Genomic DNA, 71,478 nt, shown 5'->3' with positions numbered 1-71,478 from the left:
CATCTACATTATGCGGTCCCAACTCGATGTATAACGTCTCAGAGCAACTTAACCCAGGTTAAACCCACACACACACCGTCAATAACCAGTTCACTCAGCTGTCACACAGACATTAGAGCCGACTGCTGTGCAACGTTACAGGCTATCATTACACAAAACGTTGTAATTACCGGTAATACACAAAGCCAGAAATCAACCAGCGAAAGGCTCGGTGACGGTTATCTGAGCTAACATCTCGCTGAGGCTACAGATGCTAGCAGATGAACGTTAGCTGATGGTTAGCTGCTTTAAGGTTAGCTAAAATGGTTTTAAAGGTGACCAGGTTACCGTGCTGTTTAATACTTTTAATAGTGATGTGTGGTTCTGAACTGTTAACGCCAATTTTGTGGCCAATAAGAGTTTAGTTAGCCGCTAGCTAGTCCAGATGCACGTCGTCTTGTGCCTTCACTCCGAACTGCCTTGATAATCTGCTGGTTTATAGTGGTGCAGCTCTCTGTCAAGTCACTGACAACAAACTGAGACACATTTGCAGATAATGTGTAACAACTTTGTCTTCAAGTGAGTTCGGCTCAGATGTGATCCACACAGCACTATTTATTTCAGTGCCATGCGGTTATTTTTCTATTTATCTACACTACGCCGTCCCAATCCGAAGCTGTTAGCAGAGACGTTAAAGACAAGAAATATGAGGCAACACGATTCACAAACTTGAAAATTGTAAAAACGGTGAGGAACACTCGGAGTATTGCATCATGCCGAACTGAAGAGTGGACCATGAGGACTCTGAATTTGTCTTTTAGTTTGGTCTACAGTGTGTGACACACTGAAGATTGTATCATAGGTTATAAATTGCTGTTTTTTTGACCGGCGTTTAGCGTGACGTTCTCTCAATACGGGGCTAGCGGCTGGCTAACGATGGCAGCTAACGTTAGCTCGCTTGTTCAGCAGGCACACCCTGCTTCTTTCCCTGAAACCCCAGCACCCTGTCCCGCTGATGTACCTCTTTCTTGTCCTGGAGACACTCCAGCACCGCCAGGTTGTTGTTCCAGGAATGTTTGGGGCAAAGCCGGGTCAGGTCCTCCCTGCACACCCCCTCCTCAGACAACTTCCAGCCGGTAGAGCGCCTCCGAGGCAGCGAGGCCCCAGCGCCCAGGTTCCTCTCAGCGGCTCCCGGGTTCCCCGCAGCCGGCCCCGGACCTCCGGCGGCATTCTGTGGGTTATCGACATTACCTGCAAGTTTGGCAATAACGTTGTTTTCTCCTTGAATTGGATGCAAAGACGACAAGATGCACATCAAAAGCAGGAGCAGAGGAACACGTATACAGTCCGCCATCTTCACAGAGCCAGTCAGCCTGCTGCTGCATTCAGGAGCTGTGGGAAATATGGGCACTAGGAGTAAAGTTGCAGACGCTTTTTTTTCTTTTTAGGATGGCACTGGACAGCTCATGAATAATTAATGAGCGCGTGTGGGTTCATCCAATCACATAACCACCATCGAAACGTCTTCTTCCGGCATTCCTTATGATTTCAGTGGCAGATGAACACATTTACAAAGTGCTAAACATGATGTCCAAATATTTATACTGCAGAACTTTGACAACAAGTACTGGAGAAAAAAAAGGTTCTGCTTGTACAGAAAGGAGAATGATAGACAGGTCACACCGCCTTGACCTGGATTATTTAGGCCTTTGTGGCAATACGTTTTCCTTTCTTTTTTTCAGGGTTTAGTGTCATTTGAAAATTTTCCATAGCATTTTTTTTAAACCTTTATTTTAGGATCCCATCCATTCATCCCCTTCCCTTCGCTTATCCAAGGCCGGGTCGCGGGGGCAGCAGGCCAAGCAAAGCACCCCAGACGTCCCTCTCCCCAGCAACACCTTCCAGCTCCTCCTGGAGGACCCCGAGGTGTTCCCAGACCAGATGAGAAACACCTCCAACAGGAGGCGCCCAGCAGGAGGCGCCCAGCAGGATCCTGATCAGATGTTGAACCACCTCGACTGATCCCTTTGGACATGAAGGAGCAGCGGCTCTACTCTGAGCTCCCTCCTGATGTCCGAGCCCCTCCCCCTATCTCTAAGGCTGAGCCCAGACACCCTACAGAGGAAATGGACCAGTAAATCAAAAGCTTTGCCTTCCAGCTCAGCTCCCTCTTCACCACGATGGTCCAGCGCAGCGCCTGCATCACTGCATATGCTGCACCAAACCACCGATCCATCTCACGCTCCATTCTACCCTCACTGTGAACAAGACCCTGAGATACTTGAACTCCCTCACTTGAGGCAGTAACTCTCTCCCAACCTGTTTCCTGGGGAGGCTGTTTTAGGATTTCCAAGATAAAACAAACGCTCAGTTCATCATTTTAACAACTGTCACAAATATCTTCACAGGTGGAAAAATAAAAAAGAACTCTTAGGACTACAACATTACGGCTAAGTAAAATACATATGCACAGTGATAGAGATAAACTGCTACCCAGTAAAACCATTAAGCCCCGTCTCCACCAAACCCTTTCAGTCCAGCACCTCTGGAACCAGCAGTAAGCCTTCAGACATGGTACCTAGACCCTCGGTCTGTTCAGACAGTCCTCTTAAATGTGGGCGGGGTTGTTGTCACTCACTGCTCCGTCCAGCACTCGCTGTATTTCCTCATCAGCGGTGACACAGATGGAAGTCTGCACCTGGTTTATCGTCCACAGAACGAGGCTGCACGCCCACATTTTCACAACAAAATAGAACAGGCTGCAGTGAGAGTCTCTCTCCATGGGATATTTAAAAATAGCAGCTTTGTGCATTTAGTCCTTCTCAGGCAAGCTCAGGGGTTTAGTGTTGCTGTAGCCCACAGGAAGTGAGGATTAGAATATATGACCTTCACATAATCCGCTCCAAATTAATCTATATTTTTAAAGTCATTACTAAAAGTGTGTGTCATATAAAAACTAAAGTGATGCTCAAAGTTGTCACAGTGAAATTTAAGGTGTGCTGATGGATTCACGTCATCAACTCATGCATTGAGTAACATTACAAGTTAACGTTCCACCTTAAAAGTTGCCGGCAGTCGGCCCAGTGAATGAAGTTATTTTTTCTCAGACTCCAGCTGCTGTGAGAGGCAGCAAAACATCCTTTCATTTTATAGTTACAGTTTACTAATAAAACTCTCCACAGTGTGAACAGTGGTTACATGAGCCTCCACATGTACCATCCACAACTTTTCACAGTGGAAACGGATAAAAGCAATAACAGATAAAATGACTGTACCGTACTGCTCAGTGGAAACGGGGCTTATATGTTGCATGTGCTACGCTAAATCAGTCTGTGAGCAGAATGAAATGACAGCAGCACACATGCAAGCTGCACAGCGCTGCCGATTGTGTCAGGTGAGAGTTTGTTTGCTAGTTTGTGTGTGAGGTGGATCTTGGTAGTTGTAGTCTAATGTGACACTGACAAAGCCTCCATGTTGATCCACTGTTCAGGTCTGACACAACACAGTCTGACATGCAGCTACAACAGGTTGAGTATCAGGGAGGCTGCAGCTCCACCTGAGCGCCCCAGCCCCATCTTCATGATCACTATCATTTGCTCATTAAAACCTGCTCCCAGACAGATGTCAACTAGTAGAAACATTTTTCCATTACATTACAACAAAGGTTCAGACGTCTAAATTATGGGTTGAGATGACAGTCATTGAATCTTGGCATAAATAATAAGAGCTGCGTCTACAGCAGCAGTAATCATCCTGTAACTGCCTGTCTGTTTATTATTATATATTGTCCTGTTTCGACTGTGTATGACATATCAGGCTTTTTATTTTGTAAGTGTAAACCTTATGTTACAGTAAAAGAGCATCTCTCACCTGAATGAAAGCCCAAATTTATCCACTATTAAAAACACTAAGAGCTTCATTTGTTCAGATTCCTTCAACAGAAAACAGCCCAGATGTTCAGAGTGATGAACTGTCTCCGTAATCGTGCAGATGTTTGCAGCTATTTAACTCTTCTGTGCTAATTATGTGTTGCGGTGTTGTTTCAGCCAGCTGGTGTAGTGTCTGTTAGCAGGTACGCCAGAGGTCACATGACTCTGTGCCCTCGCTCTGATTGGCTGTTTAGAGCTTCTGCAACCAGAGGACAAAGAGCCCGAACCAGGTCAGACAGGCTTCTGGGTCAGGGCGGATATTAGCATGTCAATGGAGACGCAGTGTGAAGCGGCTGGGATGAGAGTCAGCACCTCTTAATCTGAGGCCATGGTCCTCTGACAGAAACTTCAAGTATCTTTCTCACGAGTGAGGGTAGAATGGAGATGGATCGGTGGTTTGGCGCGGCTTCTGCAGTGATGCAGGCACTGCACCGGACAGTCGTGGTGAAGAGGGAGCTGAGCTGGAAGGCAAAGCTTTTGATTTACTGGTCCATTTCCTCTGTAGGGTGTCTGGGCTCAGCCTTAGAGATAGGGGGAGGAGTCAGACATCAGGAGGGAGCTCGGAGTAGAGCCGCTGCTCCTTCATGTTGAGGTGGTTCAACATCTGATCAGGATCCTCCTGGGCGCCTCCTGTTAGAGGTGTTCTGGACACGTCCCACTGGTAGGAGGCCCCGGGGCAGACCCAGAACACACTGGAGGGATTATATATCTCATCTGGCCTGGGAACACCTCGGGGTCCTCCAGGAGGAGCTGGGAAGTGTTGCTGGGGAGAGGGACGTCTGGGGTGCTTTGCCTGGTCTGCTGCCCCTGCGACCCGGCCCCGGATAAGCGGATGAAAATGGATGGACCCTGTGTAAGAGGGCACACAAGTATATGCTCTTAATTTTGAATGCTTGTATGTCTTACAGCAGCACACACACGTTGTTCTGGTGGTGTGCGGCAACCAGAATGGTCTCAGATGGTCTTCAGTGCGCGGTGTAATGCTGGTATGAAGTGGATGAACAGATATATCCGGACTGATGGCTTGGTAGGTCGTGTATCTTGTTCCCTCTTTAGATCTTAATTTTTTGGTCATCTCTGTATGGTCACTCTGAATATGACGACACTAACCGGTGGAGAGTCAAGAAGAAAGAAACAACAAGTCTGTTTTGATAAGCAGGAGAACTGGATCTCGTCTCAAACAAGAAAACATCAGAGTTGTTCCTGGTTTTTATCAGACCAGAGGGACACTGGTGTTCTATACAGGAACAAGGAAACTTTATGCAAATATGTGCGGCTTGATGTGACTGAATGATAAGATCATTGTTAGAGCAGGGGATAAGACAGAGCTGTAACATGACGCTACGTGAAGAAGAATCTCAGTATACATGAATAACAGCAGAAAGCAATAAACAAATTTCACCAGTTTGAAGCATACATCAATAAAATGTGTTTCCTTGTTTTTACACTTTGTCATAATGTTTCCTGAAAATAATGACTCAAAGAAAAAGTACATTTTATAGATGTATTATTAACTGAAAGAGAAATGCATGTTGTATACTGTATTTGACACTTTCTGGGATGTGAAGTAGGAATTTACAGGAATGCCTTGAAAGCAGCGCTGTTGGTAGAAATATGTTTCTAGACTGAACCGTCCGCCATGACTGATCTGGACTGAGTGTGATGGAGTGTTAAAGATGAGGTAGGTGATTTTTATGTCCGTGCACCGTCGATAGCCACGGCCGGAGACGGTATTTTTTCGGGTCGTTCTTGCGAACGTGACATCTCAAGAACGCCTTGAGGGATTTTTTTTTTAAATTTGGCACAAACGTCCAGATAGACTCAACAATGAACTGATTAGAATTTGGTGGTCAAAGGTCAGAGGTCACTGTGAACACAATAAACATGTTTGGAGCCAGAACTCATACACTAATTATGACAAAACATCACGTAAATATCAAACAGGATAAAACCATGAAGTGATGACATTTTATATCCAAAAAGGTCAAAGGTCAACTTCACTGTGACATCATAACGTTCTGCAAAATCACTTTTCTGGCCATTATTCAATGTCATGACTTAAAAACAGAAGGAGAGACATGTGGTCAGATACCGAACTGATGACACTAATCTTTAGTGTCCATCATGGATGCAAACTGTAACTGCAACCTGACCAGTTGGCGAAGGCGCACAGCCGTGAGGCGGTAAGTCTATTTTATTTTGTATTTGTTTGTTTTGTCCAAGCGGCAGCCTCCAGGGCTGATAAGTGAAGCCAATGTAAAGTGCCAAAAACTGCAGTTCATCGACTGGCCACTTGAGGCTGGCTCTAAATCAGAGCATCATTAATGACAACTGTACAGGGGCTGAATTGTTTTATAACAATCCCGTTTAAATGTTATTAAGGCTTAAAGTTCTGCATTAATTAAGGGCGTGGTCACTTTGACTGACAGGCTGTCACTAGGCCTCACATCAGGCCACTAAACTTTACTTCGGCGTCGGAGCCGGCTTGCCGGAGATTTATTTTACCAGACAAATAATAAAGCTTGCTGTGCAGATAATTGTACCAACTGACCGTCCAAGACACCAGTGCTCAAGTTTTTTGGTAAGTGACATTCTTATCATTTTATTTAAATGTTAGCGCTAATTAACATGTAACGTTGTTTCTCCAGCTTGTTAGCTTAGCTCCTTATCTCGCTATCTAACTGCTAACCGGCAAGTCCCGAAGTCCAAACGTAATATAGAAGGGTTAGAAGTTAGGATGGTTATCGGTCAGATACACCCCTCACTCCAGAGCTCCACCCTCTCATGCAAAAATTTGCATGTCTGGTTACAGAAATCCAAGATGGCAACGGCCAGAATGAACCGGCGGTCCACAAACAAATGACGTCACGCTTGCTATGTCCATTATTTTTACAGTCCACAGCTTTGTCGCGTATATCTGCCGACAATTTTGTTTTTGTTTCATGCTTTGAAAAATCACAATGTTTATTTTTGTTTGTTTTATAGGTGATGTGGCTATTTGGTGGCCGGTACATTGACTTGACCTCAGCATTCAGCTTCAGTCATATCAGAAGGAAATGTCGCACCCTTTTAGCACTCCATTGTTTTAATGTAATTTGCTGTTTTTGAGGAGTACTGACTTGCATTTTTATAAAGCTCTTACCTTTTTGTGATACTAACGTTTAATAGGATTTGTGTTTTAATATATACCTTTTTCTTGTCTTGTTAATTTGTTTAATACACTTTGTAATCTTGGCCGAATTCTTTGTCTCTGCTCATCATTTACTGTTGTCTGTATCAGTTTGAAGTACGAGTGGGTTTTTGGTTGGGTTGAAGCAAAAATTAAATAGAATCTTCTAAACTCTAAATCAAGCTGGGCCTTGCCACGGTCCGGCCACACTTGCTAAAAGTTGAGTTGTAGCACCAATATCACTGTTAGAATATTTACTTTTACATTAACATGTTGAGAAACTAAAACATTGGTTTATTCTTCACACTGAGACCCTTTTACTTTTGACAGTTTGGAGCTTGTTTGGTTTTAACTAAAGGGTCAGTTCACCCCCAAAAAAGTTGATTATGGAGTTTGAGAGTGAGAGTTTTTAATTATAGCTAAATTATAAACTATTAATATACATGATCTAATATGAAATGATGCATCTCTCTGCATATGTAAAATACACATCTCATTGTCCATATACACACACATTTATCTTACTTCATATGTTGTTATATTTTATCCAAATATTTAAACTTCACTATTCTGTTTTAGATTTTCATTATATTTGTTTTATCTGTTGTTTTTAAAAAAAACTACACACTTGTAAATTAGCATTATTGTCACTGGTAAGATTTTCATTACCCATAACTGTTTCTATAAACTTGAACTTTAACATGAAATACGTCATCAAACAATCCACTCTGATGACTTTAATTAAAAATAACGTAGTTTTTTTATTAACTTTAAAGTCGTACACAAACAGTTGGTAGCAAATATACATATATACAACTTCCTTTACAAAGAAAACAAGGAAAGAAAACTTTACAACAAAGAGCTGAGTCCTTTGGCACTTAATGTTTCGGGTCCAAAAAAAATAAAAAAAATAAAATCCAACTTGTTGAAAATGAGGAACGGGGCAAAAACCTGGAGAGAATAATTTGGGGGCAGCTTCTTGCTGTATCGTCACTGTTCAGCTGAATGTCTGACGTCTTTAACTGGCCTGGACGCAATTATCCCACAGTAGATTTTTAACTACAAATCATCTCTGCTGAGCCTTTTCCAAATCACACCATCAGTTTTACATTGATTTCAGACAGCCGTTGACTTCAGTTCATTTCAGTGTGTGAAACTTGCTGACAGTGAACAGTAATCATCTCCATCTCTGTGTCAAAGTCACTTCATGTTTGTGTGTAAACAGATCATTTTCTAACCTTTTGTTCGTGATGCATTCAAGGATCCTCCGACACTTCAGCTGCGTAGCTGCAGAGAGGCACTGCAGTGACAGGAAAACAGACTTTGGGGCCAAAAATTAACGCTGTTAAGTCATTCCTGTTCTGTCTGCATTTAAAAAACTGTTTGGCACCTGGTCTCAAACCATCTCCCTCCTCACGACACGAGATAACTTTCACCAACCACTAAAATCAAACACTGCTGTAAGCTGTCGTCTATCACAGTCATTCAAGTCTCTCCTGGTTTAGATTTCGTACAAATGAAGTGGCTGCTGAGAAGGAGGGAAATCAATCTGAAAGAGAGGATGTGACGTAGAGAATGATTAGTAGTGAGGTATAACATACAGTAGCTGGAGTTAAACATGTTGTAATGGTCCTTTAATCTGCAGTTCCTGTAGGACAGCATGATTTAGCTCTTTCACTATAAATCACTCGTCCAAATACCGTTGCTACGACATTTTGATGTTTGTTTGTACTTTTCCAGACATTCATGTACAGTTTGAGAATTTATCAGTCGACTTCTACGACTTATTTGAGTCGTCTAATCCATCACAGTGAATGTTAGCATTTTGAGCCGAGCCCAAACAGATGTTTCCAAACTGATACCTCCAAAGATCTCCAATAATGATCCCTTAAACTTGGTTATTAAAGGAATACTTAATTTACATATCAGTTCTTCATCTTGTGTTGCCTTGAACGAAGAATCCAAAACAATGTACACCGATGATTAATTTAAGTCACAGGGAACCGCATAAAACATCAGTTCATAAACTCTCACACAACTTGAGCAGTATAATCCAAATCTCATTTATCCAGTCGTGCGCTCCGCACTTCACAAACAGTCCTGTCTGAGAGGAAACTGGAAAAGAAGTGAAACTTATCCATGCTCTCTTTAAAGCCAGACTCCATTAACAAAGCGAGCAATTTTACCTCACTGAACACGGGAGCTGCTGGTCCACCTCTGCCTCCATCAGTTAGTTTGTCTGTCTTATTGTGTGACTTTGGTGTTTTAAAGGGTTCGTTCAGATTCGCCAAAGTCACACAATAACACCAACAAACTACCTGATCAAGGCAGCGGTAGACCAGTAACTCCCGTGTTCAGTGAAGTAAAATGACTGTTTTTGTCTTTGAAGAGAGCAGAGATGCCTTAGTATAGTTTTACTCTTGTTTATTCCTCTTTGGTGAGAGGAACAAACACATCTTTGTCATTACGTCTTATCGATATATTACCTGATAAGAAAATATATGTGATGAGATAGAAACTGGGTGATAATGTCAGTAGGTAATCTGTGCTCGCTGCATCACTATGAAACAGTAATGAAGCACTGGATTAGAGATGAAATGTCTTTTTTTTTTTAAATAATCAAGTCATCATTTAAAAAAACATTTGCAGATTTCAGCTCACGTATAATAACCCTTTAAAAACACCAAAGTAACACAAATAGAGCAACTGATGGAGGCAGCGGTAGACCAGCAGCTCCTGTGTTCAGCGAGGTAAAATTACTGTGTTTTGTAAATGAGGTCTGGCTTTAAAGAGAGCATAGATACGTTTCATTTTCAGTTCAGTCCCATCACCCCTGACTACTGGATAGATGAGACTTGAATTATCCTGCACTAGTTGTGTGAGAGTTTAAATGTTGGGTATAGTTTTACTGTTGTTAAACGTGGTCTGTTTACTTCAAATTAACAACGTCTGCCATGTTTGGATTCTTCGTTCACTGTGGAAGCATGTGAGGGAAGGCAACATGGCACGATTAACTGAAATAAAAATGGTCACTTTGTGGGTGAAGTATTCCTTTAAAGTACTGCACTAAAGATAATTACAGCGTCACTGCTCTCTGGTGGACAAACTATTTAATGGAGTCACTGTTTCTAAATGACCTCAAACACATCTTTGCCATGTCTTCTCATTGATATAAAAACTGACATGAAAACATCTGTGCTGAGATAAAAACTGGGTGATGATACTGGACACTGGATTAGATTCATCAATTCATCATTTAAGTTATTTTTCGTGTTAAAAAAAAAGCAAAATACTTTCAGCTCCTGAATAATAACAACTTTCTGATTTTCTTCGTCTTCTGTCATCACAAACTTTCTCTACAGGTTTTGGATAGTTGCAAGCAACCTAAAGCCGTCATGTTGGGCAACGTCACCACATTTTCATTCTTTAAGGGTGAACAATAAAACAGAAACAGAAAAATAAGAAGAAATAATCTGCAACTGTTCTGATCATTGACTAATCATTGAAGAGAATATCATGAGAAATGTTTTTAGCCACTTAAATTCTGTGATTTCTGTGTTTTATATCAGATTAAACTGAATATTTTGGGGGTTTGATTCGACAAAACGAGCCTGAAGGACGTCACCGTGGACTCTGAGACACTGGGACGGACAGTTTTCACTACTTTCAGATATTTTATAGACCAAATAATTACTCTAGAAAATAATCTGTTGATGAATCTATATTGAAACCAATGGTTAGTTGCAGCCCGCGTTAACTGGCAGTAGACTTGTGATGGATTTGACGACTCAAACAAGTATCTCAAGTCTGTTAACTGATTTTCATATGATACAAAAATGTAGAAAAACACACACACACACACACACACACACAAAAAACAGCCTGAAAAAGGTCATAAAAATAAAGTGTGCATGATTTGTAGTTGAAGAGCTACATCACACTGGCATGTTGGTCCTTTAACGACACCTTCTAGTGACTCGACGGAGCTTTCAACACCTCAACGTCTTTAGCAGCCGAGAAGATCTGAGCACGTTATAATCTGACCTTTGACTCGTGTAAACACAATCTGATCACTGTGTCTGGGAGCAACGTTGCTCAGTCCGTCCAGTCATCACACACCTGACTCAGTATTTGGCTCTGTGCAGGTCAAAGGTCACCGGACGAGCAGTAACGTGGGCGTCTGGGTATAGAAAAGTAAAAACCGATGAGGGTGAAATGCTTCCTCGGGGCGATCGCTCCCAGAAATCAGTTTTTTTGCGTGTCTAAACAGATAAAAGTTGAGCAGCATTTGGTTTCAGTTCCTCTCAGACGGCGTCCGCTCCTCGAGCTCGGAGACCACGCAGGTTTTATTTCCTGCTCGTTCACTCCCACCTGTAGAGCTTTAGCATCTTCTCCGTGAGCGAGGCCAGGAAGTGCTCGCCGTTCACCGAGAACGGGCTGATGTCCAACACCGGGAGGTCAGCCGGGAGCTTCTGGAGCAGAGAGCCGCTGCTTGCATCCCACACCTGAGGAGGAGGAGAAGGAGGAGGAGGATGTGAGGAAGGAGAGGGTGAAGGAGGAGAAAAAGGAGAGGAAGGAAGAGGAGGAAGATGGGGGAGGAAGAGGAGGAAAAGAAGAGGACGGAAGACAGGTAGGAGGGAAAGAAGAGAGGGTGGAGATGGAGGAAGATAAGAGGGGTGAGGAAGGAGATAGAGGAGAAAGAAGACAAGGGGGAAGGAAGGAGGAGCAGGAAGAAGAGAGGAAGGGGGAGTGGAGAGAGTAAGGAGAAGAAGGATAAGAGGGAGGAGGGAGGAGAAAGAAAAGGATCATGAGGAAGAGAGAAAGGAGGGCGAGGAAGATAGGGGAAAGGAGGAAGGAGAAGGAGGAGGAGCAGGAGAAAGAGAGCAAGGTGGAGGAGAGGGGGGAGGAGGGGAATAGAGGGAGGAGATGGAGGAGGGTAAGGAGAAAGGAGGAGAGAGAGGAGGAGGAGAGGGAAAAAGAGGAGGGAGGAGGAAAATGTAAAGAAGGAAAGAGGAAGATGAGACAGAAGGGAGGAAGAGGATGAGAGAGATTATTCAGAAACTGTTGGTTCGTTCCCAACAACAGAAATTTATACAAAGTAGCTTTGAGCTTTTAAAAATTATATAAAATTAACTCATTAATTAAACAGAAAAAATATAAAAAGAATTAAAACAACATGTTTTAAATAATCCTCCAAATAATTAAAATAATTACACTGAATATTTGAAGTAATGAGGAAACTTTGATATCAAAAGAAACATAACTATTTAATGCAAACAAAGTTGTTGGGAAACTTTATGCTCACTCTAGCGTTACACCAAGAAGATGGATATTTCCCCCAAAATTACATTTGAATTAAATTCTGAGTGGTCGTCAGGAGAGGACGAGGAAAAGGAAAGCCAGGGCTCTTGTGTGCAGACCTCCAGGTGTGTTTGAATGCCAACATCCAGGTTTGAACTGGACGAAGTTACACAGCTGCAGATCAATGTAAATACAAAGTAGCTTGTGAGTTCCTGGCGTGTGTGCTGCGTTGCCTGGCAACAGACCAGGGAACTGTTTGTTTTTTTGTTTTGTTTTTTCGCGGAGCTACATAACATACTTAAATAATTTATTTCAACACCCTTTGTTAACATTTCCTTTCTCAGCATTGCTGTTTAAGCTGTTGTTGAACTGTTGTATAAAAGCAACATCACACTGGAGGGAGTGACGTTGGAATATATATCGTCACGGCTGTGATTGTCTTCTGTGACCGAATCACAGCCGTGACGATATACAGTCCAACGTCACTCCCTCTCGTGAGATATTGCTTAAATAAACACAAGGTTGCTTCAGGCTTTTTAAATTAAATTAATTTGATTTAGTTTATGCTCTCTAAGACAAAAAACTAAAAGGTAAATTAACTAAACTATAAAAGACTCTTATAGTTAAGAAGATGAGAAAAAGGAAAATGTACGTAACAATAAAAATAAGATATAATCACTTTAATTTAAATAGAAATAGGCCAATTATGCACTCTTCAGATTGATAAAATAAAACTTAATGTTGAGACTAAGAAGACTGACCATAGTGGAGTTGGAGGCCTCGTCCCCGGCGCAGACCAGCGTCCCGCCACCGTCTGGACTCTTGAAGACGGCATTCTTGGTGAGCAGTTTGCAGGACGAGCCGGCGCTGAACGTCTGCACCGGCGAGCAGGAGCAGCTGGGCAGCTGAGAGGAGTCCTGCTGAGGCGTCCTGTTCAGAGACATCAGGACGCAGCGCAGAGACGGGTTGGAGCGTCCTGCAGGAGACACGGGACACTTCATACAGGAAACTGAGCAGACTGAGTCCTTTATCAAACTGCTGCTGTCGACACTTCACGTCTGGCTGTTCTGGCCTGTTACACAAATGTAATTCTGTGTGGACGTTCAGGACGAGCAACAAAAACTAGGTGGTGCTGTACTTTAAGGAACAATGTGAGGATTTAATGGTGAGGACTGCAGATTGCAGCTCAACACACACATTAACGCAGCAGTAATATTAATCCAGAACAGGAAAACACTGACAAACATTTCCTGCACCACAAAACTGCACAAATACACATAAAGAGATCATCTGTTCTGTCCGTCTGCATTTTCCTTTCTGCACATTCAACATTACAAAAGACTTTTGGTCAAACTTTGTCAATAAAACAACAAACAAATCCTTAAAAAGAAACCCAGGCTGCTGAACATCGCTGGATGTCAAGTGTTGAGATGCAACAAACTGCTTGTTATTCACAGAGTGGCAGATGTGTTAGTAACACCTTTGAGTTTCCTCTCGCAGAGAGCAGCTCATGAAGCAGCCTTCCTCCTGTCGCAGACGCCCCAGCTTCATGCTCACTGTGTTTATCTCATTACAGACGACTTTGAGTCCACCGTGTCTAAACTACAAATCATCATCAATACTTCGGGAACAGTCTGGATTTCTTTTTGTATTTATTCTATACACAGTGAACATGATGTTTCCTTCTGTGATGTTTGGTGTAACTGTGTGAACGCCGTTCAGAATCAACTGGATCGTAATTGTTGAAACACATTTTGAAGGTTTGATCCGGATCAAAACCAAGACTGCATTACATGATCTAATCCCACTTTATTTTCAAGATCTGATCCAATCAAATATCCAAAATGTAATCAGATTATCATCTGAACGACAACTGTGACCATTCATGAGAAACTCTGACTTGCAAAAACAGCATCTTCTCTTAAAGCTCCAGTGCGTCAGATTCAGGAGGATATACTGGCTGAAATGGAACATAATATAATACATATGTTTTCTTTAGTGTGTAATCAGCTGGAAATATGAACTGTTTTGTTTTTGTTACCTTAGAATGAACAGTCTATATCTACACATGGAGGGAGGGTCCTCCTCGACATGTTGCACCGCCATGTTTCTACAGTAGCCCAGAACAGACAAACCAAACACTGGCAGCATCAGAAAAAACACTGATTTATAACATGAAACTGTTTTTTTCACTGTTTTTACCAGTTTAAATCAGCTGGTCTGTTTGTTTTGGTGAGAGAGAGAGACCTGTGTGGATCATCTGACTCAGTAAAAACCTCCTGAACGTCTGGATCTCAAGTTATCAGAGAAAAAAGGTGAGCACACATTAGCAGGTGCTAGGCTAACATACCGTCTCTGACGAGCCAAACAGCGTCGGAGAAACACTGATTTGTTACATGAAACTGATTATTCAGTGTTTTTACCGGTTTAAATCAGCTGGTCTGTTTGTTCTGGAGAGGAAGAGACCTGTGTGGAAAATTCAGCTCCTGAACAATGAACACTGAAGGAATTCTGACCAGGAGAAGTTCCAGCTGGTTGCAATGAGCAGTCCTCACCACTAGATGCCACTAAATCTGAACCTTTAAATCGTGCCTGAAAACTTTGTTTCTGACCTTCTTTAACTTCAGCTTTTCCTCTTTTAAGTTGCCTCTGAAACTGTATTTTCTTTGTAAGCCTTTTTCAGAACTTCTTTGTATTTGGGCTAATATGATGTCATGTATGATATTCACAGGCAACGTGTATGTTTTCTATATTCTGTTTGGTTTTTCCTTCCTGTTATAAATGTTATTTATAATCATTATTATTACTACTACTACTATTATTATTGATATTGCTATTCACGTTATTACTTTTATTATTTTTCTTCTGATGACGCTCACATATTAAGCCAGCTGTGTTTGCTGTCAGCACTGCCTGGTATTCTTTGAAGGTTTCAGTTAGCAGTCTCACCTGGCCTGTAGGTAACCAGACAGTGTCGACTTTCTGTCTCCACCTGGATGTCGGTGCAGCCGGCGGTCTCCAGCGGCAGGACATGTGGTCTGTATGTGGTCTCGTTGACCTGTTCCCAAAAACATCCGCCCTCCAGAGAGCCAGCGATCAGCCCGCCACAGGGGAATGAGCTGGACGCCGCCCGTGGGACGTAACACAGAGACGCCACTGGACACCTGAAAACATCAAGAGTTCAACAAGTTTAAAAACTTTTTTTTGTGTGTGTTTAACAGTAATGTCCTTGTAGTCGCCCCAATGAGTCCCCTTAGACAACAGCCACACTAAACCAGCGAAAACTAAAAGTCTTCTTGACCCTCCATCCTCACTAACCCACCACTTCACTTTTTCAAAATGATCTTCAGAGTAAATCAATCTGAAAACACCAGCTTCATATTTTAGCATAAATGCGTGTGTGTCCTTGTGTGTACCTGGAGCGTAGCGGCTGCAGCTCCTGGACGTGTGTGCTGGTGTCTCTGGTGTCGTAGACGAGCACAGAGCCGTTGATCAGACCTGCGTAAACGTAATTGCTGTTGTCCAAACACCAGCAGCAGCTCCACACGGGTTTACCTGCGTTATAGGTCTGAACCACCGTGTTGGTCAGCAGACTGCAACACACACACACACACACACACACACACACACACACACACACACACAGTCAGTCCACTGACCATGTGATAATAATCATTCATTCATCATCTCTGTGATTCTGATTGAGACACGTGAAGTGTGTGTTGTGTGTGTGTGTGTGTGTGTGTGTGTGTACCTGGTCAGTTTGATGGTGTTGTCCAGAGCAGCAGACAGCAGCAGACTGTCGTTCTGCCTGTTGAAGGACAGACCCCGGATCTGTTTGCTGTGGATGGGGACGTACTGACTCGCCTTCATGTTGACCACACTCACCTTCTTCACCCCACAACCTGGAGGAGGAGGAGGAAGGAAGGTAACCAGTGAGAGGAAATCAGAGCTGGGTGACAATATACGTCTTTCTAAGGAAACACACACCATTATCTGTTTTTTTTCTGCCTCATTCTAGTGTTTAAAGGTCCAGTGTGCAGGATTTAAGGGAATCTATTGGCAGAACATGAAATGTGACATGAAAAAAAGAACTGTTGTGTTTTTCACCAAACAGTCACAGACATGAAGTTTCTCGGGAACATAAGGTGTTTCAGCAGCATCTGAAGAGTCATGAAGATCAGACTGATGTCAAATAATGATCATTATTTAATGTTACATCATTGTGACATTTCTCGTCTCCAAAGGAGCAACTGTAATGCTTTGAGCCAACCAGCTCTACAGACTCTGAGCCAGTACCTGCTGGAAGAAAACTACACTCAGAGCAGAGACTCAAATAACGGCAGAGAAACTAAATTTACAGCCTGGTTCCTCTGGTTAAACTAGAATCACTGCTTTACTGTTTACTCTCAGAACCAGTCACGTTGAAGTTACAGTTACATCCATGTCTGTCCAGACTCGTATGAAGCCACGGCAGTTGACAATGATTCAAACATAGATGTTGCAAATTCTAATATGTGAATGCTTCACACACGTCTTCAACATGGCAGCACAGCAGATCGATACAATCAGCACAGTTTCAAGATGGACACCCAGGATTAGTGTGACCTATTCAGTCTCTGACCAAATGTCTCCTCCTCTGCCCCTCAGATATGATGTTGAGTAATGACTAGAAAAGGAAAGTGTTTTTGCTGAACATTATGACGCCACAGTGAAGCTGACCTTTGACCTTTTGGATATAAAATGTCACCACTTCATCATATTAGACGTTTGTGTGAGTAAAGGCCCAAAACTTGTTTTCTGAGGTCATGGTGACCTTTGACCACCAAAACCTAATCAGTTCATTGTGGAGTCCAAGTCTGAGGAGGAAATTCCCTCATGGCGTCAAGATATCACACTCACGAAGACAGGATGGACAAAGGAATAGAGAACCTGAAAACATAATGCCTCCGGCCACAGCTGTCGTCAGCACAGAGGCATAAAAATGCAGGTACGGAGTTCCTGAGTTCCTTTGAAGAATTACAGAACAGTTCAGACGTCTTGGCCCGAGGGTGGCAGTAAAGAGTCTCCAAAAGGAGAATCTATCAGACAGCATCAATGTGCTCAGCAAAGATGAAGTCACATCTCTTTTGATTGGTTACTTGTTTAAAAACATAAAGATAATGAGTCATAAGGAAGAAGGAAGTTACATCTCACCGGGCACCAGTGTGGAGTGAGGGGAGGGCTGCGAGGCCAGCAGGCAGCTCAGAGGTTCACAGTACGATAAAACCCTGGAGCCTCCGGCCTGAGACACCAGCACCGCCTTGGAGAAGCTGTATTGTGCTGCCCTGGAGCCGTCCGCCCTCTGAGACAGACCGAGGAGGAGCGAGGAGGATGCTGAGGAGGAGGACGAGGAGGAGGAGGAGGGAGCTGAGTTTCTGCCAGCTTGGGCCATCAGCGCCCTCAGCTCCTACACAGACAGAGAGGAGGAAGATGTCAAGAGATTCATCTGATATTTCTGTGACTATAAAGGAAAATCATGTGAACAGCATCTAGTTCTCAAAACTGGAGTCCAGAATGTGCCAGTGTTTTGTTTAGTCTTGAACAAAAAGCTAAGTCCAACCAGGAACAAGAATAATCAAACCTAAAAGTTACATTTTCAGTGATACCTGCAGCTCTTGTTGTGCTTGTCCATATTTGTTGGTGACAACCTGCAGTTTAAGTTTGTACTGAGCTGATTCCAGTTCAGCTTTCCTCCTCAGAGACTGCTCCTGCTCCAGAGACCTACGTGCGCGCGCACACACACACACACACACACACACACACACACACACACACACAGTTTCATATTAATCCACTTACTACACTACTAACAAGGCAAGGGACAGGTTGTGATGGTATTTTAGAAGACAGAAATGTGCATCAGAAATATATTCTAGGAACACTTAGTTTCAATAAGTCTTGCCAACAAATTTAAAGCAGCACATGAATGACACAAATCTACTTACATCCTGTACTTCATATTTACACCAGAAGAGGGCGATAACAGATGAATCTATACTATTAAATGCTGCAAAAAACACTTTAAGCAGCTACACAGAGTTTTTAACAACATAACTTCAACATTGAAATAACTGACACATTTACTGGTCAATAAAGCAGAAAACCTTTCAATCCTCCAGGAGCTGTGTGTTTCACACTAAAATTGTCAGTTTTGGGTGGAATGTTCTTTTGACAGTGTAAAAAGTTTCATCTGAAATAAACATCTCAAAAGCTTATTTGGACCCCACAGATGTGGTGTGTTGGCGCCGGTTAAGCAGAGAAAGCATCACTCACTTCTTTAAGCTCTCTTGCTCCGAGTTGTCGAGCGCTCGCAGCTTTGGAGCGTACAGCAGAACGATATCTGAGCGTTTGGCTTTCTTGTTGCACTAAAGACAAACAACAGAAACATGTCTTTGGCGTCAGAGTCCAGATGTGAGATGCAGGATAAGACACCAGCGAAGGTTAAGAAAGAAAAAAAAAGACTTCCTGTTAAACACAGTAAGGTCACTGACCTGTGGACATTTAGCGGCCGGGCCCTGCGCTTTCAGCCAGCGCTGGATGCAGGTGAAGCCGAAGAGGTGTCCGCAGCGCAGAGCCGACAGTCTGTGCTCGCCGGCTGTTGTCCACGCCTCAAAGCAGATGGTGCAGGTGTCGCCTTCGCCCTCTTCAGCGGGCAATGACTGGACGGAAGCCGAGGCCGCAGGGACAGGCTAGAGGTGGACACAATAAGAGTTTCAAGCTCAACACTGACACGAAAACATCAAACTACAGATTTAAAATGAGGGACTAAAATGTTAGAAACACCCAAGGTGGTGTTCAGGTGTGTTGCTATAGGTACAATTGAGGAGATTAAATACAAACAAGAAATTGAGTTTGAAGGCTCATCAAGCAGCAGGTTCTTTAAACTAACACGAGACAATGGAAAATAAGCTACATGACAGTTAACTCAGAGGAATATACTGATCAGCAGCAGACCTTTATTAGCATTATTAGCTCCAACTCTGAAGAGTCCCTGCTCATCACTTATAAACTGCCAAATCTGTTCTCTGTGTGTAAATTCAGAACAGAAGTACTGTAACTGGTAGCAGAAAGAAGAGCGACAGATAAAGTCTGACAGTTACCTGGACATTCTGATTCTGAGCGTCCGTCCTCTCACCATCTGCAGCTGAACTGGAGTCTGAGAAAAGATGAAATATAAAGAAATCAAACTGGACTCTCAGAACACAACACAGACTTCACACTGGTTTGTGAAACCCAGTCAAAGACACATCAACGACAAAAACTAGTTTAGATTTACCGGTTGGGCCAACTTCCTGTGGTTGTGCATGATGGACAGAGGCATTGAGGCGAGGACTAGAAGGCGGCACGGGCTCAGCAGGCTCCACGGCAGCAGGCGTGTCTTCTTCACCCCCCTCTTCCTCCTCCTCTTCAGACTCGCTGACCTCTGTGGTGCTGCCAGACTCTGGCTCAGCCACGCTTGCTGCTGGCACTCGGAGCAGGAAGTCTGGAAAGCCTCTGGAGGGCGCTGCAGTCTGGCTGGGGTAGTGCACCCTGAGGCCCTGCCTGTAGAGGACACACAGGTTTAATATCTCAAAAAGACACTGACCTTTTTAACAAAATATATTTAAAAAGGCATGAACCAAGCCGTCTCTGTGCTTTAGTTTGGGGTACCTGAGTCTCCTCCGTATGGGCGCCCCCTGAGCTGCTGAAGGTGTAGCTGCAGAGACGCCCACCGCTCTCTGACTGAACGCCCAGGTGGCAGGGAGTCTGGGAGGTGCACGAGCTGCCGTCTGCCCTCCTTCATTGTCATCGTCATCGTCCTCGTCCACCTCAGTGCTGCTGCCAGAATCTGAGATGACGTATGGTGCGTTGGCGTCCGCAGCAGCAGCAGCAGCAGCAACCTCTGGCTGTCTGCTGCCTCCTCCCTGCATTTCCACAGGAGAGTCTACCTCCATGGCCTCCATCTGCACAGCAGCACAGTGGGAAACAACACAGGTTAGACTGTTAAAGGTCCACTGTGTAGGATTTAGGGGGATATATTGGCAGAATTCATTATAATAAGTCTGTTTTCTTTAGTGTATAATCACCTGAAAATAAGAACCACTGTGTTTTTGTTACCTTAGAATGAGCTGTTTGTATCTACATAAGGATCAGGTCCTCATCCACAGAAACCATCACGTTGCACCACCATGTTTCTACAATAGCCCAGAACGGACAAAGCAAACACTGGCTCTAGATAAGGCCGTTCACGTTTTCACTTCGGCTACCATAGTCAGCAGCCCCGTCATGACGAGCAGCATCGGAAAAACACAGACTTTTTAATGTGGAACTGCTTTACTCAGCGTTTTTAAATCAGCTGGTTTGAATCAACGGGTCCCTTTGCTTTGGAGAGGAAGAGACCTGTGCGGAAAATTCAGCTCAGAGTAAAAACCTCCTGAGCGTCTGGATCTTCAGTTATCAGAGCAAAAAGGTGAGCACACATTAGCAGATATTAGGCTAACAGCTGTGCTCCAACAAGCCAGCAGCATCTAAGAAACACTCCTTTTTAACATGAAACTGCTTTAATCAGTGTTTTTAGCAGTGTTAATCACCTGGTCCATTTGTTATGCAGAGGAAGAGACCACTGAGGATAATACTGCTTCCAGCAAAAACATCCTGAACAAACAAACTAAACAAATTCGAATCAGGAGCAGTTTCCTGACCATGGAGGGCTCTATATGTACAAACTTGAAGTGAATCCTGTGCTTGATGTGAAGCCAGTGTAAAGAAACTACAATGTGAGTGACGTGGGTTGACCTGTTGAACCTGGTTAGAAGTGTTCTGGGTTAATTGAAGACGATTCAGAGAAGATTCAAGTCCAGTTGGGAGGACACAAAAGCATGGATAATCATCTCTAGCTCAGGTCTCGACACCACAGATCTGAGCTTTGCAACATTTCTTAGCTGAAAAAAACAAGTACGGGTCTGTGATTTGACATGATGATCAAATGCATGGCCTGATCAAAAATAACACCAGGATTCCTGATATCTGACCGTATAGCTGACAAAAGGGACTCAACCTTTGAAGCTATACTGGAGCAGTTATCAGACGCTCCTTCTTGTCTGTGTTTAATTGTAAGTAGTTGTTTGACATCCAGTCCTTCATGGTGCTGTTTAGTGCTAGTAAGTAAAAAAATCTTTCACCGCTGCATAAACAGAAATAATTAATCACCAAATATTTAACGAACACGCACCTTGCCTGTGGATACCTGAACAGTGGAGTTAAACTCTGGCTCCACCTCGCTGCACAAATTCAAAACTTACACAACCTGCATGTTGTGCTAATTTATTAGCCAGCTAACGTTGATCGACACAGTGCACAGTAGTTAGCGGTGACAACACGCCCCGCCAAGTATCCATGTCTCTGTCTGTCAACTGTCCAACAAATCCCCTTTCAGTTTAATGACCTATCTGTTGTCTGTGGTGGCGAATACCTTCCGCTGCGGTCACCGGGGGCAGGTGCTGCGTTCGCCGGCTTAGCTCCAAACTAGAGACCGGGGTCGTCTAGGCCTCCGAGCAATAACAGAGCTAACAGAAGCTCTTTGTTTTCAGTTTATACAGCTGTGAATGTGGTTTTTGGATGTACAACATTTCCACATTAGCAATGTTATAGAAAAACACAGAAAATAATATTAATAATTGGATTATCCATTCTGGTCCCCTGGTAACTACGGACGCTTAAGCTAACTTTAGCTAGCATCTGGCCCGTTGTGAGGCTGCCGACATGCCTTTAATCCCTTAAATTACGCTTCTATTAAAGTCAATGCATAAACAGCTACAGGTGATATTAACTAGGGTGTTGTTACTGTAAAGATAATGAGACAGCCTGGTTGGTTTGTTAGCGCGGCTAGCTCAGTTAGCTAACGGCGTGTAGCTGCAGCAGCAGCAGCAGTAGCGCGGTGAGAGGCAGACTCGTACCTGTGTGACAGTGAAGGTTTAACGGCTGCTGATCCCGCTCTGGCAGACCACACACGGTAACAACATGGCTCCGCGGTAAAGACACAAATCAAAAAGGGTCTGGTTGAGTTGGGTTTTACGGGGTGACTTCCAGGACTGTTAACAGAGTCAGGACCGCGGTGACGGATCGAATCTCCCGGCGCCAGCCCGCTCTGCCCGCCCCATCCTGCCGTGACGTCACCGCCCAAGATCGTATGTTGAGAAGATGAGTAACACTGACGCAGAAAATGTTGTTCTCACACCACACCAAGAAATTCTGGCGCGACCTTTGCAGATTTTGTCAGTGATCATAATTATGTCCTCCTTTTGTTTGGTCTGCATTTTGAATGTGTCCTAGCTATTTGGGATCAGAAGGACCAAAGAAGTTTAAAACATGAAATACTATCAACGAGTCCCAGTGTCCTCACACGGACATTAATAAAGTCCCAATGTCCTCAAACGAGTACTTCCTAATTATCAGTGTCTTATCTTGTTACTGTTGCTTAATTTGGTCACATTTTGGCAGCCATCTTGTTTTTACATGGATTAGTGTATTGTGGTCTCTCTGCCACTAGATGGCACAAAAAAGTGTCCAAAATGTGAGGACGCAGGGTCTCAGGAGGATATTATTATACTCATATATACGTTGAGACATTTAACGGCATCATAAATAGGGATGGGTAGTGCACATGCGCCCGCGTGTGCAACCTGTTGCAGTCGCTCCTGTTTGTTTTCTTAGTTTTCCTACTTTTTTGCTTTATTAAGTTAGGTATTTGTGCTTGCTTTTTATGCTGTTTATTTTAACTATATATTTGTAAATACTCTTGTTAAATTTCTTATATTTTCATGTATCTTTCCTCTCTTGCAAGGAGCACCTGTAACACAAATAATTTCCCCTCGGGTATCAATAAAGTATTTCCTATTCTGATTCTGATTCTGTGCCGAAACCCGGTACTAAATTAGCCATGGGGCTAAATTATCGAAGACCATAATATTGATAAGCTCTGACAGTATCGGTTATCGGTACTTTTACACATTTTGGTGTAATTCATTATCATCCTGCAGCCTCTCATCTGCGCTGTGTCAGGGCTGACCTACTCTACACACACACACACACACACACACACACACACACACACACACACCTACGCTACAAGGTAGTCGGTGAACAGCTGAGCAGCAGCGGTGGAAACAAAGTGAAGATAATAAAAATGTTTTTTTCTATTTGATAAACTGCTGAGTTTAGCAGTAAAGGTTGAACTGACACACAGTCGGGGAGCTTGGGAATTTCCCTCCAGAGAGCAATAAAGTCTTATCTCAATCTATAATAGTTCATCATAATTTATTTGCTGATTAAATTTTGGATTGTTGATCAGAATCTGCAATGTAACTAAAGCTGCCAAATAAATGTAGTGCAGTAAAAAGCATTAAGTGGCAGAAAATTGAAAACTTTAAGTGAGTTTAAAGAACCATGTTCCCGACACTGTCCTTAGGTACAGAACTGTCTGACAGTATATGAGTCAAACATCTCAACAATATGTTGTTGATTTTCTTTTTTCTATTGATACATCTCTTAATTCAGAAACACAGAGGATCCCGCTGTTCATTGTATGTTCCTGTCTTGACCTCCATCTCCAACTGGAAAATAATTCTCTGTCAAAGAAGAACAAAAATGAGCTGATGTACCACTGGAATTGCAAAAAGTAAACATGAAAACACGAAAACATGAAAATTAAATTTAAAAAAAACAAACAGAAAAAGTTATAGTTCAGTTGGATGACATTATTAACACTGAGATTTACAGGGTGCATTGAAAAGAGTTAAAGGAGGACAAGTAAATGTGTTATTGGTTTGTTTATTGGTTTTTATTAGGCATATTTCAACACTTTAACTTCACCTCTCATGTTCCATAAAACACCTCTTTAATTCAGTAAATATAAAGGCTGAAATAACAACAGGTTTGTGACAGGTATAACTAAATCCCCAGCAGGAGCTCTGGCTCCTTAACATGCAATTTTTTGGTTCCCATTCCATTTTCAACCACCTATCCGAGGCCGGGTCACGGGGGCAGCAGGCCAAGCAAAGCTCCCCAGATGTTCCCCTGCCCAGCGACACTTTCCAGCTCCTCCTGGAGGACCCAAAGGCATTTCCAGGCCAGATGAAATATGTAATCCCTCCACCCATGCCCAGAACACCTCTAACGGGAGGTTTGCTGACATGCAATCATTTAAAGATATAAACTTTTACACATTAAAACATTTTAAAAACTACTAAACCTATGTTATAAATGTTGTTGAGTTATGTGCTCATACTACCCTAAATGTTTCCAGCAATGTTCAAACCCAGAGAAATGTAACGGTCCATGTTTTTTGGTCACTGGCCTCCCTCCTGTCTGGAGAGCACTGAAGTCGACCTATCAGATGCTCCTGGAAGTTCCCAGGGGTCTCATTTATAAACAATGCGTAGGATCCATACTAAAAATGTACGTACAGACAAAAGCCAAAAATCGTGCGCACCAAAAAATGTTTGATAATTTCCACAGTCAGGCTTCCACCTCGTCATCTGTGTCACCAATTTCCCCCCTCCAAACTGTTGGTAAGCATGAGTCAAAGTTTCTCCCATCAAGTCTGTTTCTTCGTGAATTGACGACGTACCTACAGCGTAGCCTGACATGCACCTCCCAAGAAATGAGATTACACGTCTCTGTGACGCAGACCTCCTGTCTGTCTCTGTAAACTGAAACCATTTCCCTCAGTAGAAATTAAGCTTTGATTTTCTTTTATTCCACAGATAAAAAACAATAAATTGTGAAGACAATAAAGCCTCCACAAAACAGCATTTTAAGTCTTGCGTGTGATTTATCCTGGCTTCATATGAGCACAGGAAATCTCCGCTTGTCGCTAGGCTAATTTATACAATGTAAAATGCCATAGGCTTGCGCTAATAACGTTAGCATGTTATATTTGTTAGGAAAACGTGTTTAGTTTAAGACAGTTGTTTTGTCAGTGAACCTTGTGAGCTGTAATGGAGCAGAATTATGTGCCGTTACATTTGTTACATGTTGCTGTTGTCCCTGGTTTCATATGAGTAGAGTAAAAGTTCACTAGCCGCTAGGCTAATACATACAATGTAAAATGCCATAGACTTGTGCTAATAACGTTAGCATGTTGTATTTGTGGGGAAAATGTGTCCAGATAAAGACAAGTGTTTGTCTGTGAATGCTGCGAGTTATAGTGAAGCTGATTTGTGTACTTGTGTTTGAAATTGTTGCAGTTAAGCCATGTTTAATGTGTGTTTAATGTGTGTTTGAATCAACTAAACGTCACCGCATTTCAAAGAAATTCCCCACCAACTAGTGTTTTGGAGGTGTAACTGCAGAGTGACACAGACACGCCACTGCACAAGTATAAATGCTCACAATGGCGTGGGCGTTGTGCATGGGCTCTGCCGCACAAGTATAAATCCCCATTTATCCGACGTCAAGTGAACCAAGAAACATGCTGTATCGTTATAATGTCAAAATAACAAAAGCTCTCTGGCACCCACTCAGCTACCACTGCACTACTGAGAAGAGTGGACATGGAGAGAAGGAACATGGAAAACCACAACAACAACAACAACAACAACAACCAACAAATCTGTGTTGAAATCAGCAGGAGGAGAACTAGTTATGGTTACTGTAAGCAGCTGGTAAAACCAACAGTTCTCGGAGGTTACATTGATGTAGTATATTGTGAAGCTTTTGTTACTGTTGTGAGTGAGAGACCCCGAGCAGCACAATGTTACATATTGTACGTTTAACAAAAAAACATTAAAGTTACACTGCTGCTCAAAAAACACCCCAAAATTCTACACAGACACATAAGAAGGTTGATTTGTTTTCATTCCCTGGTTTAAACAGCTTGATCCCAGAACCACCCTAAACTAAAATAAAAACATATTGCTTTCAGTGCCTTGTAAACTTTGTAAATGGATTATATAGACATTTTGAGCATGTTCAGGCTACTGTCATGATTTAACAATAGTATTTCTTCTCCTGAGGATGTCTGCGACCAGAAACCCTGAGTGCTGCTGACGGAGAGGAAGAGGGATGAAGAGTTTCAGCACTTCTCCAACTCTGCCAGCACACTTTGTAGTTGATCCACGAGCACTGTAGAGGACAGACAGCAGCAGTGTTATTATTATCATTATTCTTAGAGATGTTAGATCAAAATGATCTTTTTCACAATTTGACAAATTATTAAAAAAACTGATTGATTGGTATTTATTATGGTTAAATAATAGTGTGAGGAATAGAGTATAGACCCTTTTACTGTTAGTAAACAGTGTGATGTTTGTTGGTGGGCGGGGCTTAGCTGGAGGCAAAACAGTTCTCCACAGACATTAGCTAGCGCTAGCTAACAAGTCCTGTTGTCTTGTTTTAGACGATGGAGGAAGAGCGTTCATAAATTGGGAGCGCTGTCTGAATGTAGCGTTGGGTTATCCAGAGCAGCGCACTCTCAGAGTGGCAGAGCGCACTCTGGACACTGTGTCTGTGGAGACGGAGCAGCAGAGCGCCGAGCGGAGTGAATGTGTGATTAACTTAACCGTTGGTTCATTCATGTAGAAATATAACGCTGCGTTTCTTCCACCAACAGGGCTCTCATTTTAGTGTAGAGCGTCAGACTGAATTTACCAACGCACCATGTCAGGTCACTCACTCTCCGGGACCGCCAGTGTTACTTGAATAAGTAAACACTGACCAACGGGACCAGACTGGCCGACCCGTATGCTCTCACTCAGTGGATGGATGATGTCACAGGAAGCCAATCTTACAAAGGAGGACCACACTTGTTTGTTTTGCTATGGAAGCTAACGTTAGCTAATGTGCTAAAAAGTTAGCGTTGCAGAGAAATCCAATCTTCCTCTTAATCCCTCCCCAGTTTCTGATGAGGTGGACATGATAACCCTTAATACACATAACCTTATTCATCCCTACAACAGGAAATACTTTTTCCCTAACCTGATATGAAGTGTGCGCTGCACATGTGAGCATTTTTGATGATGGCCTCCGTCCAGTCCTTTGGTCTTATCACATTTAACCATAGTTGTCTTTGTTTTTGTTGACGGGCAGTGGCGGCTGGTTTTGAGCCATGACTCCTTCTATTCTGGCTCCCAATAACACAACAAGACAACACACATTTTAACACTCCTATGGAGCCTACAGCCCTGTGGGGGAGAGGCAGGTTTTGCCTCCAACTAACAAACTGACGTCAGTGTGATGTCGGCCCTAAAAGGGTCTATTTGAGCTAACATTAGACTGGATGCTTCCTGACATCATAAACAGTCTTTAAGAATGAACTTTTCCTATTTTGCTATGACAAAAATCACATTTTTCATTCTCCCAAAACATCAACCTTCTACACAAAGAGTTTCATCACTGAAATGTGTTGGCTCACTCATTTATAAGTCAGTCTGGCAGATCCAGCATCTAAATATATACTGAAAGGTATCAGTGGGCGGTGATGGCGGTGATTGTAAGTTACCTCCAGCAGATGGTCTCTGGAAGCTATCATAGTCCCGACAGGAGTTGATCACAAGTTGTAGTCCCTTAGGACATTCGGGGAGCGGCTCCTGATATTTCTCTTTGCCTACTTTCTGATAGATGTCTTGGTTTTCCAAACCTGGAAGAAAAGGCGGACCACATTAAGAACAAAACGTCCAGTTACCAGGAGAAAATGTTGGAATTATACATTTCATCGGGTCCTAGGTCCATTCTCAATGGACCGCAAATGACTCACAAACATGTCAATTTTGTAAAAACAAATTTCATTTTTTTAGAACGGTAAATTTCTAGCACACAGATTTTATTTCCAAGTGCCGTTCCCTGCTATAGATTGAGTGACTAACGAACAGCTATTTGACAGAGACAGCAAACTAGCTCCACAACATGGCCAAACACAAGTATGACGCTGAATATATTAAACTGTGTGGACCTTACACTAATGACTAAGTAGAGATCTGAACCCTGTGACTGGACTAGGTGGGACCCCCTGCTCTAGGTGCTATCACCATGACTCAATCAATGGCAATGTCTGTCTGTTGGTTGTGACATTCATGTTCCCCAGAGGATGAATTTTAATAACTTTGGTGATCCTCTGACATTTCATCCACTGCCATCATCATCAGGTTAACTTTAATTTGTGCGGTACTATAGTTTATGACCAAAAACCTGCAGTATTAATGACATTTCCACCTCCACTGTACTTTGTGCCCACTGTTAATTAGCAAATGTTAGCATGCTAACAAGCCAAGCCAACATGGTGGACAAAATAGACTGCATAAAAAAGTGGATGTAGCCACAGTGACGTAACCCATCAGTTTGTGGATGTCTATTTTGAAGCCTCGCAGTCTGGTCATCACCATCTTTTTTTGGGGGGCCAGATATGACTGTATTTGGATGAGAGGATGGATCTGTCCTATACTAGACATGTTTTCCCCACATATATATAACATGCTAATTTTATTAGCATAAGCCAATAACATTTTACATTCCTCAAATTAGGCTAATGGCGAGCAGATTTTCATCCACTCATTTGAAGCCAGGATAAATCACAAACAAGACTTAAAATATTTTGTGGTGGCTTTATTGTCTTGACAATTTATTGTTTCTTATCTGTTAAAGAAAAGTAAATAAAAGCTGTGTTTCCTCTGAGAGAAATGGTTTTCACTTTATAAAAATAAACAGGAGGTCTGCAGTGGTGTAGGCTTTGTACGCATCTATGCAGAGCCTTACCCGTAGGTGCAGCATCAGTTCAGTGCAGAAGTATAAACCTCACTTAACACTGTTGGCCACGAGGTGTTTGACCTTTAAAAAGAGTTGCGTTGCTCTGGGGTCAATGATGATGTTTTATTAAGGAAGCCATCTATGGTCAACTGGGAAACATTATCAAATGCTTTGGCTCAGATCCCTTTAAATGGACAGTTCTGGTGTGCTGCTGTATGGGCACGTTACACACTGACTTCAACACATAAGGGTGGTTACACAAACCAACAAAAAACACAGGCTACTTGATGGCATTGAGATTTTTCATGCACTCAGCCATGGTGAGCAACCAAGGATTCCTGTTTTTCACAGATGGCTGTCAGAGCTAAAGGAGGCGAGTCCTCGATGCTAAATACAGGAAGTGTGGCGTTGGATATTGATCGTTTTGTTCGGCAGGTACACACCTTCAAAAGGTCTCCTACTGGTTGCAACTTCCCACAGGACGATTCCAAAGCTGAAAGACAACATTTCAAAGTTAGTGATGACTTCTTACCTCCACTCAGAATTGTGTTTTTCTTGGCAGGCGTTACTGAGTCGGTTTTCACATTCATCTGCTGAAGGAGGAAACTTTCTTTGAGCTCACTAAAGGCTCTGACACTCAAAGCCGACGTTCGGCCATCAGTCAAATTTGGGCCATCGGTGAGCATCCATGGCCCTTGCTGCTATGGTGTGTCCCACACTGTTGGCCCTTGTTGGTGTTAATCTGCATTTTTTCCTCTGATTCAGCATGTTGAATTGACGTTGGAGATGGCTTAGCTCGTTGTTAACTGAAATCACTCTGCTTGGCAGTTCAGCTCAGTACACCAGAAGAGAAACAGAAGTGAGGAAAGTAAACAAAGAGCTAAAGTCTAGAGGGAGTCAAACCAAAACAAACTTGCTCCATAAAGTAAAATAATTTTCTTAAGTCACTGAGCTCTTCAGCAGAAATGTTTCCTGATGGTTTGTGTTATTGTTCACTGGCATACAGTAAATATGCTCTGTTCTTTCAACACTGGATTGAGTTGTTAATGTGCTAACTGGCTAACTAGTTTTAAGACGGTTTTTCAGTTTCCCTTTTCGAATGACAAATACAGATTACTGCCGTCTGCTGGTGTTGAGAGTCATTTCCTCTCACGCAGGTGTATAACATACATGCTGGCTGGCTGTTGGTTGAGGTGATGCAGCAGGGAGCTTTTGTCACCACCAGCTCTCTAAAGTCGGTTTAGTGTGTCTAATGCTGCGTTCGTGGAGACATAAAATCCTGCCATGACTTGGCCGACAGACATGACAGACTACATGTTAATCCATGACCAATCATCGCTGGTCATCTTTCACAACGTGTGTGATGTCATGGGGTTATTCTTGTCCTATTTTCATTATTATTACTGTTATTATTTCAGTCACTGTGTCTGTTCATGTGCCAGCTGAAATGTTGTTGCAGTAATTTAAAGTGCCACCAGATGTTGGTTAGTTTTGGTCTCACTCCTTCTCCACTTCAGCTGTTTGTTTACTTTCCTCACTTCTGTTTCTCTTCTCGTGCACTGAGCTGAACTCCCAATCAGAGTGATTTCAATCAATGACGGGCTCCACTGTGTCAAACGTTGATTCAACAAGTTGAATCGGCCAAAAAAAGCTGACAGGGGCAACAGTGCAGGACACACCGCGCCGAAGAGGGCGGCAGACACTTAAAAAAGGCCCAACTTTGACCAACAGCTGATCTTCAGCTTGGTGTATCACATCCTTTAAATCTCAGTTTAACACCTGAACATACCTGCAGGACTTTGTGATATCACTATTATACTGGAACCAATCATTGTAAACCCTTAATAAATGGTGACTTCATATAAAGTAGGCCCACATAATGGAACACCATACAGTGCAGGTTGTGAGCAGCTGAACAGAGGAACTCCTGGTTGGTATCGGACCTGTAAATCTCGCTCTCTTTGCTGTAGCCGAGGTTGATGTCTTTGAGCATTTCAGGAGACGTGTAACTCAGGGTCCTGTCCTTCTCTTTGGTCTTCTTCGGCTTCCTCAGTGATGTCTCAGTTTTTGCCAGTTCAAAACCTCCCAGCTGAAAATGACAACACAGAGATATCCTTCATCTCACACACACAAAAACACACACCAACACCTTAAATCCCGTCAGCAGTTCCAGCAAGCAGTGGTCTCAGTACCTTGACTTCGTCGCCTTCGGTTACCAGGAACTTGCTGCTGGTGATGCATCCATGAACCTTAGATTTTTCTTCAGCCTGGTGCAGTCTAAGACACGACATCATAAACAATAAATAAAACAGACAGAATTTAATTTTAATTTTTTTCTGTATCATCCACTACTGTTACAGGTGAGAGGTGGGTGTTCCCTTTTTCATTCCAGTTTCCTGTGTTTCTTGGAGAAAAAAGGGAGTGCTGCACTGGTTTAAGGCTTTGTGTAGTTGTAAAAAATCAGGTGCTCTTCAAGGATGGGGGCAAAGAGTCACTCAGTGTAAAAGTTCCCAGTACAGGCAGGCAGTCCAAAAATGCATCCGAGGCTCTCTGACTGTAGTTAAAAAGTCCTTTATCAATACATGGATAACCAACGTATTCCAACCAGAGAGTCTTTATCAGGGTGTGAACTTCATTGGTAACAGGTGTGCAATTTAAGGCTGAATCCAAATGTCTCCCCTCTGGACCTGCAGACTGAGCCCTCGTGGGCTTCAGTTGTACATTGTGTGACATATTTACCATCATCACATAAAGTCTGCGAGGGCACAGACTGGCGACTGCTGACAGACTTTGAGACTGTTTTACTTGTTGCCGTTGAAGCGGTCAACTATCGCTGCTGTCATATTCATATATATGTCATATAAGTTGGTGAACAGTACCTACTCATCTGTCCCTGCAGATAACAAGATATAAATACCATGTATACCCTCGCAGACTTTATATGATGACAGTAAATACATCACACTACGTACAACTGAAGTCCGCAGGAACCAGTCTGCAAGTCCAGAGGGTGGACGTTTGGACTTTACACACTGATGAAGACTCGCTAGTTGAAACGCATTGGTTTATCCATGTATTTATAAAGGATTTTTAACTTCAATCAGAGAGCCTCGGATGATTTTTGGACTGCCTGCCTGTACTGTGGACTTGTACATTCAGTGACCTCGCTAGTTGTTGTTTTTTATCTTCCTGTGTTTCTTTTTCAATATTTCTCACCTTTGGCTCCGCCCTCCCTGCTGCTTGCTGTGATGAGTGATCAAGAACACTGCCGTCTAATAATTCATCACGGACGTGGTGGCTACATAAGATTTAGAGTTGGATAAACTTTTACTTGTAACTTTTTTTACTTGTATTTTTACACTGTTGTACTTCTACTTTTACACAGGTTAAAATCTGAGAACTTCTGCCACCGCTGCATGCACATAACAATACTGTGTCCTCCATTATTTAAATGAAACAAACGTATAATATGTGACTGTAGGAGACTGACGCATAGAGTCCCCGTGCTGCGTCCCGACACATGCGAACTTTTGTGATCCAGGACAGGCTGCTACCAGACTTGTCCAGAACTTGACGCAGACTTCCTTTCTCACAGTACTCCATGATGAGGAGGAACTCAGGGTGGGGTCCTACAGGAAGACACAAGGACACGTCACATCACTATCATTTTGAAGGTACAATGATGACGTTTGATGTTTTGTCGTCTACATTCTGCAGTTCTCTCACCGTTTTCGTTCTGAACACAGATGCCAAACATTCGCAGGATGTTGTGCGACTCAAAGCGCTTCATGGTTTCAACCTCCTTTTCGAAAATTTTTCGCACCTCCCTGCATGTGGAGACAGTGTTTCTGTTGGCAATGAATATTTAAGAATGACAGAATCTCACACACTTGTACAAACTGACACACAGGGCTACGTGTTGATACAAAGGTTGAGCTCAGATTTTCATGTCAGCTGGTTTTTCACCCCGCCTTCTAACACGGCTTTCACTTTCCAATATGGTCGGACAACAAATCGCACAAGCTAGGTCTTCTCAAGCACAAGATGACCAACAGTCCCACTGATCCAACGGCAGAAAGCTGTGGAGGGGGTTTAGAAGATATTTGACCATTCAGCGAGCAGTTCTGATGCAGTGTACTGGTGCCTGAAAGGTACAGTGTGCAGGTCACAGTGGCCTCCAGCAGGGAGGTTGCAGAACTTAAACTTCTCCCATGGGCTTAGTTTGTGGGAGAACTACAGTGGCTGATGTGAAAATGCAAATGGCCCCAACTAGAGCCAGTGTTTAGTTTGTCCATTCTGGGCTTCTGTAAAAACAACATGGCGGACTCCTAGGACCTGCTCCGTATGTAGATATAAACTGCTCAGTCTAAAAAAACATGATCAATCAGGTACTTATAAGCTAATGAAACATAGTCATGAATGTTATATTTAATTTCTGCCAATATTCCCCCTTTAATCCTACACACTGGATCTTTAAGTGTAAACAGGGCATGTAGTACAAGGTTGATAACAATTTTGATGCTGCTGATGAAGCAGCAACAGCCTCTAGCCTTAGACCAACAAGACGGACCAATATGGTCTCATCCCAAGTCGTCACATGTCACCGCTTTGCCAGTAACCTTTCACGTCTACATATTAGGTGTTAGGCATCCTGCGTCTAATGTTGATGTCCCAGGATGCCGCTACGTCAACAAAACCAGATGGTAAGGTTTGGTTCTGCATTCAAACAGGAAGCGAACACCAGGCTCTCGGGTCAAAGTCTGGGGTTTGTTGCACCCATCCACCATCCCTCTCGCCTGCCCTACAGGGACTTTCCAGCCCCTTATATTACCAGCGGTGTTTCAACCTGATGCTGTCCGGCGGTGTATCATACCACCGCAACAGATGCTGTCCGACCGCGGTATGAACTCATCCACGTGTCATAATACAAATGCCATCTGGCCAGTCTGCCTCATAATAAAGGAGGGAGGCTTCATCTGGTTTCTTCCTTTTTTTCCTGTTGAATGTTTATTTCGTCCGCCCAGCCTGTTCTCATTTCGAAGTTGTTAAGAACTGCTGCTTTGTCAGTGATTTCAGCGTCAGACACCTAATGTGTGCTCATCTTTTTCCTCTGATCACTTCAGATCCAGACGTTTGGGATGATTTTATCAGAAGCTTAATTATGCACAGAGGTCTCTTTCTCTCCGGAACAAATGGACCAGGTGATTTAAACTAGAAAAACACTTAATAGAGCAGTTTTGCATTAAAAAAAAAAAAAATCTGTGTTTTTGTTACTCTTATGTCGCGGAGGGGCTGCTAACTATGACGGCCGATGCAAAAACACGAATGTCAGTGTTTGAGTTGTCTGCTCTGGGCTACTGTAGAAACATGTTGCTGTTAACATGCCGATCTCCGTAGATGAGGATCTGCTCCCTGTGTAGATATAAACAGCTCATTCTAAAGTAATGGAAACACCACAATTCTCATATCCAGGTGATTATACACTACACACAACATGTTTATAATATTATATTCCATTTAAGCCAATATATATCTCCAGTCAAAAAGGTTTCTGTGTTATAATTCAGTATTGAATGTGGTGCAGACCTTGGGTTGGTGTTCAAAGGGTCAATGTATCTCTTAATGGCCACCGGGAATTTCTTGAACTGTCCTTTGTAGACCTCTGAGGTTTCTGTTGTCATGAAGGGTTTTTTGGATTCTCCGTAGTCCAGCTCGTGTGGTTTGATCATTCGGATGTCTTCATCAATGGCTCTGGGCTTATTCACTGTGAAAACACATGGTCACAGGTCGTGTTTGGTTTGATTACATTAGGTGCAATAACAGTCTTGTAACTTGTCAAACTGTTTTAGTCACTTGGGGGCAGCAGAAACAAGTAGTGAACACAACACTGACACATCATCACCTCCTGAGTCATAATGTTGAACTCATTAGCCAAAGATGTTTTTTGTGTTTGTGTCACCTGATGTGTATCAGGCCAGCATTATCTCTCTCGAGCTCAGACAGAAAGACCAGTTAAGAAATATAAACTTGTATTGAAGAGGCTTTTGCACACCAGGATAATCAGCTTCTGTCATCAGGTGCGTTGGCACAGCAGAAAGTCCTTAACATGGAAAGAAGGATTGCCGCACACTGACTTGCACTGACACAACAATGGTTTTTAATGAAAATTTAATTAAAAACCATTGCTGTGTAAGTGAAAGTCAGTGTGCGGGCTTTCCAAGAAATATAAACTTAACATGCTCAAGGCAATTGAATCAGGCTTGTCTGACTAGGTTGGAACTGGTCCACAAACTGGTGTGGAATCCCAGGTATTTAACCTCTGAGGAGGTCGTCACAAGGCCACTGATGTCATTGGTGCGTTAGTGCTCCAAGGTCTGTCAACGGTGGTCATTGAAACTCCTGCTGCAAAGGTGGTCGTTGGGTCGTGGGGGATAGGTGGTGTCCTCCACCTATAATGCTGTCCTTTCGTCCTTGCCCAGGAGATTTAACAGCTTAACCTCTAAAAACAATGGTCGTTCACAAATGGCCTCATGTGACTCTAACGACTAGAACGACCGCTGTTGACACACCATTGGAGCACTAACGCACCAATGACATCACTGGCCTTGTGAAGACCTCCTTAGAGGTTAAATTCCTGGGTTTCCACACCAGTTTGTCAGACTAGTTCCAGCCTAGTCAGACAAGCATGAATTAGGATTTGTCTGGATATGTTTGCACTTTGTTACACCCTCACAGTTAGAAACTCCTCTGTTTGCTGGAGAAACCAAAATGCACAGCACTACTGTGTCTTTTGGGACTGCCCTGTTATTAAAGACTGCCGCAGAGGGATACACAAAGCCCTACAAGATATTTTCAAATGTGCTGTACCACTAGAGAATGGGTTTATATTATATCATCTGGCTTTGAAGAAAGGGTATAATGGCTCCAGTTCCCTGTCAGAAAATCACTGTCTGATGGAAAGGTGAAGCAGTGAACGCACTCTCAATGTGGTGTACACTTATATTGATTTTTTTTAGGTGGCTAAAATACAATTTGTTGCTGCCCCCGTTCACAGCAGTGTATTGCTTCCATGTCAGACTCTGGCCTGCTTCTCCACACTGGGGGCGTGCCGACTGACATCTACAGTAAGTAATACACTTTCTATGTAAATGACCCCGTACACCCCCCTACAAAAATCTAATCTACACCTTTAAGAAGCTGAATCAGCTGCACTCAGGAGAAACAAGAGAAACACACTGTGAGCGACTGGACGGTCTGAGTTTCTTTAGACTTATCTCATCATCTTGTTTTATCCCACATGATGTCAGTGCCATTATTGTGTCTGAGACCAGCAGCAACACATCAGTGTCTCACACAGTCACACTGGCTTATGCTGAGGTGTTTTGGTGTACTCACAGATCGCCACAATCTTTTCCACATTGTTTCTGACGGACTCGAATTCTTTGATCATGGCCTCCATTTTCTCCTGCTGCTCCTTCTGGAACTCCTTGAGCACTGAGGAACAAACAAACACTGATGAAACAAAACCAGACAGACAGACAGACACTGAGTCCAGTCCAACCTTACACAGGGACGGCATTTTACTGAGCACTTCATATCTTCATCTTAGTCTTTGGTTCAGTCAAACTAAAATTACATGACTGATTTTGTCGTGAGAACGTTTCAATGAGGACCTTGAGGGACTACAAGGTTCCTTGAACTCATTCGTGTTTGCTTTCTTGCTGACAAACTGAGTGGAAGTTGATGGCTTCAGAAGTGATACCTGTATAAAGCCCCGTTTCCACAGAGCAGATCAGTTCAGTTCAGTTCAGTTCAGTAGTTTCCGTTCCCACAGTGTAAAGTTGTGGATGGTCCCAACAGAAGCGTTCCTTAGCGTCCCCATGTTTGGTCCCCCCTCTGTTGGGGTACCTAGCACACAGATCTGGTACTAAAAGGTGGAGCTGTGAACACTGCAGTCTGATTGGTCAGTAGAGGACGGTCACTCTGCTCAGGGCTGAGTTGTGTCTGGTTTTGAGGCTCATGTAACCACTGTTCATACTGTGGAGAGTTTTATTAGTAAACTGTAACTATAAAATGAAAGGATGTTTTGCTGCCTCTCACAGCAGCTGGAGTCTGAGAAAAAATAACTTCATTCACTGGGCCGACTGCCGGCAACTTTTAAGGTGGAACGTTAACTTGTAATGTTACTCAATGCATGAGTTGATGACGTGAATCCTTCAAGGTGAAAATGTAATTGATATAAGTGCTACCTTCTTAGCGCACAGTATTTTTTAACCCTTATCTTAAGCTACACCACAGTTTTAATCATCTGAAGAGAATGCACATATGATTTATTTGATGCTCCTGATGTTAATTCCTCTCAACATAAAACTTTTACAGTTTAAAACTGAAACATTTTAAATTTAATCTCATGTATATCGACTGAGTTGCTTCCTTCCTATCATCTTCACTCAACATATTCCACAAAGTCCACGGCACATTCGCTCACATTTCTGCAGCTCGGCGTCATCCTCCTTCCCGTCCACCTCATCCTCTTTGGAGCTCAGTTCGAAGACCTTGCGCAGCATGTTCCCCTGCTCCACCTGCAGAGCCCCAGACAGGACCTGGAAGGCATCATTGAGGCGTCTGTTCACAGTCTTGAACTCGTCTTCGTGGCTGCCAGAGTCCAGAACGCGCCTCACCCAGGTGGCCTTAGTGTACGTCTCGATGAGGTCCTGTGCTAATTTCAGAGTGACGGAGAGTTCCTTGAGGGGTCTCTCCACGTCAGCAGAGATTTGTCCCTGTCCCATCTGTTTGATGGACCTCACCAGCTCCACCAGAGCATTGACCCGGTCGTAAACACGGCGGCAGCGCTTCTTATTGGCCTTTACTTTCTCAACAAGTCCGTAGATCTCTGAGGCGATGGATAAGATGGGCTCTATGACGTCCATGACCAACTGCAGAGAATGAAAAAGGAATAAATCAGAGCTGAAGGCAAATGAATTCAAGTTTAAGCAAATGTTAGTTGATTTAGGTAACTGGAACCAAACTGAGCTGAGGAAGTCTGACTTAAGGGCAGCGATGGAAAATGTACTCACATCACAAGTCAAAGTCTTCAAGTAAAAGCACTTGTTGGGCAGAATGGTCCCTTTCAGAGAGTTACATTATTATTTATATCATATTAGAATATTATTTCTGATGCTTTAACCCTCTGAGACCCACACAGACCCATTTTTATCTTTTTGGGGGAGACAACAATAGATGCCACAGAGAAGTGGTTTACATCATCTGAAAGCTGGGGACATGAAGATTAATTAGAGATGCAGCTCAGCTCTGTGAGTCAAGTTTATCTAGTCATAAATCTGTACTAAACACTGAGTTGTGGTTAGGTGCTATTAAAACGTTGTGGTGGTCCCCAACTGGTGGGTTGTGGTCGAAAAGTGGGTCGCAGGTCCATTCTTAATGGACCGATAGTGACTCACAAACATGTCAAGTTTGTAAAAAAAAAAAAACACATTTTATTTTTAAGTGCAGTGAGTTTTTATTGTGAAGCGCTGTTTCCTGCTGTAGAATGACTGACTACAAACAGCTGCGTGACAGAGACAAAAACTAGCTTGACGACACGGCTAAATGCAAGTATGATGAGGGGTTTTTTTGGGGAGTTTTTCCTGATCAGCTGTGAGGGTCATAAGGACAGAGGGATGTCGTATGCTGTAAAGCCCTGTGAGGCAAATTGTGATTTGTGATATTGGGCTTTATAAATAAAATTGATTGATTGATTGATTGACTGATTGATTGAATGTATTAAAGTGTGTGGACCTTAAAATAAAGACTCAGGAGAAATCTGGACCCCGTGGCTGCACCAGTTGGAAACCACTGGTTTAGAGTGTATAGGGGCTTAGAACATTATGATGGACGCATATATGGAGGCTATTCTCGTGCTGTATGATGTCTCATACGTTGTTGCAGCATCTTTCGGTTTAATGCCATTTGTAACACAGATTTGGATTGCATTGAATCTGAAATGTTAAAATGGTCAAAGATCTAAAATACCACATTAAGACATCTAGACCTTAAGAAACACCATAGAAAAATCCATGCTGTGATTAACTGATAAACTGTACAGTTCGCCCCATAGCGGTGGTCTGATGCCCTCCAGAAGGGGGGATATGGAGTGCAGATGACCTTCTGACTTGACCAAAGTCGGGTGTATAGGGAGAAGCAGAGTTGTTTATCTAAATCCCAGGAAGCAGCAGCTTGAATGATGAATGTGTGTGACTGTGTGTGTATGGGAAAGCTTGCAGGTCTGACACATATTTGTGAACTGATACTGCTCGTTTGTCTCACACTATAAACTGTTATGACGTCCCAGTTCAGCAGCTTTGTGCAAGTCTTTGTCAAAGTCTCTCTTATTTGAAGTCTCGTTTATGCTCAGCTGCTGCTTAGTGTAACAATTATTAATCCAAAGAGAGTGTTGTGAAAATGTTCAGTGACTTTTAATTCAGTCAGTAGGCTGGAAACAAAGGAACTATATCAACACAATAAACAGAGAAAATAAAACCAAAATAAAAAGAAATCAGAGCTTAGATCTGTTGATCCCAGTCTTTGAGTAAACTGACCTCGTCATGAAAACATTTGAACACATGTCAAATCTGAACTTTAATTCTCCGTACAGGACATGCTGGACCTCTTACAGTGTGATGAAAATAGGACGACCGTGAAATTATTCTTTTCTGCGTTTATTGAGTCTGTTCGTTTTTTCAACATTGTCTGTTGGTTTGGAAATCTGAGCCTTAAAAACAAGAACAAGTTGGGAAGAGTGGTGAAGTTGTGCTGTAAGATCACTGGTGTTACTTAAAATAACTTACAGCATCTGTATGAAGAGAGGGTCGCCTCTAAAGCTCGGTCCATTGTCTCAGACTCTCAACATCCCCTCCATGTGGAGTGTCAGTTGCCTCCATCAGGGCGGAGCTTGTGCCTCCCTAAATGCAGCACTAAGTGTTACGGATCATCTTTTGTTCCGTCTGCTGTCACTTCTCTTAACCACTGGTGACCACCTGTTTGTCCATGATTTATCCCTGACAGTGTGTGATTCTGGATTCTGTGCATCTATTTTGTTCTACAGCACAGACCAAATGGTGCTTCTAGAAAGAATATCTGCAGACCTGACTGTGAGAAGTTTTCACTGATATTATTTGTTAAATAGAAAAATGTAAAATATGTCACAGGTTCTCTGTAATTATCAGCACCTGGCTGCGTATTGATCTGGGCTGACACCTTATCAGCACTGAGGTGAACTGAGCTGATGTTATGTGAAGTTATGTGCAGAGAGGATTTCCCACGGGAGCGTCTCCCCTGAAGCCAATCAGGGGCCTCTCTGTAAAGCTGAGCAAGCTTTCAGGTGAGTGATTAGACCGTCCATTAATAATCCATGTTATAACATATCAGTCACAGTCCATCAGTGGTGGAGAAGTATTCAGATCCTTATGTAAAAGTACTAATACCACACTGTAAAAATACTCTGTTACAAGTAAAAGTATGGAAGTATAATCAGAAAAACGTAGTTAGAGTATTTAAAGTATCAAACTGTGACTGTTACATTATTATGATTCTGACTTTAATGTAAAATCAGGATGATGTTGTTGTAGTTGGTTGAAGTGACGCTCATTTTGATCTGCTGATTTTTTTCTCCATTAACTGATTTATTGTGAAAATAGTGAGACATGTTGGTCACAATGATCCAGAGCCCAACGTGACACCTCACATTGTTCAGCCCTTTTAAACAGGAGTTGTGCAAATTTGCAGGAAAGCCCAGTCAGTCTTTTTTCAGCATTGGCAGTATAAAAACAAAATCGGAGAGTGCAGCAAAATGCCGCCTACCTACTTTTGTTTATACAGAATGTGCCTTTTTCGGGACAATGGGGAGCGTGAGCAAGTAACAAAACGTGTAGCTCAGCGTGTGACGTAAACAGTGACGTGGGAGGGAAGCCGCGGCTGGTCAGTCCTTCGGCAATTCTCTCGTAAGTCGGCCCGTCCTTCACCGTCCCCGTCATCTGACGGTTAATGGCCTCTTTGTTTGCGAGGACAAGGAGGGCGCGCAATTCCTTGTCTCCCCAGTTGCTCATCTTTACAGTGTCTGTCAGGTTTGTGTTTCCCTCTTGCTACTAGCTGCTCGCTAATTCCTGCTATCAGCTGTTTCCTGTTTATCCACCGCCAGTGGCTCGCACGTGCGGCGTCATCAACAGCTCCTCCCACAAGTCATCAACAGCTCCTCCCACAAGTCATCAACAGCCCCTCCCACAAGTCATCAACAGCTCCTCCCACAAGTCATCAACAGCTCCTCCCACAAGTCATCAACAGCTCCTCCCACAAGTCATCAACAGCCCCTCCCACAAGTCATCAACAGCTCCTCCCACAAGTCATCAACAGCCCCTCCCACAAGTCATCAACAGCTCCTCCCACAAGTCATCAACAGCCCCTCCCACAAGTCATCAACAGCTCCTCCCACAAGTCATCAACAGCCCCTCCCACAAGTCATCAACAGCTCCTCCCACAAGTCATCAACAGCCCCTCCCACAAGTCTTCAACAGCTCCTCCCACAAGTCATCAACAGCTCCTCCCACAAGTCATCAACAGCCCCTCCCACAAGTCATCAACAGCTCCTCCCACAAGTCATCAACAGCTCCTCCCACAAGTCTTCAACAGCCCCTCCCGTTGCAGAAGGCCGCCTCGGTCTGTTTAAACTAAAAGGGTTCCACCAATATGTCTGCCCTACGAGGCGGAAAATTGGGCACCTCGGATCAACTCGCCAATCCGGCTGTGTGTGTCTAAACGCTCGCAGCTTGGCGGCAAAACGGCCCAACATTCACTGAAAATCTGGCAGTGTAAAAGGAGCTAGTGTGTCATCCAACCAACAGTCCAAACCAAGTCCTGAGTCCTGGAGATTCAGTTTTTACACAACTTATTTAAAACTGCAAACTTATTTTGAGAGAAATGTAATGCCGAGCAAATTCCGTTTTCTATCAACATAATGAGGGAATGTTGCAAGTTAACATATCTGGCGCACATTTGCAAATGTCTGTGTGTAATTGACAACAGAGTGAAAAATTGAATTTCCCCTCAGGGATTAATAAAGTATATAAAACTAAAAATTAAAAAAATTAAATTATCCTGGCTTCAAATCAATCAATTTTATTTATAAAGCCCAATATCACAAATCACAATTTGCCTCACAGGGCTTTACAGCATACGACATCCCTCTGTCCTTATGACCCTCACAGCTGATCAGGAAAAACTCCCCAAAAAACCCTTTAACAGGGAAAATATGAGCAGAGGAAATCTCTGTCGTCCCTAGGCTAATCTATACAATGTTAAACGCCACAGACTTGTGCTAATAACGTTAGCATGTTGTATTTGTTTGGAAAACGTGTTCAGTATAAGACAGTTGTTTTGTCAGTGAACCTTGTGAGTTGTAATGGAGCCAAATTATGTAATGTTAATTTTGTTAAATGTTGCTGTTGTCCCTGGTTTTATATGAGTAGAGGAAAAGAATGCTAGCTGCTAGGCTAATTTATACAATGTAAAATGCCATAGGCTTGTGCTAATAATGTTAGCATGTTGTATTTGTGAGAAAATGTGTCCAGATAAAGACAAGTGTGTTTGTGTGTGTGTAATGTGTTTAATGTGTTTAATGTATGTTTAATGTGTGTTTAATGTGAGTTTAATGTGTGTTTAATGTGAGTTTAATGTGTGTTTAATGTGTTTAACGCATGTTTAATGTGTGTTTAATGTGTTTAATGTGTTTAATGTGTGTTTAATGTATGTTTAATGTGTGTTTAATGTGAGTTTAATGTGTGTTTAATGTGCGGTTAATGTGTGTTTCTGTGTTTAATGTGTGTTTAATGTGCTCAATGTGTTTTTAATGTGCGGTTAATGTGTGTTTCTGTATTTAATGTGAGTTTAATGTGTGTTTAATGTGTTTAATGTGCGGTTAATGTGTGTTTCTGTGTTTAATGTGTGTTTAACATGTGTTTAACGTGTGTTTAACGTGTGTTTAATGTGCGGTTAATGTGTGTTTAATGTGTGTTTAATGTGTGTTTAATGTGAGTTTAATGTGTGTTTAATGTGAGTTTAATGTGCAGTTAATGTGTGTTTCTGTGTTTAATGTGTGTTTAACGTGTGTTTAATGTGTGTTTAACGTGTGTTTAATGTGTTTAATGTGTGTTTATTGTGTTTAACGTGTGTTTAATGTGTGTTCCTGTGTTTAATGTGTGTTTAGTGTGTGTTTAATGTGAGTTTAATGTGTGTTTAATGTGTTTAATGTGTGTGTGTTTTGAATGAAGTAAACTTGACAGTCTCAGTTTACAGTCTTCGGAGTGTGTCCATGGCTCTGGGGAAAAGGCTGTAGCCTACTAGAAGTATAAAGCAGCATGAAAAGTAAGGTAAAGTTCAAGTACCTCGATTTGTACTTGAGTAAAAGTGCTTATTTCAAAGAAAATCCTCTCTACAACAGAAGTGAAACTTGTCAGAGTGGATTTAACAGAACAGAAACAGAGAGGAGGATCTGACAGACTGAGTGTTCCAGGTCGTTTGGTGGTCATTAGGCAGTGGGAGGCGTTCTGTTCTCGGACACTGAAGCAAATGGCTGAGTAGAGATTTCTGGCACTTAACTTCCTTCCTCGGCACATGGAGAGGGGAAAACATCTGAAGAGACTAAGTTTTACCTCTCAACAAGACAACAGCTACAAGACCTCAGTGAGGAACAAATCTGTGTCCCAACAACACCACTGAAGTTGAAGTTGGAATAAAAATGAATACTCTGAACAGTTAGAGTGCCTCAAAAGAAACCCTCTTGTAAAACACTTCATACTCTGATCAGCTCTGTGTGACGACTAAAGGAGGATTCTGCCTCTTCAAATCCTGTGTTTTTGTTAAAAGAGAAAAATCTGAGTTTGTTGTCAGACAGGGCGAATACTATTTGCCCTCTTTATAAATGATCTTGAGGAATACTTAATTGTAAATGGATGTGAGCCGGCTCGATGTAGCGATGACATGATAGATAGTTACGTTAAACTCATGGTACTTATGTACGCAGACGACACTATCACCATGGCTACAACAAAAGAAGGACTGCAAAAAGGAATTGATCAAATGTGCCACTTCTGTAAGAAATGGAAACTAACTATAATAAAACTAAACTTACAATATTTGGCCACCGTAAAGTTGATGCTGAAATGTATCAGCTCCTCTGTAATGGTGAGGAGCTAGTAATTGTACATAGTTTTAAATATCTAGGAAGTCTTTTCAACTACAACGGGTCTTTCAAATCTGCTATCGAGGATTTCTATAAACGGGCTTCAAGAGCTCTGTTTTCTTTACTGTGTTGATAGGAAAGAACTTCTGGTCCAGAGACAAAATAGTAAAAGATGCACAATAGACGACAAGTTGATCTTCAAGTGACGGTTTAATAGCAGCGCTGCGGAGAAGGTACAGTTCTCTCAGTCTGTCACGTACATATCGACGCTTATATAGTTGGCCAAAACCCACGTCTGAAACCATCATACATTCCTCTAACCTAGGTAATGTTTTTCTCAGGGCACCCCTATGTAATTGCCTGGGGCCCCCTTGGTAACTGATTGGTGGCATCCCTATACACGTCATCCATTAGCATCCAGACTTTGGGTCTCTGCCAAAACCAGATCCAGATGTGCTGTCCATCAATCAGTACAATGAATACAAACATGATGTATGTCTATGCCTAGGTCACTTCATCCTAACATGTGTAAATGTAGGAAGTCTGATTTACCAATAGATATTAGACTAGAGCTTTTTGACAGGCTGGTGATGCCAGTTATGCTGTATGCCTGTGAGGTATGGGGGTTTGAGAAGGTAGACATTTTAGAGAAATTACACTTGAAATTCCTCAAGTATATTTTGAAAGTTAAAATGTCAACTTGTAATAATATGGTTTATGGTGAACTTGGAAGATAACCATTATGTGTTGATATCAAAACACCAATATCAGATGAATGCGGTTTTTCTTATGTTTGGTCAGACCACAGATGTGATAACATCAAATGTTTGAAGATGGCAGTTGAGCAGAGGTTAAAGGATCAGTTTGTGCAGAAGTGGCGTTATGCACTGCAGAGCATGTCCTCATGTGATTTACATTGTGAATTTAAAGAGGATTTTAAGTTTGAAAAATATTTACTCTGAAATCAAGAAGTACAGTCAGGCCATCTGTAACGTTCAATGAATGAAAGGTTTTGTAATTTGTGTAACGATGGCCAGATGAATATCACATTTTGTTTGAATGTAAAAATTTAACCATCTCTGAGAACTGAAACAAGTACTTGCCTAAATATTCTTTAAACCGCCCATCTATGTTCAAATGTACAGCTTTATTGCAGACTGATAATTCAACAACAATATGTAAACTGTGTGCTTTCTTGAATAAGGTTTTTTCAATGTTTTTTCATTCTGTTTACCATTTGCTTTGTTTTGTTTTTTGTCTTGTTTGTACTCCATACCACAATTGTGCTGAAGAGTTAATAAATATGGGTATGACTATAAAATAAAAATGTGGCCTATAGCTGATACCAATCTTTTGTTGTTGTCGTCTATTTTGTTTAGTTGTTATTTAGTCCCCCCATTTGTGCAGTGAAACAAAGAAATGTTCATAATAAAAAATAACCAAACTGTTTTATAGTGGCCTAATTAAACCCTTCATTACACTATATTTGAATGAGCACAAATTCAATCATATACATTTATGAAACAATCTTTAAAATAACCTTTCACATGAAAAACGGCTTCTTAAAGCCTCAGTGTGTAAAAATGGTGAGTAACAGTGACATCAGAGGTCAAATTCTAGATTTTTTTTTTCTTCTAGAGTTTTTCAGGAGTATCTAGTGACCAGGTGAATATTTATTTAGGAATCTAAACCATGTTACGATATGTTATAGCTTACCAGTGAGATATAGGTTACCAGTGATATATTGGTTACCAGTGAGATATTGGTTACCAGTGAGATATAGCTTACCAGTGAGATATAGCTTACCAGTGATATATTGGTTACCAGTGAGATATTGGTTACCAGTGAGATATAGCTTACCAGTGAGATATTGGTTACCAGTGAGATATTGGTTACCAGTGAGATATAGCTTACCAGTGAGATATTGGTTACCAGTGAGATATAGGTTACCAGTGAGATATTGGTTACCAGTGAGATATAGGTTACCAGTGATATATTTGTTACCAGTGAGTTATAGCTTACCAGTGAGATATAGCTTACCAGTGAGATATAGGTTACCAGTGAGATATTGGTTACCAGTGAGATATAGCTTACCAGTGAGATATTGGTTACCAGTGAGATATAGGTTACCAGTGAGATATAGGTTACCAGTGAGATATTGGTTACCAGTGAGATATAGCTTACCAGTGAGATATAGGTTACCAGTGAGATATTGGTTACCAGTGAGATATAGCTTACCAGTGAGATATTGGTTACCAGTGAGATATAGGTTACCAGTGAGATATAGCTTACCAGTGAGATATTGGTTACCAGTGAGATATAGGTTACCAGTGAGATATAGCTTACCAGTGCGATATTGGTTACCAGTGAGATATTGGTTACCAGGGAGATATAGGTTACCAGTGATATATAGCTTACCAGTGATATATAGCTTACCAGTGAGATATAGGTTACCAGTGAGATATAGCTTACCAGTGAGATATTGGTTACCAGTGAGATATTGGTTACCAGGGAGATATAGGTTACCAGTGATATATAGCTTACCAGTGAGATATAGCTTACCAGTGAGATATTGGTTACCAGGGAGATATAGGTTACCAGTGATATATAGCTTACCAGTGAGATATAGCTTACCAGTGAGATATAGGTTACCAGTGAGATATAGCTTACCAGTGATATATAGCTTACCAGTGAGATATAGCTTACCAGTGAGATATAGGTTACCAGTGAGATATAGCTTACCAGTGAGATATTGGTTACCAGTGAGATATAGCTTACCAGTGAGATATAGTTATCTGTGAGATATAGCTTACCAGTGAGATATAGCTTACCAGTGAGATATAGGTTACCAGTGAGATATAGGTTACCAGTGAGATATTGGTTACCAGTGAGATATTGGTTACCAGTGAGATATAGCTTACCAGTGAGATATTGGTTACCAGTGAGATATAGCTTACCAGTGAGATATTGGTTACCAGTGAGATATTGGTTACCAGTGAGATATAGCTTACCAGTGAGATATTGGTTACCAGTGAGATATAGCTTACCAGTGAGATATTGGTTACCAGTGAGATATTGGTTACCAGTGAGATATTGGTTACCAGTGAGATATAGCTTACCAGTGAGATATTGGTTACCAGTGAGATATAGCTTACCAGTGAGATATTGGTTACCAGTGAGATATTGGTTACCAGTGAGATATAGCTTACCAGTGAGATATAGCTTACCAGTGAGATATTGGTTACCAGTGAGATATTGGTTACCAGTGAGATATAGCTTACCAGTGAGATATTGGTTACCAGTGAGATATAGGTTACCAGTGAGATATAGGTTACCAGTGATATATAGCTTACCAGTGAGATATAGGTTACCAGTGAGATATAGGTTACCAGTGAGATATAGGTTACCAGTGAGATATAGCTTACCAGTGAGATATTGGTTACCAGTGAGATATAGCTTACCAGTGAGATATAGTTATCTGTGAGATATAGCTTACCAGTGAGATATAGTTATCTGTGAGATATAGCTTACCAGTGAGATATAGCTTACCAGTGAGATATAGGTTACCAGTGAGATATAGGTTACCAGTGAGATATAGCTTACCAGTGAGATATTGGTTACCAGTGAGATATTGGTTACCAGTGAGATATAGCTTACCAGTGAGATATTGGTTACCAGTGAGATATTGGTTACCAGTGAGATATAGCTTACCAGTGAGATATTGGTTACCAGTGAGATATAGGTTACCAGTGAGATATTGGTTACCAGTGAGATATTGGTTACCAGTGAGATATTGGTTACCAGTGAGATATAGCTTACCAGTGAGATATTGGTTACCAGTGAGATATAGCTTACCAGTGAGATATTGGTTACCAGTGAGATATTGGTTACCAGTGAGATATAGCTTACCAGTGAGATATAGCTTACCAGTGAGATATTGGTTACCAGTGAGATATAGCTTACCAGTGAGATATAGCTTACCAGTGAGATATAGGTTACCAGTGAGATATAGGTTACCAGTGATATATAGCTTACCAGTGAGATATAGCTTACCAGTGAGATATAGGTTACCAGTGAGATATAGCTTACCAGTGAGATATAGGTTACCAGTGAGATATAGCTTACCAGTGAGATATTGGTTACCAGTGAGATATAGCTTACCAGTGAGATATAGTTATCTGTGAGATATAGCTTACCAGTGAGATATAGTTATCTGTGAGATATAGCTTACCAGTGAGATATAGCTTACCAGTGAGATATAGGTTACCAGTGAGATATAGGTTACCAGTGAGATATAGCTTACCAGTGAGATATTGGTTACCAGTGAGATATTGGTTACCAGTGAGATATAGCTTACCAGTGAGATATAGTTATCTGTGAGATATAGGTTACCAGTGAGATATAGGTTACCAGTGATATATTGGTTACCAGTGAGTTATAGCTTACCAGTGAGATATAGCTTACCAGTGAGATATAGGTTACCAGTGAGATATTGGTTACCAGTGAGATATAGCTTACCAGTGAGATATAGGTTACCAGTGAGATATTGGTTACCAGTGAGATATAGGTTACGAGTGAGATATAGCTTACCAGTGAGATATTGGTTACCAGTGAGATATTGGTTACCAGGGAGATATAGGTTACCAGTGATATATAGCTTACCAGTGAGATATAGCTTACCAGTGAGATATTGGTTACCAGGGAGATATAGGTTACCAGTGAGATATAGCTTACCAGTGAGATATAGCTTACCAGTGAGATATAGGTTACCAGTGAGATATAGCTTACCAGTGATATATAGCTTACCAGTGAGATATAGCTTACCAGTGAGATATAGGTTACCAGTGAGATATAGCTTACCAGTGAGATATAGGTTACCAGTGAGATATAGCTTACCAGTGATATATAGCTTACCAGTGAGATATAGCTTACCAGTGAGATATTGGTTACCAGTGAGATATAGCTTACCAGTGAGATATAGTTATCTGTGAGATATAGCTTACCAGTGAGATATAGTTATCTGTGAGATATAGCTTACCAGTGAGATATAGCTTACCAGTGAGATATAGGTTACCAGTGAGATATTGGTTACCAGTGATATATAGCTTACCAGTGAGATATTGGTTACCAGTGAGATATTGGTTACCAGTGAGATATAGCTTACCAGTGAGATATAGTTATCTGTGAGATATAGGTTACCAGTGAGATATAGGTTACCAGTGAGATATAGTTATCAGTGAGATATAGCTTACCAGTGAGATATAGTTATCAGTGAGATATAGCTTACCAGTGAGATATAGGTTACCAGTGAGATATTGGTTACCAGTGAGATATTGGTTACCAGTGAGATATAGCTTACCAGTGAGATATAGTTATCAGTGAGATATAGCTTACCAGTGAGATATAGTTATCAGTGAGATATAGCTTACCAGTGAGATATAGCTTACCAGTGAGATATAGGTTACCAGTGAGATATTGGTTACCAGTGAGATATAGGTTACCAGTGAGATATAGCTTACCAGTGAGATATTGGTTACCAGTGAGATATAGCTTACCAGTGAGATATTGGTTACCAGTGAGATATAGCTTACCAGTGAGATATAGGTTACCAGTGAGATATAGGTTACCAGTGAGATATTGGTTACCAGTGAGATATAGGTTACCAGTGAGATATTGGTTACCAGTGAGATATAGCTTACCAGTGAGATATAGCTTACCAGTGAGATATTGGTTACCAGTGAGATATAGCTTACCAGTGAGATATTGGTTACCAGTGAGATATAGGTTACCAGTGAGATATAGGTTACCAGTGAGATATTGGTTACCAGTGAGATATAGCTTACCAGTGAGATATAGCTTACCAGTGAGATATAGGTTACCAGTGAGATATAGGTTACCAGTGAGATATAGGTTATCAGTGAGATATAGCTTACCAGTGAGATATTGGTTACCAGTGAGATATAGGTTACCAGTGAGATATTGGTTACCAGTGAGATATTGGTTACCAGTGAGATATAGGTTACCAGTGAGATATTGGTTACCAGTGAGATATAGCTTACCAGTGAGATATTGGTTACCAGTGAGATATAGCTTACCAGTGAGATATTGGTTACGTTAGGAGTGTTTTATTTCGAATTGTTTTGGTAACACGAGCAAACATTAGCACAGTAACGCTAAAATAACACGTTTTATGTGATAGTCACGGCACAGTGCGGCAAATATAGGTTGGTACGATTATAATATATGCGTCTCCAGAGTGTTCTTCCACAGGACACAGGGAGATGAGGAAGAGGAGGAAGACCAGGGAGAGGAAGGGGGCGAGGGGGTAGAGGCGGTGCAGGAACGGCCAGGGGAGGAGGTAACGTTAGTGTCTCGGCTCCCCAGAGGGAAGAGGAGGAGGAGAGGGCGGCAGCCTTCACAGCAGCGCCAGACGTATCAACAGATTAGGCTGTAGGCTAGGCTAACCATTTAGCTGTAGCTCTGGGATAACGTTAGCCAAGGCTAGGATAACGTTAGCACGTAAACGTAGCCATCATTGGAACTTAGACGAGAGGGGAAAGTAGTTGCAAACATGAAGCCAAAATGATTTTAAAACATCAGATTGAATTACCTGTCTAGCAGAAAGCAGGCAACCTCCACATCCCTTGTGAAATCCTTCTTTCCACCTGGAATAAGCAACGCCGATATTCACTCACGTTTTGTCCCGTCCTTGCTTATCTGATCTTTTTCTTTTATTTGGTGGCGTGGTTTCCCTCTTACAGGTCTTACAGGTTCACGCAGAAGCGCCCCGGATTGATCTTCATCTTAACCGTCTCCAGTGATGGCAAGTTCTAGGCAAACGTGAAAGGCGAAGTGCGTATATCTCTTTCGGCCACTGTATTCAAATATGGCGACGCAACAGGGCAGCCTCCAGCAGACGGCGCCCTGCCTGTGTATATATAGAGAAATCATTCTAAGCCTATGAGAAAGCTTCCATTTGTATGTGAATTGCATTACACTTTAGTAAATATATATTTATGAAAGCAATAGTTGATATTTGCTAATAAACAACCACGTAAATTACACATTGTAACTTTAAGTCTTTTTGCTGAAAATATCACGATTCCCTCTGGTATCTGTTTTATATTGCTGTAAAAACATCAAACAGCTGTTGCTTAAACCACTGAAATCATCAGGCCTGTATTTGGGACAGGTTTTTAATTCCTTTACACAAAACTGTAGTTCAGCAAAGATCGAGAAATACAATCAAATAGCTTATTCAAACCAGCATGAATTTTAATTTAATTTTTAATTTTATATACTTTATTAATCCCCCTGCAGAGAAATTCTTTTTTTTTCACTCTTTTTGTCATTAACACACAGGTTGATGGAATATTTAGGAATATTGTTTGTATAAAAATTAGGCTTCAGATAATATATCAATGATGAATCATTTATTTGATCTAACTCTGACAGACACAACAAATTCTCACTCTGATCTCGTCACATATTGACGTTTGCTCATGGACTCTCCACGCCCAGATACTAAGCACCTGGGTGTGTTGGTTGTTGGCGTTCTAGGACACCCTGTGAACTTCAGCCTGTTACATGCATTGTCTGCTTTCAAAACACACTTCTCCTTTCACAGGAAATGTACAGTTTGCATACAGTCTCTTTCAAAATAAACTAACACAAAAGAACAGGGTTTGGCTTTAGAATCTTACGGGACGCAAATATTTTCATTGTCTCATGTGGTGATAAGAGTGATAGCACATGTTATAGGAGCTGTTGTGCACAGATTTAAATACAGGTGTGCCTTGAGATTTTGGCTGGGCACAAAAGGTTTGAAAACCACTGGCTTAGTCTCAAATACAGAAGATTTGTTTTACTGTAGTTGTCATGTGGGTAACTTCTTTCTTCTTTCACTCTGTGCGTTCATGCATTCGTACGAGAAGCTGAATTCCACCTTAAACTCAGACAGGTGAGAGCATGAGGGAGGTATTTACGGCTGTCTGTTGCCCTGAGGGGAAATAACCTGCCTTTGTCTTTGTGTCAGTTTTATCATTCACCCAGTGACAGATCAGGGCTGGGTCAATGTTTTAAACATTTCTCTTCAGCAAAACTGCAAACCAACATTACAGTAACATCTGTTGTGCAGCTGTGTTGTGCTGAAGTAGACAAAAGACCTCTGATCTGTACATGAAGCTGCTCACAGACACAACAACGAGAGAACACGCACAGAGCTGTCAGCAGAGGAGCTCACTGTCAAAACAGTCAAAAACATAAAGGTTATTTACCTGTTAGTGGGAGTCAATGGAAGATACCCGTCTCAGTTGTGTGGTGTGAATGAGTGCTGGGTCAAAATGAAAGTGGCCTGTGCAGGGCTCGGCTCCTCCCCCTACTTCCTGTGCCTCTCTGAGGAAGTAGTTCCAGTGCTCCCCTCCTCTGAGTGTTAATCATGCTCCTGCGCTCTGACACACCCGGGATGTATGTTTCTTATCCTTGAAGCAGAGGCATAACTCACTGCAGAGGGGCGGAGTTGCAGAGCAGATAAGATGTGGGGGCTTCCCAAGTAACTGTTGTATTGATGATCTGTCAGGCCAGCTGGTTTTATGTTCGCACCCACCCAGATGATGTAATACTTGTAACAAGACAAACCACAGGCAATTCATCTGTTCACAGAGCAGGTCTTAAACATGCACTCAGGCCCTTTACTGTCATAAAAGCACCAATACTACACAAAATACTCCACAACAAGTAAAAATCATCCTGCATTTAAAACTGTACAGAAGTAAAGAATGTAACAGCAACATGTACTTTAAGTAGTTAAAGTAAAAGTGTTCCCTGCTATTCTCAACTTTCTATTGTCCCTGGAGGGCAGGTGGTTGAACAGTAAGTAAAAACACATCGAAAGGCACGAGTGAACACGTGAGAATGTACATACATAACAACTGGGGGGAGGTGGGGGAGTCATAAACACCGAGCAGAAACAACAGTGGACACTGAAATACAGTCATTGCAATTTTAAAAAAAACTGCTGGGCAAATTTAAAGATTAGAAACAACTGAAGTGAACAAGAGGCCGTAAACCGTGCATCATGACCTGCAAGGATCAACACATTCTCACTGCGATCTCGTCACATATCAACGTTTTGATCTGTGTCAAGTTCTGTTCTTTCAAGATACACTTCCATTTTCACAGGAAATTTAACGTTTCCATACAGTCTCTTTCAAAGTTAAAGCACTACGTCAGTACATCACCAGGAATTTACTTTTTTTTCCTTCAACAACAAAAAGAACAGGGTTCGGCTTTAGAATCTGAAAGGAAAGAAAAGATGTGTTCTGGGCATGCCCTCCTGGTAGGAGGCCCCGGGGCAGACCCAGAACACACCTGAAGGATTACATGTCTCATCTGGTCTGGGAACACCTCCGGTCTCCCAGGAGGAGCTGGAAAGCGTTACTGGGGAGAGAGATATCTGGGGTGCTTTGCTTGGCCTGCTGCCCCCGCGACCCGGCCCCAGATAAGCTGATGAAAATGGATGGATGGATGTACTGAGGTGGTGCAGGAATCTCTGTGGCTACAAACTTAAAGTGAAGCAAGTTTATTGCAACACACTTCACACACAAAGGCATGGGCCTTTTCATTCAAAAATAAAGCTGCAAACTGCAGCTACATACATCATATCATGCTAAAAGTCTGAGGCTTAAGCGACACGTCACAGCTAAAAAGTGTGCAGTCTGTTATTAGAGTAAAAACATATTATAAAGTGGTTTCCTTTATGGTCCAGTTGACCAATAGCCTTCCTTTGTCTGTGATCAGTGCAAATCTTGAAGGCCATGTGGCTGAAACGTTGATTTAAATAAACTGCATATGGAGCCAGAGTGTGCAACACTTTCTTCTATAACATGACATTATTCAGATGTTTGTTCACCATCAGGGCAACAAGACGGTTAAAGTCTGTTGAGGGCGGGGCCGGCTAGATGCACTCATAAAACCTCATAAAAATATATAGACCTAGCTTTACTGAGTTAAATGAATGTTGTTTATTAACCTTTAAACATCCAGTAATTTGTTCCAATAATCAGTAAAGTTCAGTGGTGAGCTGTGTAACTACAGGTCACTGCTCTAGGAAGCTGTGAAGGTAAAGAGCTCTGCAGCGCGACCTGTGCAGGATTCTGACCCTGATGAGTCTCATCAGAGGAGGGACCAATGATATCTTATCAGCTAAGTATTAAAAAAACAAAATCTTAGTTTCATATTCATTCATCCATCCACCTGCATTGAGACACCTTGCATCAGCATCTACTTTACAGTAAGTGATCTTTTCCTCTCTATATATTAATACATTTAAGGTCCTGTTAGAAACAGTTAGTGAGAAGGAGACTCAGTGTTGATACCACTACCTGTTGTCTTCAACCACGTTTTCACCATGCGGTTCAGTTTGGTACATAAGAACGTGTTTGTTTTTCTCTGTGTCCACTGTGAGAAGTTGTGGATGGTACCAGTACAATCATTTTTGTGCAGGGGTGAGTTGTGGCCAGTTTAAAGCTTGTGTACAGTTAGACATGCATTTCAATCAGGAGAGACAGAAGAATAAAGTAAAGATAATATTTGATACAGAATATGAGTGAACAGATGAACAGATGATTTGTGCTGATATGATTTAACAGAAGTCTTTGGACACCAGATGGAGATATCTTACTATAGAATGACTATATAAACTCTGTGTGTGTTCCACGTTTTTCTCCTCACTGACTTGGTCAATCCATGTGAAATTTGGCACAGTGGTAGAGGGTCATGGGAGGATGCCAATGAAGCAATATTACATCAGTTGGCCAAAGGGGGGCGCTATAGCAACCCATTGAAATGTCAAACTTTGAATGGGCATATCTCATGCTCAGACATGAAACTTTGCACAGAGATGCCTCTCCTCATGAGGAACACATTTGCCTCAAGAACCCATAACTTCCGCTTATATAGATTTTCCGCCATTTTGAATTTTTTGAAAAACACTTCAAATGGATCTCTTCCTAGGAAGTTTGAGCGATCTGCATGAAACTGGGTGAACATAATCTAGGGAACAATATCTAAAGTTCCCTCTTGGCAAAAGTTGGAAAACTTACTAAAACTGAGCTTCTATAAGGCAATGAATATTGCGGAGGGCGTGGCTCATCACATAAAGGTGTATAACATCTCAAGGGTTTCACCCATCACCACGCAACTTTGTAGGCATATGACCACACATAATCTGAGGGGACCCCTCCATTATTGACCCCATCAAACAAAATGGGGGCGCTAGAGAGCTCATTTCTTATCTAGGCCTAACCGCCATATGGATTTTTACTAAACTTGGTAGATATGTAGAACAGGACGCCTCAAGGTGACTGGAGAAATTTAACTCTAATTGGCAACTGGGTGGCACTATAACAACAGGAGCCTATCCCAGCTGACACTGGGTGAGAGGCAGGGTTCACCCTGGACAGGTCACCAGACTATCACAGGACTGACACATAGAGACAAACAACCATTCACACTCACATTCACACCTACGGACAATTTAGAGTCACCAGTTAACCTGCATGTCTTTGGACTGTGGGAGGAAGCTGGAGCACCTGGAGGAAACCCACGCTGACACAGGGAGAACATGTCAGAGCACCTGGAGGAAACCCACGCTGACACAGGGAGAACATGTCAGAGCACCTGGAGGAAACCCACGCTGACACGGGGAGAACATGTCAGAGCACCTGGAGGAAACCCACGCTGACACGGGGAGAACATGTCAGAGCACCTGGAGGAAACCCACGCTGACACGGGGAGAACATGTCAGAGCACCTGGAGGAAACCCACGCTGACACGGGGAGAACATGTCAGAGCACCTGGAGGAAACCCACGCTGACACGGGGAGAACATGTCAGAGCACCTGGAGGAAACCCACGCTGACACGGGGAGAACATGTCAGAGCACCTGGAGGAAACCCACGCTGACACGGGGAGAACATGTCGGAGCACCTGGAGGAAACCCACGCTGACACAGGGAGAACATGTCAGAGCACCTGGAGGAAACCCACGCTGACACAGGGAGAACATGTCGGAGCACCTGGAGGAAACCCACGCTGACACGGGGAGAACATGTCAGAGCACCTGGAGGAAACCCACGCTGACACAGGGAGAACATGTCAGAGCACCTGGAGGAAACCCACGCTGACACAGGGAGAACATAAAGGCTCCCCCAACCCCAGGGTTCGAACCAGGAACCCTCTTGCAGTGAGGCAACAATGCTAACCTCTACACCACTGTGCTGCCGAGTTTCTTTTCGCCGATATGTTTCAGCAATGCTGTGGTTAACATGTAGTTAGGTTTTGGCACAAAAACACTCGGTTACAGTTGGGACAAGATCATGCTTTGGCTTAAAATACCTGATTTTTTCAATCTCTTCTTGTGGCACTATCCCCGGTGGGAAAACAGCCGCGGGTCACCACAAAACAGTCTGTTTTGTTGTTCTCGATCAGTGGTCTACTGCTAGGTTAGCATCTTACATAGGTGACACACCAGACAGCTTATATAAATGGACTGCACTTGTATAGTGCTTGCCAAGTCTTCTGACCACACTACATGTCACATTTGCCCATTCACACACTGGTGACCGAGGCTACCATACAAGGTGCCACCTGCTACTCAGTAACCATTCACTTGCACTCACACACTGCAGGAACAGCCTTCACAATTTGGGGTTCGGTATCTTGCCTAAGGATGCCTCAACACGCGGACTGGAGGAACTGGGGATCGAACTGCTGATCATCTGATTGGTGGATGACTCGCTTTACCTCTGATCCACAGCCTCCCCTATATAGGAGCGTATATAGTATATACTACATCATATCGTTATGTATGAAATTCATCACAACAAATGTAAGGTACTCATGGTTTGCAGAAATGTACAATGCCAACATTTTCTTCTGGCGACTGAGCTGCAGTCCAGCTTACCTTCCATCAGCTCAGCTCATGTTGTGCCGATCACACTCAGCTGTTCTACAATCACTGTAACTTTCCTCAACAATTTCATAATGTCTAACTAATGTCAGTCCATTTGTCCCATGCTAACCACCTCTCTGTCTCCAGCTGATCATGGAGATCCTTCAACCCTTAAGGGGCATCTACAACCTGTTGGACAGAGTGAAGAAAAATAATCAGCAGTGCCCCCACGTTGAGCAGAGACTCAGAGCTCTGGAGAAGCTGATGCTTTTCATCCTAAAGAAGGAGCAGGAAGAACTCTCTGATGATGTCATCAAGGCTCTGGGGAAACTCGATGAGGTTATTTTATCAGCTGCTGAGCTGACCAGGAAATTCACAGGGTCATTCAAGCTGACTCAGGCGGTGAAATCCAACGACTACAAATCAGAGTTTGACAACCTGAACAAAAGTCTCACTGATGCCTTTGTGACTTTGTCGGCGGCTCTGCATGTCCACCAGGGGAAGAGACTGGACGAGCAGGAGAACATGTTGCAGGAGCAGAGGAAGATGCCGGCAGAGCAGGAGAGGAAGCTGCAACGAGTGGAGTCAAAATTAGCGTATGAATGTCGGGCATACTACTGTGTTCTGCAATAAAGAGGAGCAAAGTCCATGTGGGTGGAGCAGCGCTCAGATCTTCTGATCAGTCACAGACACTCATGAAGATTAGATTCTGGAAGTAAGTCTCAACGTCATGTTTCAGACTCTAATAATCATGTCAACTATTAATTCCTTTATGTAATATTGAGAATTTTTCCTTCAGGATTTGGTGACAGTGTTGGTTCCTGATGTTTTGGTGCAGGAGGCAAACTGTCACTTCCGAGCAGGGGTGTAAATATAGACATTGCATGCAGTGCAGTTGTAGTGGGGCCCCTGAGGTGGAGGGGCCCGTAGAGAGGCCGGGCCCTTGCAAGTGATTCAGATTGCCACCTTGAAAATATACCTGTGTTCAAGGATAAAAAAAGAGAATATCATTATTTTCAAAATGTGCCGTTTGCTATATATGTCCTCAAAAAGACAAACACATCGACGTCATGGTTTTCCTTTTTCTTTTTTGAATAGTCAGCAGCGATCTAAAAGAAAATTATATGCTTTTCTATATAAGCTATAAAATCTATAAATATACTATAAAACTATTCAATTAAACGATTCATTTCTTACTGTCTTTAATATTTTTGTCAGATATGCAGTGATGAGTGCTGGGTAATATGTACGTTGATGTCGTTGACAATACATGTATGATAGCATGCACTAGGGCCCACAATAATAGTGTGCACTGGGGTCTGTCGTAGCTTCCTTTACACCACTGCTCTGGAATGTGGAGCAAACATGCAAACCGAATAAAACAGACTTATGCACATCTGACTAAAAGACTGTGTATGTGTATTTCTGTGTTCGCGTGTACAACAGTTTTAGTCCTGAATCTACACACTACACAAGTTTTATTCACGTGGCTTCAGGTGCAGACCAGACAGAAGATCAGGTTTAGAGCTGCTTTCCTTCAGTTTTCATTGTTCAGGAGGTTTTTACAAGGAACTGAATTATTGGCAGAGGTCTCTTCCTCTCCAGAACAAACAGAGCAGGTGATATAAACAGGTTGTAGCATAACTTAAGGCCTAAGAGAACTTTCTTATTTAGGAGTTATTGATTATAGTTAATTAAATAAATTGGGCGCCAGACAAGTACTTAAGCCTGTCAATAAATACTCAGGGAGCCGCTCAGGCCTCACCTGCCCCACGCTACAGAACACAAATAATCAGGTCAAAAGGTCAAAATGCAGTTTCAAACAAGTCATTATTTCAATATTTCTTTCACACTTTACATAAACCAAAGTCACTTTCTTAGAAACATATATTGAAAATGAAAACATAAAAGTCCCAGAGAGTCTCAGTGTGACTCCTTTTTTTTCACCGTCCATTATGAGAATGAGTGTGTCTCTGGGTGTGTGTGTATGTGTGTGTGTGTGTAAGGGGGGGTTTCAGTCAGTCTCTGAGGAGCTGAGAGAGGGGAAATCCAGGCTCAGTAATGAGGGATAAATTTATGGGTTGGAGAGGGGAATGGAGATGTTGTATGAGAGGGTCAGATTATTGGTTGACGGTGAGGTTGGTGAGAACAGACAGGTGTGAGGAGAGCCTTTTATTTCTGTGGACAAACATCATAAGAGCAACAAAAGGCAAATGAATTGATCAAACCCGCTCTTGACGTTTTCCGGAGCTGCAGAGCAACAAGTCAGCGGTTTCTCAGCTCCCAAATCCTCCGCTCCACTACAACAATAATCACAATAAAATATTAATTTCATGATTGCAATGTTAGGATCTTCAAGTTCCTCCATGAAAGGAGAACTCACGTCAAGGAGCTTGTGAAGATCAATCAAAAGGTGAATAACTTGGACTCAGAAAAATGTTTTGTTTGGTTCAAAAACTCCTCTTCTCATGCCACTCTCCTCCACACTGGCTCTGTCCTCCTCTCACACCTCACAGGTGTACACAGTCAGCAATTATCTTCAGCTCTTCTGCTTGACCACACCCCTCCTTCACCATTACAACCACTCCCCTGCTGTCACACCCACTCCTCCTCTGCTCAGAGGCCGTTTACACGTACACGGTGATTTTGATAAACGGAGACATCTTCCTTCCTTTGAGATTTCTCCTCTGAAAACGAGTCTTTCTAAAAACTCTGGCCAGAGTGGAGATTTTGGAAAACTCCAGTTGCGCGTTTGCATGTAAACTGAGATAAACAGAGATAAACTGAGATAAACGGAGTTATAGGCAGCCGACGTCACAGTATGCGCCGGAACTTGCGCCTGTGTCAAAAGTGCGACCTTTGTTGCTATGGTGACAACGGATACATGGAAGGCTTGAGCTTGTCGTTACACTGCCACCTACAGGTTTGGCATGCTCTTGTGTATATATACACGGGTAAGTGTAAACGAAGATCTTTTTGAAAACGGAGATGGTGAAATGTCCGTTTATGAAAATAGCCAGCAACGTGTAAACGGCCTCTCAGAAGAAAAGGAGCAGCCTGCTGTTTTTAGGTGGTAAAACACTGAATAAAGCAGTTTCACGTTACAAATCAGTTTCTCCCACGCTGCTCTTTGCAGTAGATGGGCTTCTGACTGCGGTGGCCAATGCAAAAACGTGAAAATGAAAACAGCTGGAGCCAGTGTTTGGTTTGTCCATGCTGGGCTACTGTAGATGATACAATATTATCATGATTTTAAAAGTGCTGCGATATGCTGAGTATTGCAATAACATATATTGTGATTTATGACCTTTTGTTCAACTGTAAATTTTGTCCCCAGAGGGAAACTTTGTCAGCATCTGTTTTATCTAGAAAAATAAAGTTTACGAACTGTACGTCTCACCTCAATCTTTTTTTTTTTTTTTTGCAGCAACAGCAGCAGCAGATGGTGTGTAGTGTAGTTATTCAAGTAGGCTACCAAAAGTTTGATTTGTATTTGTAATGTTATTAATGTATATAATTTAAAAAAATCAATACTCAGCATCTGTGTAACAATTAAGTATTGGCAGGGAAAAATATTGCGAGAAGATGCTGTGTTGATTTTTTCCCCCACACCTAATATGGTCGTGCAACATGGCGATCTCCATAGACAAGTACCTGTTCCCTATAGCTATAGATACAAACGACTAATTCTAAGGTAACAAAAACACAACAATTTTTATTTTCAGGTGATTATGCACTACAGAAAACAGGCTTATTATATTATATTCAATTTCTGTCAATATATCCCTCTAAATCCTACAAACTGAACCTTAATTTCATCACCTGGCACCAAATAAAATTTAAAAGTGACCCAACATAGAGTATGATGTACTGCATGTGTCCACAATCAATAATAACATGTGTTGTTCAGCCTGAACACCATAAGAGGGTGCTATGAGTCTGAAGAAATAAGTTTTAATTATACAAAATGATTGAGTCTCTTCTGATCAATGTGCTTGTCAAACATACAGATATCCTGCTGTAAATAATCTCTAAAAGACCATAAAAAGAGAATATGGCCATAATTAGTTCTTACAGATCATTAAAAATGGTAAAACTAATTATTATATGTTAAAGACTAAATAGATGAAATAAACCTTTCATTATGTATTTCATTACAGATGTGCTCTTGAGGATAAAAATTAATCTCCAAGTTCAGATTTTGAGGTTGCTCCTTTGATAGAAAGTTCTGTGTCACATTCTAAGCAGAAGTTCTTGTTCTCTACACAGTTCACGAGTCACCACCTATGACTTGTTGAAATGACAATATTAACTTACATGACATCCAATTTCAGTGGGAATTCTGTATTGTCGTCTGACAGCCAGCGTTTGCCCTATGCCTCAGCACTGATTGTCATTCACCACGTTTACATGTTATGGTACTGGTTTGACTAGGCCATTTAATTGGACCACTGTCTTTATCCCAGATTACAAGCACGGGACGGGAATCGATTTATTGCCCAAAGTATGTCAGACTCCACTACAGTAGGTGGTGATATGCCCCCTTTCAGCTTATCAGTACTGGACCTTTTTACAGATGACCTGTGATGTCACAGACCAAACAAACCAGCGTCATCCAGCTGTTCCGCCACAGTTTTGAACAGGTCACCATTCTGTGTTTTCCTCTTATCCATGTATTTTAAAATATTTATCTCTTTCAGCTGACACAGCATGAACTGTGTCTCCTCGTTCGTCTAAAAATGCACACCTCTGGATGTAGATTTCACCATGTCATCAGTGGCTAGTGTTATTAGTTCCCGGGGAGAAAACTGTGGAGCGAGTGCAGAGCGCCTCGGCTAGTTTGGATCTAATTGACTGACTAAAGTCGTTGAAATCCAGCGCTTGCCAGTGACTTGCGGTGTCAGAAACCAATGAAAAAAGGTTTCCTTTAACGTTGGCATGATACATGGCTGATTGTCGTTATAGTTTAATGGTGCCCAGCAGCATCAGGGGGAAACACGGGGAGACAAGGATGAAAGTTAAGGTGGCGAAAGTCCAACTGGGGCAGGTGGGAGAATTGGTGGACGAGTCCAGTAAACACAGACTTTCACCCGAGAGATTCTAAAGCTAAACCCTGTTCTTCCTAAATCCAAACACGTGCTTTTGTTGGTGAAGGGGAAAAAAAGTACATTTGTGGTGTTGTACCAATGTAGTGCGTTTATTCTGAAAGAGACTGTATGTAAACGTTAAATTTCCTGTGAAAACAGAAGTGTGTTTTGAAAACAGACAATGCATGTAACAGGCTGAAGTTGACACGGCGTCCCAGAACATCAACATCCAACACACCCAGGGTACCTTGGACGTCATATGTGGACGTGGAAAGTTCATGACCAAACGTGGACATGTGACGAGGTCACAGTGAGAATGTTCTGGAGTGTATGGGCATTAAAACAAATAAATAGCAAATATGTGATGTGCTACTATAGGTAACTTTTTAGAAATAATTATGAGGGGGGTGCCCTTTCCTGCCCCCCAAAATGTCTGTGCACGGCCCTGCACTACGGACAGATGTAGTAAGAGGTGCAAGCATGCAGCTCATGGAGAGAGATCTTTGTCCTCACGTGCCACAGAAATATTTTGACTTCTTACAACATGTTTCCCTTGTTTTAAGAGAAAAAAGAGCCGTAACCATATGTTGTTACAACAGTTGCATTTTGGGGTGAAAAAGTCATTGGACCCATGATGTTAACGGCAGGATTGGAGGCCATGTTGGTGGACAAAGGAATGGAGGCCATGGGTCCAGGTAGAGAAATTGAGGATCTAGAGGTAGATATGATGCTGCACACAGGCATGGGAGTTGTGGGGCTGTACACCGTCATGGTGGGCATGGCGCTGGGGTATGGTGTAGCAGGTGTGGGGTCGTACATTGTCATGGTGGGCATGGTGCTGGGGTATGGTGTAGCAGGTGTGGGGTCGTACATTGTCATGGTGGGCATGGTGCTGGGTAAAGACATAGCAGTTGTGGGGCTGTTCATCGTCATGGCGGCTGTGGAGCTGGACACAGGTGTAGCGATTATGGGTCTTCTAGTCTTTCTACTTGCTTTAACAGTTGTATACACCTTGTGCAGCATGTCGCCCTGCTCAATCAGTAGAGCCCCAGACAGGACCTGGAAGGTATCAGTGAGACTTTTGTCCACCATGTAGAACTTGTCTTCGTGGCTGCTGGACTTCACGAAGCTCATAAAAGCATTAGTTTGAGAGTATTTCTTCATCAGCGTCTTGGCAGAGGTCAGAGTGGTGCAGAGTTCCCTCAGAGAGTTCTCCACAGTGGCAGAGATTCGTCTCGGCCCTCTTTTTTTGATGGCAAGAACCAGTTCCTCCAGTGCTTTGACTCTCTGGGCGACTTGCTGGCAGCGTTCCTTGTTGGCCTTCACATTCTGAGCCAGCTTGTAGATTTTAAAACACAACGACAAGGTAAAATCCACAAGTGACACAATGTTACCTAACGGATCCAACACCTGTGGAGACAGAGAAGCAGTTAGCTTAGACTGACATGAAATGGTGCCACAGTTAGCTGAACTCAAAGGGAAACTTTGATATTTTTTAACCTGGTCTCTATTTTTCCATGTTTTTGTGCCCAAGTAACAAATGGAGACAATCTCTGAAATTGTTTCAGTATTGAAAAAGGCTACAATGTAAATACCTGGGGACAATCGTGCATCGTCAATTTAAGCCCACTGAAAATACTTGGTCGATCCGGATTGTTTTTCAATGTGTGTAACCAAGTCTCGCTAAAGGAGAGGTGTTGCTCTGAAATCTTGCTGACTTTTTCACATTGTCAAAATCAGCTAAATATTTAGTTGTGACACTGAAAATTTTAAGCCCCATTTCCACCAAACCCTTTCAGTCCAGCACCTTTGGAACCAGCAGTAACCCTTCAGACATGGTACCTAGACCCTGGGTCTGTTCAGACAGTCCTCTTAAATGTGGGCGGGGTTGTTGTCACTCACTGCTCCGTCCAGCACTCGCTGTATTTCCTCATCAGCGGTGACACAGATGGAAGTCTGCACCTGGTTTATCGTCCACAGAACGAGGCTGCACGCCCACATTTTCACAACAAAATAGAACAGGCTGCAGTGAGAGTCTCTCTCCATGGGATATTTAAAAATAGCAGCTTTGTGTATTTAGTCCTTCTCAGGCAAGCTCAGGGGTTTAGTGTTGCTGTAGCCCACAGGAAGTGAGGATTAGAATATATGACCTTCACATAATCCGCTCCAAATTCATCTATATTTTTAAAGTCATTACTAAAAGTGTGTGTCATATAAAAACTAAAGTGATGGTCAAAGTTGTCACAGTGAAATTTAAGGTGTGCTGATGGATTCACGTCATCAACTCATGCATTGAGTAACATTACAAGTTAACGTTCCACCTTAAAAGTTGCCGGCAGTCGGCCCAGTGAATGAAGTTATTTTTTCTCAGACTCCAGCTGCTGTGAGAGGCAGCAAAACATCCTTTCATTTTATAGTTACAGTTTACTAATAAAACTCTCCACAGTATGAACAGTGGTTACATGAGCCTCAAAACCAGACACAACTCAGCCCTGAGCACAGTGACCGTCCTCTACTGACCAATCAGACTGCAGTGTTCACAGCTCCACCTTTTAGTACCAGATCTGTGTGCTAGGTACCCCAACAGAGGGGGGACCAAACATGGGGACGCTAAGGAACGCTTCTGTTGGTACCATCCACAACTTTACACTGTGGGAATGGAAAATATATACTGAACTGTACCATACTGTTCTGTGGAAACAGGTCTTGCAGTCTTTGTTTTTTATCCCAAACAGCCAGATACAGACAGCTTGTTCCACTCCATTACTCAGGCAGACATATTCATCAACACGGAAGCTGCAGTTGTGGTTGCTCTAAGTAATTAACCTAAACCTGCAATACCAGATTTTTTGGGCTGCTACAGGCCATCCAAAACAGGTTTTGATCACCAACCTACTTAATTAATATGTTGAACTGATGAACAACAAACATTTGCATATTTTCTGCTCCAGCAGTTATATGAACAGCATGATGATTCATTAGGACTCTTTGTGTTTGTGTCACCTGATGAAAGTCCAGTATTCTGTCTCGTTGAGCTGTTTTTAACTGAGGAAAATATCTGTTGCCTCAGCTGATAAATGCTCCACTATGTTCAACAGCTAGTCTTTATGAAGTACTGAGAACTGTTCTACTGAAGTCAGCGTAGCAATACGACATTATAAAAATACTCAAACATATTTCTGAATGCTCATTTATACCTATTAATGATGTTGATAGGCTAATTTAGACTTAATGCACAGTGTTATGTTTGACTCAGGGCTAGATCAACACTGAAACAGGTTTTGCCTGCTGTAGTCATTCCTTTATATTCTAAAATTACAGTCTTTTTGTTACCAAAACATCTTAACAAGGAAACTTTGGGATGTGGTAGGATTAGCTTCAGATAAACTTTAACATATCTGTGCATAGAACGAGGACGTGGATTTTGTCCCCCATCATTTACATTGACATGGTATAAGAGGTTGATGGCAGAAGGAGGAAGGATTACAACAAACAAAACCAGTTTCTTATCCCAAAACCCAAATCCTTCTAATGTTCCTTTATGATTTAAGATGGATTAATCAGCAAAATAAACCAGTTTGGAACAAGGTGGTTTATCTGACAAATGCATTTATTTACACAAAGCTAGTTGAAAAGTTGATAGTCTACTGATGATTCACTTGACAGTGGTGATAATATAAGATGTCATAACAGAGCAAAGTTTTAAAAGGAGTTCAGTTATAAATTATCAAAAACCTTAAAAGATTATTTACCTCAGCCATCTCCTTAAGTGTGCGTTCGTCCATTTGTGTAAGTTAGAGAAAATGAAAGTACATACCGGAAACATCTATGATGCTATGCCAACCCATTCCAACAAACACAAAACAACAAACCTGCCTATCCTGTCCAAGGTACCCTGGGTGTGTTGGTTGTTGACGTTCTGGGACTAGGGTTGCCACCTTGGATTTGTGAAAAAAAGGGACACTCGACCAAATGTTTGAGGCGGAGGGCTCGGCCATTATTACCAGTTCAGACTGACCAATGAACATGAAATTTGGACATAGGAGACCAGATTTGCCATCATTTCATGTCCTTCTATGTGCCTGTATTTTAGATTTTTTTTATATCAATGAAAAAAACAAATCTGTGTTACTAAATTCTTACATTTTTACATGTATCTCAGCATAGCAAGTTGGAAAATGACATATTCTGCCATATATGAAGAGGGGAGACTCTCTGGAATCTGGCAATATAAGAACCATGATGCTGGGACATTCTGTCACTTCACAGCTGTCCAAAACATGTGGTTTGTCCCAGGCGGACATGATTGCCAGTATTTTTTCATTATTGCAAGAAATTCCATTGACTCATTCACAAGTCAAAAATGTGTTTTATCTAAAAGAAACATGCAATATTTACATCTAAGATCATAGAAAAATAGTCAACCAAGTGCAATGATGTCTTCCAAGATAATATTTGCCACTTTGATTGCAGTAAAAAAAAAAAATTGGGCATGGGGGGGGGGGGGGGCGGGGGGGCACGTGTCCCCCTCAGTGTATATGGTGACTACGGCCCTGTCAGCATGCATAATTAGGCTGCAGTTGTCTGGGTGCGCAAAGGTGAAGTGGCTGGTCTTGTCATACAAAGTTTGATGGAGTGTCAACTGGACAATATGGAGATATTTGCATCTTGAAAGCCGGACTACAAATGTGGATAGACAGGGAGAAACACACACAAGCCTAAGACATGGTAAGATACGATATTCCTCACTATATGAAGTGACTGATAACAAGATCTGTATAATGGGTTGTAAAGAAATTCGTCAGGATTTTATTTTGTAGACAATTGATCTGTATTTATAGTGTGATGGGATGACAGCACAATGATGTGTGTGGTATCATTGGAAAGCTCTGCTCCTGCGCTTTCATGTGACATGCGTGTCATTTCTGTGCGAGCCTGCATTCTCGAGTAATCCATCCAAGAGTAATGTGTGTGCAAAGCTGTATGAAAGCTCTGTTATACATAATTTTAGTGTAACTTTATCATTTTTTTCAGTGTGAAAACATTCGGAAAGCTACGATTCCGCTGTTTCACGTGATATTCGTGGCTTCTCGCTGTGACGCACGGTCGCGGAGAAAAACCATAGAGAAGAACAGATGTGAATTTGGACGCAGTATGCATCGTTTGGGCCCGTAGGGTTAAATATAAATGGAAAAAATACAAATTAAAACATGATTGGATGTGCAGATATAGTAAGTGAACTGTTAGGACTTCCCACAGCTCCTCTTACCTCTTTGTTGTCTCTCTGACACAGATGTTCTTGAGCCTGTTGCACTGATTCTGGATGGACTCCTTGGCCTGCTGCTGCTGCATTTTCCCCAAAAAACGGGACAAATTGTGTCCCAGGAGAGATTTTTTTTTTCCTGGGACAGCTGATGAAAAAAGAGAACAATTCTGGGAAAAACGGGACGGGTGGCAACTCTACCTGGGACGCTGGGTCAACTTCAGCCTGTTACATGCATTGTCTGCTTTCAAAACACACTTACACTTTCACAGGAAATGTACAGTACAGTCTCTTTCAAAAAATACTACATTGGTACAACACCGCAATTTTTGTTTTTTCCTTTAACAGCAAAAGCACGTGGTTACGTTTACCCAACACATGCACACAGATGGGTTTAAGAAAAAATATCCGGGTTTAGGTTAACAATCTTATGGGAAGTGAAGAGCGGCCTCCTGGGCAAAAGTCGGTGGTTGTTGATGGTTGATGTTGCCTGACATGTGAAATGTTTTGATATTGTGGTTCTTAGGTGGCTAATATTAGGTAACGTTAGCTTGCTTACACAGAGGAAGTGCCATCTAGCTAACGTAGCAAAATACAGTCTTGAGTGGATAATGTCAGCTAATTCTTCCAGACTCCCAAAGCTGGTTTGCAAACAAAGCAAACAATGCTAGATCTTTCCAGCATAGCTAAGTTAAAGCTAGCTGGCTAACCTTACCTTGCTTGCTCGCTAATATTTTCATGTCATTGGTTCGACATCCCATTAGTCCGACTGTCCGCGGTGCTGAACGGTTCGCAGCGGGCGTATCGTGCCCCGCGACCGGCTTGAGGCAGAGCAGGCTCACGGCTTATGTGTTTGTCACTTTCTTTTTCATTTTAACCCGCACCATGATCTTTTCCTGACCCTAACCAAGTGGTTTTTGTGCCTAAACCTAACCAGACCTTAACCACAGGGCATCATGATGATTTCAGAACAGACTTCGGAACAATGAGTTTAATATGGTCGGAACAATGGGCTGTCGAACCAATGGGCAGTTCCCACCAAAAGTAAGGCAGTGGTGGCCAATTAGCTAATTCCTAAGCTAACGGTAGTCAGCGAGCTGTAAATTAGCGACATGGCGTGGATCCGCCGTTGGTTGCTTTGTAACATTGGCTGACAAAGTAATTTGATAACGCCAAGCAAGTTAGTATCATGGAGCTAATGGTCCAAATAAAATAAAGTATTATTACAAATAGTAACGTTATATTAAATGTGATTGTAATTTATTTTCCAAAAGTCTTTCATGATGTTGGTGAATCATTTCTGTCTCGTGTATGTCACGTCATTGTTATTGGCTCCTAAAGTATCAAAATTAAAAGTACTGTCTCTGCAGAAAAAATGCCCTTGATTGGCATATTTCTTTTATAAATATCAAATCATATTGTTAATACTGCATCAAACATTGTACAGTTGGCTAGTTTAGTCTAGTGGTTCCCAAATATGACCCATGATACTAGCTTATGTACCATGACAAACGCTGTTGATACCTCTCATTTTAAAGATTTATTTTGGAACCACGTGAGCAGGTTTAGAGGGGAAATGTCTATTTAGTGGAAATGCTAACAGCTTATAAACACCTGAAACATGACAAGGGACCCCCACCAGACAAAAATGTTGGGAGCCATTGATTTGATATAATTATAATTTAATCTTTAACAAACTGTTACATTTAGTCTGAGAAGCACTGTAAAATACATAGTGCAGTAAAAAGTGCAAATAATAATAAAATGCATATATTTTGGTCTTCCCAGAGGTCTTTCTATGTCTTTCTATAGCATTTCTCCCTCATTTTGTTGGATAAAAGAGTCACTGACCACCTAACTTTTTACAACAGATAGTTAGTTTATGGTGAAAAAGTCACTGGGGCCATAGGTCTGGTGAGGAGCATGGGGGCCATGGTGCACGGTGCTTTCATCGGGGCCAGGAGGCCTAGGACAGACTTGGGAGCTGGGGTGTGGATATGAATGGGGGACACCATAGCATGGGGCAGGCATGGGGACAGTGGTGGTGGAGAAAGGACCAGGGGGAATGGTTCCGGATACAGGACTGGGTGGCATGGTATAGTGAACAGGCAAGGGAGGCTGGATGCTGGGGGGAGGCCCATGGGGCATGGGGTTGGACATTGGCAGCGGGTGGATATTGCTGGGGTGATGCATAGGGATTGTGAAGCCATACATTGGATTGGGGGGCAGGGTGCCAACAGGGACACCACGAGGCTGATCACTGTAATACTCCTCACCCTGTCTCCTTCCTGAAAACGTTTCCATCACTTGGTGCAGCATGTTCCCGTGATCGATCTGCAGAGCACCTGACAGAATCAGGTGGTCATTAGTGAGTCTTTCATTCAGCATGTGGAACTCGTCTTCATGGCTGCTGGACCTCAGGAATTTCTTAAAAGAATTTCTTTTTGAGTATTTCATCATCAGCCCCTTGGCAGAGGCCAGAGTGGTGCAGAGTTCCCTCAGAGGGTTCTCCACAACACCAGAGATTCGTCCCTGCCCTCTTTGTTTGATGATAAGAACCAGTTCTTCCAGTGCTCTGACTCTCTGGGCGATTCGCTGGCAGCGCTCCCTGTTGGTCTTCACATTCTGAGCCATGTTGTAGACTTTAAAACACAGGGACAAGGTAAATTCCACCAGGGACAAGATGTTTGTGACATTGCCCATTGGATCTTGGCTTTTCTGTAGAGACAGAGGAAGTTAGCTTAGATTGAAATGGAAAAGTGCCACAGTAAAGATGAAGTTAAACAAACTTGTGAACTGCACAAAGTGGACTGAAGTGAACTGAAAATTAAATAAGTCTGGTGAACAGGAGCTGAAGTGAGTGACAGCCTCTGACTGTCTGTTAGAGGTGGGTGGAGCCATCTAACCTGATGTCTTGGACCTGTGCAGGCTGTGTTATTTTGGCTGACTTATCCTCTGTTTTACCAAATCTGCCTCTTTGGTTTGACTTTTTTATTTTGCCTTCACAGTGCCACAGGTGTGTTATTTTATTTTTGCAAATTTAACCACAGTTTTTCGCATTCTGTGTTTTTCCATCCCAAACAGATACAGCGGTTCATTATTCGGGCTGACATTATTCGGCAACTTGGAAGCTGCGATTGTGGTTGCTCAAAGCAATTAACTACCCAGATTTTTTTGGCTGCTTAGGGCCAACCTAAACAGGTTTTGAACCCTGGCCTTTTAAGTTGATATGCTGAACTGTTGTGCAACAAACACTGGCTTATTTCCTTCTCCAGCAGTTACAGAACAACATCATGATTCATCAGGAGTCTTTGACTTTTTGTCCACCTGTTGAAAGTCCTGTCTTTTAGTCCAGTCTTTAAAGCGGGTGTGGAGGGTGGAGCCTATCCCAGCTGACACTGGGTGAGAGGCAGGGTTCACCCTGGACAGGTCACCAGACTATCACAGGACTGACACATAGAGACAGACAACCATTCACACTCACATTCACACCTACGGACAATTTAGAGTCACCAATTAACCTGCATGTCTTTGGACTGTGGGAGGAAGCTGGAGCACCTGGAGGAAACCCACGCTGACACGGGGAGAACATGTCAGAGCACCTGGAGGAAACCCACGCTGACATGGGGAGAACATGTCAGAGCACCTGGAGGAAACCCACACTGACACAGGGAGAACATGTCAGAGCACCTGGAGGAAACCCACGCTGACACGGGGAGAACATGTCAGAGCACCTGGAGGAAACCCACGCTGACACGGGGAGAACATGTCAGAGCACCTGGAGGAAACCCACGCTGACACAGGGAG

General features: G+C 42.4%; 5 protein-coding genes across 7 annotated transcripts in view; 1 reads left to right on the top strand and 4 right to left on the bottom strand.

Annotated features, from left to right (window-relative positions):
- The window catches only part of glg1a (golgi glycoprotein 1a), a 55,221-nt gene extending 53,830 nt beyond the window's left edge, over positions 1-1,391 (bottom strand). Inside the window, exon 1 of one of the 2 annotated variants that reach the window (XM_033634753.2) lies at positions 1,001-1,391. In XM_033634753.2, the coding sequence (XP_033490644.1) occupies positions 1,001-1,333 (333 nt within the window). In that variant the 5' untranslated portion in view covers positions 1,334-1,391. The remainder of the gene's footprint in view (positions 1-1,000) is intronic. The other variant, XM_033634754.2, reaches the window with a different exon arrangement.
- Positions 1,392-11,296: 9,905 nt separating this feature from the next.
- On the bottom strand, positions 11,297-22,538 carry rfwd3 (ring finger and WD repeat domain 3). The gene is made up of 13 exons (XM_033634360.2): positions 22,356-22,538; positions 20,071-20,363; positions 19,697-19,962; positions 19,521-19,576; positions 18,912-19,109; positions 18,694-18,785; positions 18,027-18,141; positions 17,575-17,827; positions 16,133-16,283; positions 15,795-15,971; positions 15,328-15,542; positions 13,140-13,354; positions 11,297-11,582 (listed from the first exon to the last, which is right to left on the bottom strand). The coding sequence occupies exons 2-13, from the start codon at positions 20,361-20,363 to the stop codon at positions 11,439-11,441; spliced, it is 2,175 nt and encodes a 724-aa protein (XP_033490251.1). The 5' UTR covers positions 22,356-22,538; the 3' UTR covers positions 11,297-11,438.
- Positions 22,539-26,336: 3,798 nt separating this feature from the next.
- On the bottom strand, positions 26,337-52,787 carry LOC117261817 (mixed lineage kinase domain-like protein). 2 transcript variants are annotated; one of them, XM_033634335.2, is made up of 11 exons: positions 52,648-52,787; positions 37,628-38,075; positions 36,535-36,633; positions 34,726-34,903; positions 32,866-32,987; positions 32,630-32,768; positions 31,332-31,416; positions 31,083-31,228; positions 29,583-29,632; positions 27,899-28,036; positions 26,337-26,523 (listed from the first exon to the last, which is right to left on the bottom strand). In XM_033634335.2, the coding sequence occupies exons 2-11, from the start codon at positions 38,067-38,069 to the stop codon at positions 26,474-26,476; spliced, it is 1,449 nt and encodes a 482-aa protein (XP_033490226.1). In that variant the 5' UTR covers positions 38,070-38,075; positions 52,648-52,787; the 3' UTR covers positions 26,337-26,473. The 2 variants fall into 2 exon arrangements, with proteins under 2 accessions (XP_033490226.1, XP_033490227.1); XM_033634336.2 differs by having other exon boundaries at positions 32,866-32,966.
- A 1,810-nt stretch (positions 52,788-54,597) lies between these two features.
- LOC144463425 (uncharacterized) lies at positions 54,598-60,713 on the top strand. The gene is made up of 2 exons (XM_078167563.1): positions 54,598-54,662; positions 57,469-60,713. The coding sequence occupies exon 2, from the start codon at positions 57,475-57,477 to the stop codon at positions 57,952-57,954; it is 480 nt and encodes a 159-aa protein (XP_078023689.1). The 5' UTR covers positions 54,598-54,662; positions 57,469-57,474; the 3' UTR covers positions 57,955-60,713.
- LOC144463424 (uncharacterized) lies at positions 59,133-66,185 on the bottom strand. Its single transcript, XM_078167562.1, has 2 exons — positions 66,161-66,185; positions 59,133-63,818 (listed from the first exon to the last, which is right to left on the bottom strand). The coding sequence occupies exons 1-2, from the start codon at positions 66,167-66,169 to the stop codon at positions 62,967-62,969; spliced, it is 861 nt and encodes a 286-aa protein (XP_078023688.1). The 5' UTR covers positions 66,170-66,185; the 3' UTR covers positions 59,133-62,966.
- Between the last annotated feature and the right edge of the window lie 5,293 nt (positions 66,186-71,478).

Source organism: Epinephelus lanceolatus, chromosome 5, assembly GCF_041903045.1.
Source record: "Epinephelus lanceolatus isolate andai-2023 chromosome 5, ASM4190304v1, whole genome shotgun sequence".
Lineage (NCBI taxonomy): Eukaryota > Metazoa > Chordata > Actinopteri > Perciformes > Serranidae > Epinephelus > Epinephelus lanceolatus.
This window is presented reverse-complemented; position numbering and strand designations above follow the sequence as displayed.

Coding starts and splice junctions, on each gene's coding strand:
- rfwd3 (XM_033634360.2), bottom strand. CDS start 20,363: ATGGAGGCCATGGAGGTAGACTCTCCTGTGGAAATGCAGGGAGGAGGC. Junction 15,972..16,132: donor AACACCATCAAACTGACCAG/GTACACACACAC, acceptor TGTGTGTTGCAG/TCTGCTGACCAACACGGTGG. Junction 11,583..13,139: donor AGGCCTCCAACTCCACTATG/GTCAGTCTTCTT, acceptor CCTCCTCCTCAG/GTGTGGGATGCAAGCAGCGG.
- LOC144463425 (XM_078167563.1), top strand. CDS start 57,475: ATGGAGATCCTTCAACCCTTAAGGGGCATCTACAACCTGTTGGACAGA.
- LOC117261817 (XM_033634335.2), bottom strand. CDS start 38,069: ATGGACGTCATAGAGCCCATCTTATCCATCGCCTCAGAGATCTACGGA. Junction 32,769..32,865: donor CTGTGTTCAGAACGAAAACG/GTGAGAGAACTG, acceptor GTCTTCCTGTAG/GACCCCACCCTGAGTTCCTC. Junction 31,229..31,331: donor CCGAAGGCGACGAAGTCAAG/GTACTGAGACCA, acceptor TGTCATTTTCAG/CTGGGAGGTTTTGAACTGGC.